We start from the raw sequence: 55,472 nt of genomic DNA, 5'->3' as shown, positions 1-55,472 counted from the left end.
ACATAAACATAAAATGCTAGAGTACAGCAGGTACAACAGCATATATAATATCTTGACCAAAATACATAATAAATGAAAGATCAGTGAAATGCTATGGCAGAGCTCTTTTTATCCATTTGAAGAACATTTCAGTTATACCTGTATTACTGAAAGTAACATGAATATAACATCATTGAATATATAAGCATCAACATACAATTTCCTGAAGAAAAAGTTACTGAAAAACAAAATGCAGAAGTGAACAACAGCATATTTACAAACGTAAGCCTGCAAATGACTGAACCAGACAAAGAAACAGAAGAGTTGAAATGTCATTTTCATCTTCAAGTGGATTGTCACTTCTTTGAGAATGACTTGCATTTTCAGCAGCTGAGGGTTTGCAATTCAGACACTGTATTAAAGATTAAAGACTGCTTTATCACATGCACGGCCTGTGAAAGGAAAATAATTTATAAAATTAACCAATGATTATGCATCTTTGTTTGAATATATGTATTATAATTCTATATGTTTATATAATTTATATTTATTTTATTTTACTACAATATTAAAATTAAGTACGCTTATTATAATGCTTAATCATAGTTGACATTTAGTTTTTTTATATAATACATGAACATTGAACATCTTTATTGTCCACACGTGTGGAAATTCATCTTCGGCCCAACAATAACATACACCACAAATACACTTAACTTCACAGTGCAATACACAAGACATACAGGGACTTCTTGTCCTGTGCTTCACAGACACACAGGACATAATATTAATATATAGAGATTATAGAGGCTAATAACACACACACAAAAAGGATAAATAACTAAATAATATTAATAAACATTGTAAGTTTATACAAGAATGCACTTATAGCATATAGCACATATAGCTATAGTATACTTACATAGCAGTGAATTAATGTGCTTCATAAAATATATTAAAATGTTAAAAATGCTTTTAAAAAAAAAAATCCTACTTTTGAAAAGCAAACTGAAGCACGTTCATTACGTACATATTTAAAATAAATTGCAGCAGGCCTACACATGGTTATAAAGAACTAATACTTTAAACCCACTAAAAGCTGATTAATTTAGCTATTTTCTTACACAAAGTAAACATAAAATATACTTTAAGTAAGAGTAGAATAAGTGTTTTGTGTAAATACACTAAAACTTCACTTAAAGTATGTTTGTCTTAAGTATATTTCTTAAAAGACAGCAGAAGTGACTGAATGCAGTCTGTTCAGTTTGATTGACAGGCATCATATTTTACACCTAAAACATGATGATCATATTAAAACACTGACTTGTTTTCTTCAGGAATATAATATTTCTGTTATAATGATATTGTGTTATTAGTGTTGATTAGTGTTGTGTGTGTGATTGTATTGTAGAGCAGCTGCAGTATCTCTCAGCTGTATCAGTGCAGTCACTGTGACTCTGACTGACGGAGGTTTTTGTACGACTCTTTATCACTGTGTGAACACATATTTACTGTTGATCACGTGGAAACTCTGACAGTAATAATCTCCTGTATCTTCAGTCTGGACTCCACTGATGGTCAGAGAGAAATCAGTTCTGGATCCGCTGCCACTGAATCTAGATGAAGTTCCAGTGTTACGCTGTGTTGCATAATATATGAGGAGTTTAGGAGCTTCTCCAGGTTTCTGCTGATACCAGGACATACAAGTATATGAACCTGGACAAGCATTGCTCACTACCGTGTTTGTTTTGCAGTTTATAGTGACTGATTCACCAATCTGAACTGTTTTAACAGAGGGAGTCTGAGTCACAGTCACCTGTCCACTGAAACCTAGAAACATAATTAGACTTAGAAAGAGCAGGATCTATGTGTAACATTCACTGATGTTAATAATATAATATCATATTTTACTTTAACATTTTTATGAAAACCTTACCCTGTATATACACGCACAGAGTCCAGATGAGGATGATGATGTTGTTCATTGTAGTTGTTTTGTCTTGTGTGATGATGAAGATTGTGTTGTGTTCTGCTCTCAGTCATGAAGTGTTAAACTCACAGCACTATAAACACTCTCAGAGCACTGAAGCATGTGCTGACGATGCAAAGAAGGGGCAGGATTTACAACAGCTTGTGCTAATATCTCTATCATATCTCATGTACACTACATTTTCAAATTTCACATTTTCAAAACTCTAAACACAATTAGCACAACATTTGTCTGTTGTGACCATACCATTAGCACAATTTGTGTTGTTTTCACACAATATGCAGTCAATTATCATGTTTCTAAACTGCTTACATTTTCTTTTCATACAAGCTTACCCCAAAACCAAAATCATGGATCTTTTTAGTCTTATTTACAAATGTTTAAACACAGCATGTCAGAATTGAAGACCTAATGTTCCAAACCTTAAATATAGTATAAAGCTTCTGCTACAACAGCAGCTCAAAAGTATTGAAAAAAAAAAAAAAAAAATATATATATATATATATATATATATATATAATATATTGTAACAACTGATAAGCACTTTTAAGTAACAGATCGCTGAAATATGTAGAAATAGCTGATTCCAGTCTCAGTTGGAGGAACAGTCAGGTGTTGAAGCTCTTTCCATTAAATCAACAACATTGAGTAAAAAATACCTCTTTTAACTGTTTTGTGGATGCAGAACAACACAAAGAATCAGAGAGAGAGAAAATAATGCCTGGGAGAAGGAGAGGAATAGATGGATCAGAAAAAGGGAGAAGAGGTAAGAGAAAGGAGTGAGAATGTGTGTTAGACTGTGCATTTTTTATGTTTGTTTGTTTGTTTGTTTTTTCCATTACACATGTGGAACCTATGAAGTCTTATTTCTCACAATTACTGTTTTTACTTTTTTTAATTCTGTGACGGAAACAAGCTTGCATAGCAACCAAAGGTCATGTATGTTGGTATTTGTGTTGATCCCTGCATCAGCTTCCATGAGGACACCATCCACATCCAACACTCACGCACTGGAAGGTTCAAGGTTCTGCATCCGGGACCCTATTTGTTCTGTTACACACTCTATAAAGTAATGACTCATTCAGTTTTAGATAATATGTTGCCAAGAATGAACACAATGTAAAAAAAAAAGAAGAAAAAAACTAAAAAAAAAAAAAAAACTAAATTTATTTGACAAAATGTAGAATATAATTACATAAACAACAGCAACAAGATTAATAGTTATGGTTCCTCAAAGTTAGAATTTAACAGACAAGATAAATATAGGTTCAGTGTTAGACATCAGTGTTAATTCAACATTGAAACAATGACATGCTGCCATTTGGGAAATCTTTTCATGTGGCCTATTTTATATTATTATTATTTTTTAATTGGTGTATAAAAATCATCAAAAAATGTTCATATGAGTTTAGATTGAAGCTTAATTATCCCCCTCTGCATCATAATGACTGAGCTGTGTATGAAGTATAATTATAAGAAACTCCATGACAAAAAGAGGTCAAAGGTCACTTCAGATCAGCGGCGAGGCCAGAAATCTCCAAGTGGATGAACGTTGGTGAAATAGTGTGGACCTCTATTCTGTGTCTCCTTTTAAAACTACTTTTTATCTGTAACTCTTTCAAAAAGTAGTACTGTATGAACAAAACTCACTAAAAACAACAGGACTTAAGTTACATACAGGACTGTTTAGACAAACAGATTCTCTGGAAAGAAGCACATTCTTCAAAGAGAAAGAGGACTGTTTAGGAGAAAGCAGTTCAGTAGAACAACTTGATTTACGAATACTCATCACTACATATGAGACAGAGCCGACAGAATGTAGATACATCTGTATTGTTATCATTTATTATTTGCATAATTTGCTATCAGTGTTTTGCAGAACTGTACAATGTTTAGAAATACAGTTTAAATGTTACAAAAAGTCTGCTCTTGTTATTGATAAGCCAGTTATCATTTGGAACACAAAATATGTCAGAAAGATACTGTGCCATTCCCAAAACTTGAATGTTTGCAAAGCGTCCAGTTCCTGATGCAACAAAAATCATCCTCAAAGCATCACACTAGCGACTGAACGAATGAACGAATCTTTTTTCGAGTCATTTCGTTCATTTTAGCAAAATATAATTAAAATGTTACGTGCTACTTCCCTAACACATCTACACATCTGCAGACGTTGATCACACTACAAACAACACAAAACTAATGCTATAAGAAACAGAAAAGATTAATTCATTGTTTACGTGGGTCTTCTATTATTAGCTCACCTCACCTCTTATCTGACAAGTCTTCGGATTTGAGTCGTTCATTCATCACGTGATGAACGAACGACTCAAACCCGAAGACTCGGGATACGAACTAATCAGGGCTGCGTTTCCCAAAAGCATCTTAAGCTTAAGTGCATTGTAGACCCATTGAAACCAATGGAGCTACAATCAACTAGGCTTGTGATGCTTTTGGGAAACGCAGCCCAGTTCTCTTTCCGGCTCTGACTGCATAGGTTACGCGTAAGGGGCTGTCACGTGATGAACGAACGACTCAAATCCGAAGACTCAAAACAGGTGAACTAATTCAGTGCAGAACCTATAGGATGTTGCGCATGCGCGACTGAACGAATCACTCTCTGAGACGACTCGTTCTTCCCGAGTCACATTAAAGATTCGTTCAAAAAGAACGAATCGTTCAAGAACGACCCATCACTAATGCACAGTCACTGGCACACAGATACGGGAGATCACACTGCATACGCATACACAGAAATTTCTATGACAAGTCACGCAGGTACTGGGTTATTCCGCAGCTTTAAAATAGTTCATGGGTGGAACACAAATATGGCAGGACTTTTATTTTCTGACCCCTGGATTGTCCGCCTCTGCATATTAGTACTTAAAGTGTACATATTTGAACCTAATAGGTACAAAAGTGTACCTTTTGAAAAGGTACAGCCCCAGTGACAGCTTCTGTACCTTTATTTCTGAGAGTGTAGTGTTGTGTTGATCAGTGTTGTGTGTGATTGTGTTGTAGAACAGCTGCAGTATCTCTCAGCTGTATCAGTGCAGTCACTGTGACTCTGACTGACGGATGTTTTTGTACGACTCTTTATCACTGTGTGAACACCAAGCTACCACTGATCCAGTGTGCTCTCTGACAGTAATAATCTCCTGTATCTTCAGTTTGGACTCCACTGATGGTGAGAGTGAAATCAGTTCTGGATCCGCTGCCACTGAATCTAGCGGGAGTGTTTGACTCTTTTTGGTTTGCTGAATGAAGAGTTTAGGAGCTTTTCCAGGTTTCTGCTGATACCAGGCCATACAAGTATATGAACCTACATAGCCATTGCTCACTACTGTGTTTGTTTTTTTATTGTTGTTGTTTTTTGTTTGTTTTTTTATAAGGGTGTATTGACAGAATCATTCTCCACACCACTTGTCTTTAGTAGTGCATACAATGTTCCTTTTTGCATCTTATATTGTATTTTTTTTATTTGTTATATGCAGGAGCAGAACAAGCTCAACTGCAGCTTTAGGCAAAATACTGTCGTGCTGCCCCCATTTTACACTCACAACTAGGGGTGTCCCCGACTAAGGATTTTCATAGTCGAATCGGAATTTTCGAATCATGCCGATAGTCAACTGATAGTCGAATCATATATTTGGGGGCGGAGCAAAATACATTACCAAGAGTCAAGTCAGACAGTCCACAGTCATAAATACACAGTCACAGGGAAAATGTGTAACGGACGCCTCGCAGATACAAACAGGGTGAATAATGTTTTATGTTTTGATTAAAAGATAGTTAACATTAAACGTCAGCGAAACCCTTAAGAATTCACAACACTTTTTTTAACAATAGTGCTCTCATTATAACGTTATGTATATGATCGTAGTTATAACGTTCTGCATTTCTGTTTTGAGCTGTGCGCGCTGAAGAGGACCAGTAGAATGAAGGATCACAGGTTTTTAATCAATGGGATTTAACTCATTTATCTCACATAGAATACGCTTCGTTATTTTATATAACATAATCTTAATATTACAACTTATAGGCTATCTGCACAAAATGCCCCGAATGCACATGAACGCGTCTGCGCAATAACATGCAGAAACACAACTAAACACTAAATCACAGCGTTTTATTATAATAGTGTTCTCATAATGCTATGTATATGACAGTGCCAGTCATAGTTATTAATATTCTGCATTGTTGTCCTGCTCGCACTGCGCGCTTAAGAGATATTCACCATACAATTAGGCTACAGTAAAGCGCTTCACTCAACCAAATGCATCTTATACGAGATAAATAATATATACACGATATAAATAAACCGACTGAAATGTTTTGAAATCACTTGTTGTACCCTACCTGATCAAAAAAAAAAAAAAAAAAGATGTCTTCCACTCTGCCTGCGTCAATTTGAGTCTTGTTAAAGATTTAAATCCCTGCCGCCAAGATGCTCCTCTGTCGGTGATGGATTAGAAAGCGAAACTTTAATCTACAGGGGAAGTTGGATCTATTCACGCACGTTAAAATATTAATTTAAAGCTTCTTTCTTTTAAGATTCTTATTTACAGCATTATCATAATAGGCTGTATATTAACTTATTGGGAGAAATCCAGTAGTTCGATGTGAAATCAGACACTGAGCACCCCCATATAGCCAAAATGGCATGATCATAACACCCCGCGAATATTCGACTGTGAGATTGGGAGTCGAATCAGGCTCCTCGAATCGAAGCATCGGATCGTCGACTATTCGGGGACACCCCTGCTCACAATTAAGCACAATCTTTAAGATGCATGTGAACGATTGGAGATGTTGTTTAGTGATAAAATCGCACTAAAATAAAAGCATAAACAAGCATGTTTTTTTTTTTCATCTTCTTTTTTCTGCAATGGAAAAAAAAGGAAAAAAAAAAGCTGCAAATGAAAATGATGTATTATATTATCAGCCCCGATTCAACAATTAAAGCACTGAGGATGTTCTATAGATTTAATGCACATTTTCACATATTTTTGATCATCATTATGTCAGGCATTGCAATTTCAAAAGTAAATCTTGCATTAATATGAGGATGTCATTATTGAAATTTTGCAGTGTGTACGTGAAAAACAACCTTTTTTTTTTCAAATTCCAAATTATACATTATCTAGCCTAGAAAGTGTGCAAAAAGTGCTCCCTTAAAATCGCAAAAAAATCTGTCACTCATGTTAGTTCATTGCAGTCTCACAAGTTATATTATAATAAATTAATCTCTCTACACTTCACAACAAATCTATCATTTACATAGTGTCTACACTTTGTTATAAGATAATTCTCAAACTTACAAACTCACTCGCAAACACAAATACACTCTGGATAGTTTGCCAGATCTGTTTCGCCAATATGTTATTATTAAAGCTTTAACTGAGGGCAGAGGTGGGTAGAGTACCCAAAAACTGTACTCAGGTAAAAGTAAAAGTACTTATAGAAATATTTACTCAAGTAAAAGTAAAAGTAATAGTCTGAGTTACTTGAGTAAGAGTAAAAAGTATGAGATAAAAACTACTCAAGTAGTTAGTTACTAGTTACTTTGGATCATATACTGTATATCTATAGTCTGTTTTATTTAGATATATAGATACAATTTATGTAATGTGTGTGTGTGTGTGTGTGTGTGTGTATACATACATATATATATATATATATATATATATATATATATATATATACAGTGAGGAAAATAAGTATTTGAACACCCTGCTATTTTGCAAGTTCTCCCACTTAGAAATCATGGAGGGTCTGAAATTGTCATCGAGGTGCATGTCCACTATGAGAGACATAATCTAAAAAAAAATCCAGAAATCACAATGTATGATTTTTAACTATTTATTTGTATGATACAGCTGCAAATAAGTATTTGAACACCTGAGAAAATTAATGTTAATATTTGGTACAGTAGCCTTTGTTTGCAATTTCAGAGGTCAAACGTTTCCTGTAGTTTTTCACCAGGTTTGCACACACTGCAGGAGGGATTTTGGCCCACTCCTCCACACAGATCTTCTCTAGATCAGTCAGGTTTCTGGCCTGTCGCTGAGAAACACGGAGTTTGAGCTCCTCCAAAGATTCTTTATTGGGTTTAGGTCTGAGACTGGCTAGGCCACGCCAGAACCTTGATATGCTTCTTACAGAGCCACTCCTTGGTTATCCTGGCTGTGTGCTTCGGGTCATTGTCATGTTGGAAGACCCAGCCTCGACCCATCTTCAATGCTCTAACTGAGGGAAGGAGGTTGTTCCCCAAAATCTCGCAATACATGGCCCCGGTCATCCTCTCCTTAATACAGTGCAGTCGCCTGTCCCATGTGCAGAAAAACACCCCAAAGATGATGCTACCACCCCCATGCTTCACATTAGGGATGGTGTTCTTGGGATGGTACTCATCATTCTTCTTCCTCCAAACACGTTTAGTGGAATTATGACCAAAAAGTTTTATTTTGGTCTCATCTGACCACATGACTTTCTCCCATGACTCCTCTGGATCATCCAAATGGTCATTGGCAAACTTAAGTCGGGCCTGGACATGTGCTGGTTTAAGCAGGGGAACCTTCCGTGCCATGCATGATTTCAAACCATGACGCCTTAGTGTATTACCAACAGTAACCTTGGAAACGGTGGTCCCAGCTCTTTTCAGGTCATTGACCAGCTTCTCCCGTGTAGTTCTGAGCTGATTTCTCACCTTTCTTAGGATCATTGAGACCCCACGAGGTGAGATCTTGCATGGAGCCCCAGTCCGAGGGAGATTGACAGTCATGTTTAGCTTCTTCCATTTTCTAATGATTGCTCCAACAGTGGACCTTTTTCACCAAGCTGCTTGGCAATTTCCCGTAGCCCTTTCCAGCCTTGTGGAGGTGTACAATTTTGTCTCTAGTGTCTTTGGACAGCTCTTTGGTCTTGGCCATGTTAGTAGTTGGATTCTTACTGATTGTATGGGGTGGACAGGTGTCTTTATGCAGCTAACGACCTCAAACAGGTGCATCTAATTTAGGATAATAAATGGAGTGGAGGTGGACATTTTAAAGGCAGACTAACAGGTCTTTGAGGGTCAGAATTCTAGCTGATAGACAGGTGTTCAAATATTTATTTGCAGCTGTATCATACAAATAAATAGTTAAAAAAATCATACATTGTGATTTCTGGATTTTTTTTTATAGATTATGTCTCTCACAGTGGACATGCACCTACGATGACAATTTCAGACCCCTCCATGATTTCTAAGTGGGAGAACTTGCAAAATAGCAGGGTGTTCAAATACTTATTTTCCTCACTGTATATAGTTTTTTAATGTAATTTATTTCAGTGATGCAAAACAGAATTTTCATCAACCTTTACGGCAAACTTCAGTGTCACATAATCCTTCAGAAATCATTCCAGTATGTTGATTTATTATCAATGCTGTTCTTTTTTAGCTTTCTATTCATCAAAGAATCCTGAACAAAATGTCACAGGTTCCAAAAAATATTAAGCAGCAAAACTGTTTCCAACACTGGTGATAGGCAATAAATAGGCATTCCTCCTGGAACAGGTCGCGTGCCGCTGCGCAGAGCTAACGCGGGTTTGGCGGGTGTTCATTTCATACTCTGTGACAGCTTATTTAATGTATAAATTATACATTGTATTTAATGTATAAGGTACATGTACAATAAACTGGTAATGTCATAGTGGTATCGTGTACTGTAATCGAATCTATACCTGTGGAACCGTAGACAGCACACACAGTGTTCATCTAATAAAGATCTTCATAGCTAGCAAACAATAGCCTTTGCAGATTTGCTTTCAGTTGACTGTAGATCCAAAGCCACGTCTTCAACGCTCTTGATGTTCTTAAACTTTCTGTTACATGCTGAGTGAGAACCGCTTCAGATGACTCGGTGCGCAAGGCAGGAACTGAACGAATCATTCAAACCGATTTGCGAACCAATTCACTGTCTGCCAACTGATCAAGCCTTCGAACACAATTGACTCAAAAGAATGAATCATTCGTGAATGGGCATAGAGCAGGGGTATAATAGGGCTTCAGGCCTTTTGATCTGTTCACCACAATAGTGGCAAATGTTTATAGTGCTGTGAGTTGAACACTTCTTGACTGAGAGCAGAACACAACACAATCTTCATCATCACACAAGACAAAACAACTACAATGAACAACATCATCATCCTCATCTGGACCATTGCAGCTTGTATGCAGGGTAAAGCATAGACTGTACACTAACTTGTTGTTGCATTAGTGGTGTTGTTACTCATTTTGGTAAATTATAATGCTTATAAAACTCTTATAAAGATTTAACTTCTTCAAAAGTTCAGCCACACTTAGCTCTTCAAATGAGACTGTTCTCTAACTCTATAATCTACTTTCTGTTTTGAATCTTCACTGAGAATAAACTCAGTTTCCTCTGGGTTATAACATTGAACAATGAAGAATTATTCATAGAAGGACAATGTTTGCTTGATCTTTCTTTCTCATCCGTTGTTTCTTTTCCATCAGGTAATTTATGGCAGCTGACTGATCTTTCTCTGATTGAATCTCAGTTATGTCAATATTCCAACACTGGCTTTAAGAATGAATGAATGAAAATCAATTATAAAAAAAAAAATAGTACTAGCTTTTATGCTAAATTATAAATATTGTAAATTTAACCGTATGTCACGTTTCATGATTATATACCGTATAGTTGAGGATACAATTAAAACCGACCTATAATATTTTGTTAAATAATTCATAACATGATTAATTAAAACTAAAATTTAAGTTTGCTGCTTGTTTGTCATCCTCTCATCAGCAGCTGCAGTATCTCTCAGCTGTATCAGTGCAGTCACTGTGACTCTGACTGACGGAGGTTTTTGTACGACTCTTTATCACTGTGTGAACACCCAGCTACTGATGTGGTGTGCACTCTGACAGTAATAATCTCCTGTATCTTCAGTCTGGACTCCACTGATGGTCAGAGAGAAATCAGTGCCAGATCCACTGCCACTGAATCTAGATGGAGTTCCTGACTGGAGGCTGTTTGTATAATATATGAGGAGTTTAGGAGCTTCTCCAGGTTTCTGCTGATACCAAGACACACAGCTACCACAGCTAGAAAGTGTCTGACTGGTTTTACAGCTGATCGTAACAGTTTCTCCTTGTTTGATGGATTGTATTGCTGGATTCTGAGTCACTGTCATTTGTCCCCAGATCTCTGAAATAAGACAATTGCACATTTTGATCAAATATTATCATTCTAATATATCATACTAGTGCATAGAATATGAGATGTTGTAGTATAGTTTGTGGTTTATTATAACGTATTTACCCTGAATGCAGAGAGTCAGAGTCCAGATGAGGATGAGGATGTTGTTCATTGTAGTTGTTTTGTCTTGTGTGATGATGAAGATTGTGTTGTGTTCTGCTCTCAGTCATGAAGTGTTAAACACAGCACTATAAACACTCTCATGCAAAGTGTCTCTATGTAAATGCTCTTCATACACAGAACAGGCAGTATGTTCAAGTCCTGCAAAACAATAAGTTTTAATACTTTATGATGAATATGAGCTATAGAAATTAGACAGACACTCTCTACAATGAGTGTTTGATTATTTCACTGAGTTGATAATAAACCTAATAATATTAAAGATCATCTGCTTTCTACACGCATATAGATTTATACGCATAAACCAGTTTCACAAAACTGAAAACTGAGGTGATATTCCTATTGATTATGATCTGATTGATTATGTTGTGTGTAAGTCTTGTAAATTAATTGTGCTTTTAATGTTTGGCTGTCAATCTTTCAGTATTATTTTGTTGTTTTGAGAGTTAAATGTTTAGATTTTGAGGTGTTTAATGATGGTTTAGTGTTACAGTGTTTTTGTTTATGAGATGTTTATTAGATTAATATTGATCTGATTAATATTTATAGAAGTCACAGATGGGTGATATGTTATGTAAACCTATAGATTAAAAACTTAACAGCTGTTTCAACTATACTGGATATTATTTAATCAAAATTATGTTAGCAAATAAAATAATATTTTATCTTTATGTTTTTGACTCCTTTTTTTAATTTAAAAAGGTCACAGGCTTCATTTATAAAATGCATGTACGATCAGATCCTAAATTATGTAGGATTCATCCTAAAAGTGAGGAACAAACTGGGATTTTCAAAGGCAAAGATGATGTGAAATGATGTGAAAATAGTTTTATCTGTACAAAAGAGCATTCATACAAACCTTTGTGCACATATACCATCAAAATAATGCAACATTGTTTATAAAATTGTAAAGATTAAAAATAAGGTAAAAATACACAAAGTATTCATTAATATTATTATATGCTTTGTGAAAATTACATCACAGAAATGAATGATTTCCTGAATATGAACACATTTGGATTTTCTTGTCTTCATGTTGATGAGTGATGTACTTCTGAACCATATTTGTGGCCGTTCTGTAGGTTGATGTGTTTGTTCACATTGTGCTTGAATTTATAAGGATTAATACATTTGGGGGGGAAACAATTGTGTTTGTCTGTGTGCATTGGTTTTTCTTTTCATAAATCGCTCGTAGGGAATTTCTGAAAACTATATGCGTGTCTTTATAAATGAGGCCCCAGAACTCAAGCTCATATTTGATAATCAAATGTCACTCAATGAACCATAAAAACACCTGCAGATGAAGGAAAATGATGCATCTATATTCTCTGAAATGAGTCAGCTGAGTTGGACTAATGGAGAGATGAGGTTTGTTCACACTGAGACTCTCAGCATACTGACCTCCTGAATGTTTGAATCAACTGTTGATCTGTGATGAGACTCAGTGAATAATTCATTCTGATGTGTGTCCTTCAGTATCTGTGTCACTCACAGCTGTTACTGAACCACTCTAGTGGATGTTTTTTTGTTTTTTTTTGAATGATGAACTAAACTCACCCGTGCTGAAGTTGTGTGTGAAATTCAAATGAGAGAATCAGATTAGCCAGACAATAAATTACTGGCGAGACTCGATCATGAGTCAATGAGTCTGTTATAATAATGTGTTTGTGAGGACTGATGATTTACCTGCTGAACAAAAAACTTACTCTGAACCCCTCAGAGCTCCAGTCAAATCCAGACATCAAAATATTATAGAGACGAGGTAAATCTTGGAAAATTGTTAACATTGTGGCGGTAAGTTTTGCATGAACAAGCCCACCATTTTTTTTAAAAATTCTAGACAATGTGAAATCTAGTAAGTGAAGTACAGTACGATTATATTATATTGTCACACCCTCTGCCACTTAACTCCACACTGTAAAAAAAAATCTGTTAAATTTACGGAAAAATACCGGCAGCTGTGGTTGCCAGAATTTTACCGTGAAAAAGACGGTAGCAACATTTTAGGATTTACAGAACTGTTTAAATTTACAGTGAAAAACCGTATCTCATTAACTGATACAATGTTAATACACAAACCTTTCAGTTAAGACATTTTATTTGCAGAAACCGACTACGCTTAAATTATCCAACTGCCATTTGTTTATAAACTAATATTTATAATGTTTATGTAATGTGAGCATAAGAGTATTGAGAACTATTTGTTTAAATCCATGAAGAAAATCTTACTGATTTATGCAAAGTCACCAATTCAGCTCAAAACTCTTGCAAATAACAGCAACACACATACATGCGTGATTAAAACTAACAAAGAGATTCTCTTTATATCAGTAGCTACACAGTTATTGCCTTTAAATAAAGCAACATGCAGCATAACATCAGTGTGTCTCTGTCCGTCCTTGACTTAAACACAGGCTCTACTCTCCAGCACAATGGTGACCCACAAAACACAACAGGAAGTTGACTGTTAGGTTTTACAGTACTTTGCTGTTTATTTTCTTGATTTTACGGTGAAATACCGGCAGCTGTGGTTGCCAGTAATCTACTGTTTTTACAGTTTGCTTCCGTAAATTAAATTTACGGTATATTTCTGTTAAAATGACGTTCCACAGAATGTTTTGTCATCTCACAAATTTAACCCCTTTAATCCCACAGCAAAATCCTCAGTTTTAAAGAGCACTTCTATGTGTCCACACTACAGAGTGTTGAAGTAACACTGAAGCAGTGATGAATTAATGAGAGAATTAAGTGACTAATTAAATTAGGATTGAGTTTATTGATGAACACCTGCTGTTAACAAGTAGAATCATTGAAGGAACGAGAAACAAGAGCAGAGAAACAAAACTTACAGCTAAAGCCAAGATGAAATCAACTGAAATAAAACACATGAAATCTCTCAAGATTTCAGAAGAGGGTGATTAAACAACTCCACACCAGCATCTTATTACTAACCACTTTTACTTTATGTCATGTGTACAAAAGCTCTTATTGAGATTTTAGTTGTTGTACTTTCATTTGAAGTCACCATATTGGCGATCAGTGGTGCTTTAGTTGGGATCTTGAATCGTGACTCTTTAACATTGGTTTTGTTTGGTTGCTTTTAATTAGCTGTGTTTATTAAGCACAGTTTTTAAAGCAAAAGCGCCAAATTAATCTATCATCATCATCGGAGACTGATGTTTGTGATGTCAAAACCAACATGATCTAGTTTAATTCACTGATTATCCCATGTTAAGTCTCTTATTAAACATGTGATATGTTAATTGCACCATTAATTGCTACAGTAATCAAATGTTGTGAAACAGCTCTAACCAGAATATGCACAAATAAATGTATTGAACTACGGCAGAACTTAAACACACACAGACATCAACAATCAGCGTATGAATCTCAAAATTGGTGACAATCAAAACGATATAAAAATTAAAAACGGTTCAACTCTGAACATCACAAAACAGTCTACTGAAAAGTAACAACAAAAACAACACCAAAATAAAAGCAAATAAAGAAAATATTAAGAACATTCAGCTGCATAATTTATTCATGCTGCAGTGCATGCTGGGAGTTTTGTACTGGCACCCAGCATGCTTTGCAGCATGAATTGTTTTTTTATTATTAATAGTCACCATTGTTGAGGTTCATGTGCTGATTCCTGATGTCTGTGTGTCTAAATGGTGCTGTAACTCTGAAGGTTTTGTGCATAAAAGGTTTTAAATTCTTTCATAATGGTTTGTCAGCTTAACTTGTAGAGTAATATTACTACCATATACAATATGAAATTAATTACGAATCACCCATATTGTTTGACACTAACTGAGATCAGCGATCCAGGTCATTAGAAGATGATCACCACTTTTAAGTTTTAACCAAAACTACAAACACTCTTGGCTTTTCTTGTCATAACTAATGTGTTTACAAACACAGTTATAACAGCCAAAAAAAACTAACCTCAAAGAGTCAAGGGTCAAGAGCATAACAAAAGCAACCACTGATCGCCAAAATGGTGAGATAAAACAACACATTTGAAATAAAATATAAACCTCTGTTAATTCGTAGATATATGACAGAAATGAAGTCAAACTGGTTAGTAATAAGTGGAGCTGCTGTTTGTGGAGTTGTTTAATCATCCTCTGCTGTTTTATTTCAGTTGATTTCATTTAAGGCTGTGGCTGTATGTCAGTTGTAGTTTTGTTTCTTGTTCTTTCCTTCAGTGATTGTGTTTGTTAACAGCAGGTGTTCATCAGTGTCTGAATTCACTCATATGTTCTCAATCACTCTGTCTAGTGGACTATATAGTGAAGTAATGTAGGACTAGTGAATGAGGGTGTAGGGAGTGGTTTCAGACACAGTCTATGAGTGTCGACTCTGAGGCTACTTTCTCGAAAACAAAGGTTAGATCTATTACAGTTATTCACTGTATATAGTAAGGAAACTTACTCTTAATCATTTAACAGGTTATTACTGTGGTATTTTACAGTTTTTTACTGTTAAAATCACAATCATTTTTTACAGTGCAGCACCAGAGGTCGCACTCACCCGAACGCTGATGTGATCAGATAATTAGATTGGCCGATTTAATAGTTGACTTGCTTGTTTCACATTATGATTCTGAGCGGTCTATTGTGGACACACTCTTGGTTTTATGACTCTGGATTTTGTAACCTTTGGGTTCTGATCTTAATCGGACCCTGCATGTTGTTTGCTTCTCTGCCTGGTTTTGACGACTGTCTGGATTTTCCTTGTTGTTTCTCCTAATACATTTCTGTACATGGATTCAGACTCTTTGCCTGCTGCTTCACAACTATATCATGAAATAAAAAAGTCTCTGAAATGTGTGATATGCTGTGTCATTGTGTTGTTTGTGATCCTCTCATCAGCAGCTGCAGTATCTCTCAGCTGTATCAGTGCAGTCACTGTGACTCTGACTGACGGAGGTTTTTGTACGACTCTTTATCACTGTGTGAACACATATTTACTGTTTGGATAGTGAAAGCTCTGACAGTAATAGTCTCCTGTATCTTCAGTCTGGACTGCACTGATGGTGAGAGTGAAATCACTGTCAGATCCACTGCCACTGAATCTAGATGAAGTTCCAGTGTAACGGTATGTTGCAGCATATATGAGGAGTTTAGGAGCTTCTCCAGGTTTCTGTAAGTACCAGGCTAAATAAACACCATTATGCACTCTACTGCTGGTTTTACAGTTTATTCTGACTTCTTGTCCTTGAGCTGCTGTTATTAATGATGGACTCTGAGTTACAGTGATCTGTCCTCTACTCTCTGAAAGAAAGGAGAAAAGGATAAGAATTAAAAATGATATATATTTCACATTTCACATTATGAACGTTTTACTACAAACCTCGAGCAAACAGTGTGAGTGTCCAGATGAGGATGATGATGTTGTTCATTGTTGTTGTTTTGTCTTGTGTGATGAAGATTGTGTTGTGTTCTGCTCTCAGTCATGAAGTGTTAAACTCACAGCACTATAAACACTCTCAGAGCACTGAAGCATGTGCTGACGATGCAAAGAAGGGGAAGGATTTGTGCCACTAACAAACTAACCTTTATGGAAAAGTATACTTCAAATCTTAAAAATACACTTTTTAAAAAGTGTACTTGCAAATAATATATTACTCCAATTAAATACCACTTAAGTGCACGTAAAGAAAATACACTTTGATGACTAGGTTTCTTAACGTACTTACGTGCACTTTTAAAAAAATGCATTTGACAGTCCAACAAAATGCATTTTCTTGCCCCTGAAAAACCCATTTAGAAATATGCTTTGGTATGTAAAGGTTGAAACTAAATATATTTATTTTATTAACAAAATATTTTTCATTCAGCTTCCTTGTTTGCAACATATATTTCATATATGTTTTGGCTAAAAACATTTAGACTATATATTTTTAGAATTATGACCCGTTATTCAATAGCGCCATATAACATTGTTATACAAGAAAAGGGGCCAGAGCAAAGAGAAACACTGCCACGCGATAAAATGCGATTGTGAAAGTTTTCACAAATCGAACTCGAGCTAAAACAATATTTTTTTTTATTCCAGCCGTCTGCGTGTTTATTGGCAGTAGACGTTTAAACATGAAGAACGCCTATCTTTCACTTTCCTTATAGCGGACTTACCAAGGGGTCTGTGGACAAAAGCTTTTCTGTGAAAAAATTCACAGATCAAGCTGGTGAAGATGACACCGGTTTCAGTCTTCCAAGTGTCCAATTTTTGGAGCTATAGCCATTATAAAATTAAGGATCCCTACGAAAAAAAACAATTTCGGCCCGGAGGACACTGTAAACTGAATTCACAAATCATGGAGAATGTCATTCAGTATTATTTGCGTGTCTATGACAGCGCACTGCGTATTTATAGCCAAAATAAATCTGAATATGGAACCGCAAACTATCTTTACTGCGGTGTTTTAGGCTTCTCTTTATTTTTATATTTTAGACATCCATCAATTAGTGATGAAAAAAATTGACACGCTGGTGGAAACAACACGAGACCGTGCCGTGACTGTGAAGAGCGGCTCGACGGTGTTTAGAGTCCCGCAGCAGCAGAGAGCACGCCGTCAGCGCAGATGAAGAGTTCTGCTTCAAATACACGCAATACGCTGAAGCTTGCTGCAAAGCCCCAGCAAAAGTAATTGCCATGAATGTGTCAGGGGGGAAATAGTAAGGAGATATTTGAATTATTTACTAATAAACAAGTGTTTTATGTGTCAGTTTCGCAAAGATGAAGAAGATGATCCTGACTCGTCATCTCCTTGTTAGACGCGCCTTTAGAAAGAAGTGCATCTTCACTGATTATAATGAAAGAGTTTTTGTTATCGATTTGATTTATTTCGTTAAGTGGTCATTTAAAGCTTTCTATAGATATATTTATCATGTCTGTGAGGCATGTATTTGTTGACTTTCGGTTCATTTTTGTGAAGCGCTCCTGTTCAAGACGAGACGGCGCATCATTGTTTTATTTATTTTATAAAAAGTTTTTTTTTTAATATTATGAGTGCACACAAATAAAAGTAGACCCTATTATTAGTATTACTAGTATTACTCTTACCTTTATGAGCAAAAATTACGGCGTAAGTTGTTTTCATTTAAAAACAAATTCAATTGATTGCGCTGGTGCCTCCGTGTCCTGCACTTTATCTTCCACTCTCCGCACAAACTATTGGATGCAGCGCACATTTATCTAGGTTTAACCTTTAAACATTGTTATATGCTTGAACTGTTTTAGTATATCTATAGATTGTATTTTAGACAAGTCGTGATGATTTGAGAAGGCTAAATTGATCAAACACCCAGCCAACAAACTTATGTGGGGCCCAGATGGGTGGCACCTGGGCTATCTAACTGGGCCCCAGCCAGTTTTGTCCTCGGTTTCCATGAGGGCCCCACATGGGTCAGCCCAGATGAAACAATGAAATGAACTCTGCTCAGTATGCATACTACAGAGTGCTAAAAATAAGACTGAAAAGAGACGAGCAGAAATACAACAACTACTATTGACTTCCAGCCACAGCCTGCAAAACAACTGAAGATAAAATATGTTAAATCTCTGAAGATCTCAGCAGAGGAGGATTGAACAACTCCACAAACAGCATTACTAGCATCATTATTACTAACCAGACTGACTTTATTTCTGTCAGACTTCTACAAAAGTTTTTGAGAATTACAGAGGAAGAGATGTTGGTTTTATTGGAAAGTATATTTGTCACCATTATGGAGAATAGCGTTTGTTTTAGTTGGGTGGTTGGCCCTTAACGTTTTAACCTTAGTTTTTTTCTGGCTGCTATAGCTGTGTTTGTTATGGCAAGACAAGCAAGAAAAAACTGTGATGATCTAATCATCAAGCAATGGCCTGATTCTGGAGACTGATTTCTGATGGTGCATATGATGTGATAACTTCTCATTAATAACGCTTGACATGTGAGTGTACACATTCAATAGTGCAGAAGAACATTAAAATATATTTTTCACAAAATGCTTTCAGCTCCTGTCTCACAAACACACAGACATCAAGAATCAGTGTATGAATCTCAACAACGGTGACATGATTCATGCTGCAATGCATTCTGGGTGCAGCACACAGAAATCAACCATGGCTCCCAGCATACATTAAAGCATGAATTGCGTCACCATTGTTGAGACTCGTCACTGATTCTTGATGTCTGTGTGTCTGAAAGAGCTGACAGTTAAAAACCCAAATTCAGAATTTCATTTATTATTTTTTTCCTCAGGGTTAGTAATGTGAAAATGTAATTTGTTAATCATAACAAGCCACTGCCATCAATGAACAGCTATTATCAGCTGATAACCTTTGAGCCTAAATGTCTTTACACACAACATATTTTCTAAATGCATTGTGGCAAAGTAAACAGGCATAAAGAGGAGCATAAGAGTCAAGAGCTCTATTAAAGCAAACGTTATTCACCATAATGGTGACTTCAAACCATACTCTTACTTTCAATAAAACCAACATCTGAACCTCTGTATTTCTCAATAAGAGCTTCTCCAGACAATCTGACAGAAATAACGTCAGTCTGGTTAGTAATAATGATGCTAGTAATGCTGTTTGTGGAGTTGTTTAATCCTCCTCTGCTGAGATCTTCAGAGATTTAATGTCTTTTATCTTCAGTTGTTTTGCAGGCTGTGGCTGGAAGTCAATAGTAGTTGTTGTGTTTCTGCTCGTCTCTTTTTTCTTTAGCAGGTGTTCGTCACTAATGCTCAATCAGTACTAGATTAATCACTTAATTATCTAATGAACTGCAGTGCTGCTTCAGTCTTATTTTCAGCACTCTGTAGTATGCATACTGAGCAGAGTTCATTTCATTGTTTCATCTGGGCTGACCCATGTGGGGCCCTCATGGAAACCGTGGACAAAACTGGCTGGGGCCCAGTTAGATAGCCCAGGTGCCACCCATCTGGGCCCCACATAAGTTTGCTGGCTGGGCTGGAGCTCCTCATGAGGTCTCGTTCCACAAGAGTCTCTGTTAGTCGCTCGCAGTGCTGATGTTTCTCCAGCGAGCGCTGCTCTCTCCTGAAGATGAGCCGTATCTGAGTGTCCTGTGTCAGGCAGGATTCACATGAGTCTAGTGCTGCAGCTGTAGTCATTTACAACTCAATACTGAAAGAGAGCTCTAGTGTCGAAGCACTGGCTGATCTTTCAATCTGCTGTGTTTGCTGCAACATTCAATAAAGCTTCTCAACAAACTCCATTTGTGTCTGACAACATCATTCAACTAACAGATGAAGATGCATGTAGTGTTTGTTCAGGTGTTTTCAGAAGCTCGATCAGTAGCAGTAAATCTAGTCAAATAAAGCTCTTGGGGTTTGAACATGGTCTCTGGAGACAGAGCTGCTCTATTCTGAGAGGATCACAATCACTCACCCTGACGATGCAAATGAGATTTTCAGCCCACGCTCCCAGAGTCACTGTTTGATTGGTTACATGATCTGGACTGAAACACACCAGTTTCACTTCTGCTGTAGTCAAGCTGCACACAGACTAATTCATTAACTTTACAGACGACGGTAAAATTTAATTTATGAAAATATAATAACAATTATAAAAATCCATGATCATAAATAAATAATCATTTATTCTGACACTAATTGTGAAAGTATATCAATCTTTCTGTGGGTCAAACAGAAAGCATCACATCCAGACAACAGAAGTCTGTTCAGTTTGATCATGTATTACACCTAAAATGTGGTGTTACAAAGCAGACAAATCAGTGCTCAAAAACTCACCATGAACTAGTTTGATTAAATAACTTTTGCTTAATTTATATGTTTAGGTTTTGCATATAATCAACCCTGTGACACTACAGCAAGCAAGGCGTTTCTCTAATAGTTACAGTGAATGAATTTTAAAACAATGTAACACATAAAAATTTGAACTTCAAATACTTTATTCTTGGACACACACAGACATGAAGAACCAGCATATGAATCCCAACAATGGTGACAAATCAACAAAATGCTTCATGCTGCAATGAATATTGTCACCACTGTTGAGGATCATATGACACATGTCTAAAAGCCTAATCCTAAACTGTTTTTTTTTTTTCTCACTATTGAAGTATCATGGTGGTATTTGTTTAATAGGATTTTTTTTTCTTTAATAATCAAGTGTAGTTAATAAGCCAAAGAGAGAAATATTAAAACCAGTGAGATTTAAACCAAGAACATTCATTCATCAAAAGCATAAACTAATCTGCTACTTCAAGGTTTGATTCAGCATTACACAAATGTTTGCTGTGAAACAATATTGCAGTTGCTTAGAAGTAAATTTATTTGGTTCAAGAGCCCAACTAAAGCAAACACTGACCACAATTTTTTTTCTTCCAGTTGATTTCATCCAAGGCTGTGGCTGAAGTCAGTTGTAGTTCTTGTGTTTCTCTTTTCTTCAGTGATGTTGATTGTTAACATCAGGTGTTCATTACTAATGCTCAATCATCATTTAATTAGTCACTTCATTATCTCATTAACTTTAACTTTTTGAGGACTTGGGATTTGACTTGAGACTTGCTTGAGACTTGAAAGGAATGACTTGGTTCCTCCTCTGGTGAAATCAGCTGCTGAGTTCATGTGTGGAACACAAATATGGCAGGACTTTTACTCTTTGGCCCCTGGACTTTCCACCTCTGCCCTCTATCGTGCTCTTCTCATTGGCTGTCACTGCCGATGTCATTTGCAGTCAAAACACATTCACAGGTCCAGAAATCGTGAAGAGAGACACATGTCCAGGAGCAATACTCTAGTCTGTGATATTAAAGTGATGACTGATTGGTGTTAACAGGCCTAAAGTGAGTCTAGAAAACATTCCTCACAACATTACACCACCAGCAGTAGCCTGGCCTGTCGACTCAAGGCAGCTTGGGTGAATAGATTCATGTCATTAGTGCCAAAATCTGAACCTCCCGTCTGTGTGACCTGACATAAATTAATCAGAAACATCAGATCACATGTGAAACGGCATATAATAGACAACAATGAATGTTTCAAATGATAGCATGCTACACTGCAGCAAACTCACTTTAGTGAGTGCAGTCCACATCACCAAATAAATAGTTATTTTGCATTTTTATCAAATTTGTGTTTTTTAACTTAAAATGTCTTAACTTTTGGTCTGTTTACAAAATGAAAAAAGAAAAGTGATGTTCAGAATCGCAGATGAAATTACTGCAGGCATACTTGTAACATTGGAAATAGAAAATCAAATAAATTGCATACAGGAATACAGTATTTCACTAGTGTGATCTGTTGTGTGCTGTACTTTTTGACATTTAGTTCTTTATGGCTTTGATTCCTCTTGTCAAAATGAACCATGAAAACACCTGCAAATGGAGTAAATTATACAAGAGTGTCCAGCCAAAACATCTCAAATCGATAATGATCTTGGAAAAATTTATGATTTTCTTTCATCCTGCCACATTTAAGCAATATCACATGACAAAAAGTGCAGTTGTACTGGATATCAACACAGACTACATAGACATGAAGCCGCAGCATGTCTGTGAGTGTGACATTGCTTTTATATAACATTTCTATAAGCAATACATGTCTACAGACTAACCTATACCTTCCAGACAAAACCTAGTTAGTTACATTTGCATTTATTTCACTGATGAAAGAAACCACTCTGATCAACCAGTGAACAATTATGAGACAGAAAACACAATTGCTCTGCAATCAAAAATATAAATGAAAAATGTCTGCCTCAGTTTCACACAGGAGTGACACAAAGACTGACATGGCTGAGCACTAACTGTTATTGAAAATAAAATTAGCTAAAGAACATACGACAACTATGTTTGCTATATTTAGCAAATAAATTAATATTTAATGTTATTACAAAATGTGTTATTTATTATACATTATTGTCATTGCAATGTTTGTGTCACCCGCCTCACATCAGCAGCTGCAGTATCTCTCAGCTGTATCAGTGCAGTCACTGTGACTCTGACTGACGGAGGTTTTTGTACGACTCTTTATCACTGTGTGAACACAGCTTTACTGTTGATGGAGTGGTAACTCTGACAGTAATAATCTCCTGTATCTTCAGTCTGGACTCCTCTGATGGTGAGAGTGAAATCACTTCCATAGTCAGATCCACTGCCACTGAATCTAGATGGAGTTCCTGAATAAAGGCTTCTTATGTAATAAATGAGAAGTTTAGGAGCTTCTCCAGGTTTCTGCTGATACCAAGACACACAGCTACCACAGCTAGAAAGCGTCTGACTGGTTTTACAGCTGATCGTAACAGTTTCTCCTTGTTTGATGGATTTTATTTCTGGATTCTGAGTCACTGTCACTTGTCCCCAGATCTCTGAAATAAGACAATTTAGACATTTAGTGGTTCTTGGACTGTACATAAGATGTGTATAATGTAATTTAGTACAAATATTTACCCTGAATGCAGAGAGTCAGAGTCCAGATGATGATGATGATGTTGTTCATTGTAGTTGTTTTGTCTTGTGTGATGATGAAGATTGTGTTGTGTTCTGCTCTCAGTCATGAAGTGTTAAACTCACAGCACTATAAACACTCTCAGAGCACTGAAGCATGTGCTGACGATGCAAAGAAGTGGGCAGGATTTACAACATTACAATATTGAAACGTTATTTGATTAAAACAAACTTGCTCAGTGCAGTTAATTTTAAGTGTGAAAGCAACCATTCAAACCTTGTTGGGCACCAAACAAGCAGACAGAGACTCAACTTTTCAGGACGTGCTGTCACAAGATGTGAAATTGCTCAAGCATACCTAGTTTTTATCATAATAGGAACTATGCAGCAGATCTCTGTGTGCAACAGTGTTTTGACTCCTTTATCCATTTTATAACCTCTTCATGAACTCAAATAAAACCAACATCTGTTCCTCTGTAATTCTCAAAAAACATTTGTAGAAGTCTGACAGAAATAACGTCAGTCTGGTTAGTAATAATGATGCTAGTAATGCTGTTTGTGGAGTTGTTTAATCCTCCTCTGCTGAGATCTTCAGAGATTTAATGTCTTTTATTTGCAGTTGTTTTGCAGGCTGTGGCTGGAAGTCAATAGTTGTTGTGTTTCTGCTCATCACTTTTTTCTTAAGCAGGTGTTTGTCACTAATGCCTAATCAGTACTAGATTAATCACTTAATTATCTAATGAACTGCAGTGCTGCTTCAGTCTTATTTTCAGCACTCTGTAGTATGCATACTGAGCAGTGTTCATTTCATTGTTTCATCTGGGCTGACCCATGTGGGGCCCTCATGGAAACCGAGGACAAAACTGGCTGGGCCCCAGTTAGATAGCCCAGGTGCCACCCATCTGGGCCCCACATAAGTTTGCCGGCTGGGTAATGATTGGCAAAATATTCATGCAGTTTAAACTCTTAAAATATCTTACATTTTAAAACATTAATCCTTAAATATCAAATAGTCAACAATTTAAATGATGGGCTCTTAATTACAACAATAAACATCAGAATGTTATCTCGGCCATACTGATTAAAAGAGAATGCCATTTTCCCTGTGCCACTTTTTGTGGAATAAAGTCCTGGTCAGATAGATTAGAGTAACCTTAACTGTTCCCTCAATAATGTGTTTAATTACCCACTATAATCCAGCTAAAATTAACATTAGCACTGGACAAAATATTTAGTATTGCCCTGCGTGCCTAACTTAACCAAGAAAAAATTATTTATCCTAAAATATGGAATAAATGTGATAAATAAAGCATTAAATTTACCTCTCTCATACACGTTGACACATTGTTACAATATAACAATATTACAATATTACAATATTTTGATATTGTACATTTAGAATACATTTAGGGTCTCTGTCATTTTCATGTAGGAAAGAGACTTGTTCCCCATATCATTTTTGCTATATGCAATGCAAAAACTTTGAAGCTCAATATCTCAAAACCACTCAGAACGGAGATAGAACCTTATAATTCCAAGGCGACGTATTGTTCCCTTATACCTACGAGCAAGTACTGTGGAGGTACTCTATAGTTACAAATAGGTACACTGTAAATTATGTTTAATTATGCGGTACATTGCGGGCTGTAATCTAAAGCCTTACCGTATATTTTAAGTAAAAAAAAAAAAAATTAAATGATGTATTTAAAATAATTTACAATGCATCAATATCAGTTAATTAAATTTTTGATGAAACAGAAGTTGCAAAATATTTTCATTCCATTCTACATTCCATTGCACAATAGGGAACATTGATGCTGACTGGATTTGTAATAGAACACACTCTAAAAAATTCTGGATTATTATTATTTTTTTAATTCAAATGCTGGGTTGAGCTTTTAGAGACAATTTTTGGGGGTTATTTTTTCAGTGTTTGGGTAGTGTTTGTGTTACTCAGCTCCTGGGTCAAATGTAACAACCCAGTGTGTGCATTGTTTTGCAGCTTCTGGGTCAAATGTAACAACCCAATGTTTGGGTAGTGTTTGTATTACTCAGATCCTGGGTCAGACGTAACCCAGTGGTTTAGTTATTTATCGTGGGGATTTTGCGTCTTCTCTTCATGGGAGAGCAGTTCTAAGCACCATCGAATTGATGCATTCTTCGGTAAAATACAGGTTTGTGTACATTTTATTTTATCTATAAAATCATCACGGGGACCCGTTTTCACTGATTCTAAAGGAATGGCTATTTGCACCCATTCCAATCCATTCAGAATTTAAATAAAAGTTTTGTTTTTTTGTGCTGCTAACGGCCATTTATATCCTGTACAGTCATGGCCAAAAGTTTTGGCAGTGACATAAATTTTGTGTTTTGCAAAGTTTGCTGCTTAAGCTGTTGTGGTGTTCATTCACATTGTTTCTAGATTGTTGTGTAGAGTGATTAGATGCATTTAAATAATTGCTAAAAGTTGTATAGGCTAAAAAATGAACCTTTCACAAAAACAAATTTCACTGTTTTTTGATCCTGATACAAAATGACCAGCTAACATTAATTGACTAATTATATCAGCAGCACATGTGAATATGTACTAGTCAGTTAAAATCACTATCATACTAGTTAGACTGTAAGAGCAGACTGGTTGCTATAAAAGGAGGGAAGAACCGCTTCCAATCATTGTGTTCTTGTTAGCGATGGTTACCTCCGAAGAAACACGTGCAGCCATCATCACTTTGCACCAAAGTGGCCTCACATGCAGCAGGTGGGTGTGAGAGCATCTTCACGCACAGTGAGGCCAAGACTTTTGGACAACGGCCTAGTGTCAAGAAGGACAGTAAAAAAGCCACTTCTCTCCAAGAAAAATGTCAAGGACAGACTGAAATTCTGCAGGAAGAACAACAATTGGACAGCAAAAGACTGGTGCAGAGTTATTTTCTCTGATGAAGCTCCCTTCCAACTGTTTGGGACATCTGGAAAATCAATTGTCCAGAGAAGAAAAAGGTGAATGCTACCATGAGTCCTGTGTCGTGCCAACAGTGAAGCATCCTGACACCATCCACGTGTGGGGTTGCTTTTCAAGCAAGGGAGTGGGCTCTCTCATAATTCTGCCCCAAAACACTGCCATGAATAAAGAATGGTATCAAAACATCCTGCAAGAGCAACTTCTTCCAACGATCCATGAGCAATTTGTTGATGATCCGTGCGTTTTCCAGCATGATAGAGCACCATGTCACAAAGCAAGAGTGATAAAGAAATGGCTCGAAGAGCATTACATCGGAATGTTGGATTCGTAGCCAGGCAACTCCCTGGATCTCAACCCCACAGAGAACCTGTGGTTAGTTCTCAAAAGGTGAGTGGACAAGCAGAAGCCCACAAATTGTGATCAACTGTGAGAACTAATAAGGCAAGAATGGATCACCATCAGTCAGGATTTGGCCCAGAAGCTAATATCCAGCATGCCAGAGTGAATTGCAAAGTTTATGAAGAAGGGTCAACACTGTAAATATTGACTCATTATATATTGTTGCCAATAAAAGCGTTTAAACTTATATGTTTATCATTGTTTTTCAGTATAACATAGAAACACGTGGAAGAATAATCTACAAATACTGAAGGAGCAAACTTTGCAAAACACAAAATTAATGTCACTGCCAAAATTTTGTCCATGACTGTATGCTATAGGGCAGCGGTTCTCAATTCCAGTCCTCGCATACCACCAGATGTTTGTTCTATTCGACTGTAAGTGCCCTACGAAGTGGACATCACCGGATAATCCGCCATGATTCTAGTTCGAAGCGAATGTATATATTCCATTCAAAGGGTACTGAAGTGTTCGAGACGTGTATTTTAATAGTATTTATTTACAGAGGTATATTATGTCACATTTCACACTTCTCTAGTAAGTTTTGTCTGTGTGTGAAGACGCTGCAGGTGGTGGCGTAGCGCAAATATGTGAATGAATGTTCCGAAGTGAAGTAAACTTCAACGGATTTCCCCTGCTCAGGGAGTAGGGAGCAATGAACACTGTGTAGGGGTCATGTCAATCGGAACGCAGTTCATGCACGGAGCTCACTTCTAATGAGCTGATGATCTGAATCAGGTGTGTTAACAAAGAGAGACATGCAAAATATGCAGAGAGGTGGTATGCGAGGACTGGAATTGAGAACCGCTGCTATAGGGGGTTATTTCATCTATGCTATATTTGCAGCAGCAGTATTTCTTACTTGCTCACAGCAGCATGTTGTGGATGTATTGGCAGTAGCAAGTCTCGGTACTTGCTCTGCAGCAGCAGCATAGCAGATCTATTCCGCCAAGATCGTTTACATTGTCATGTACAATACCATGCCAATCCCTCCAAGAGTAGTCATGACAGAAATGTGTTTGGATTGAACTCAGCAAGTTAAACATGCAGAAATTAATTTAAATTGTGACACAATATGGTGCCCTGCCCTGAGTTTAGCTCTCTTAGTTTTGTTTCTCTGGGTAATGCTGTGGCATGTTGAGGCCTACACATATGAGCTTGTGTTGAACAGATAATTTCATCAAGGTAACGGGATTCTTATGTCATAGTCATGTGATGCAAAGTCTTGACCTCAAGATCCTCTGTTGTGAAACCATCACATCAATAAAGTTGATCTGCAAATAAATGGTGAGTTTAAATCCAAAGTTCTGGCATGAAACGTATGGAGCAGTCCGAAAGGTCAAACTCAATCTGACATAATTATATCGTTATCACATGGCACAACTGATTGGTTCTCTCCTGTATCAGTAGCCAATGAGCTTGCTGGTCAACATTTAAATACTTGGCTAGTGTTTGCTGTAGCAGTAGCTGTGTATTTCAGAAACCCTCCACCTTCCCCAGCTCCACCTGTATAGATTTGCTACGTGGTGATCATGTATGCTATGGGGGTTATTCATATATGTTATACACTGATCTTTGAGTTCAGCTCATGAAAAACGGGGGCAAAAACAAAAGTGCTGCGTTTATAATTTTGTTCAGTGTATGTGCAGCAGTAGTATTTCTTACATTCTCACAGCTGCATGTTGTGGATGTATTGACAGTAGCAAGTCTCAGTACTTGTTCTGCCGCAGCAGCATAGCAGATCAATTCCGCCAAGACCAACCACATTAACATCGTCATGTGCATTACCATGCCAATCCCTCTGAGAGTTGTGGTGACAAAAAAAAAAAAAATTCTTGATTGTAATGATATTATGATTTTTGTGTTTGTGATCTGATCAGTGTTGTATGTGATTGTGTTGTAGAGCAGCTGCAGTATCTCTCAGCTGTATCAGTGCAGTCACTGTGACTCTGACTGACGGAGGTTTTTGTATGGCTCGTTATCACTGTGTGAACACAGCTTTATTGTTGATCCAGTGGTAACTCTGACAGTAATAATCTCCTGTATCTTGATTCTGGACTCCACTGATGGTCAGAGTGAAATCAGTTCCATGATCGGCTCCATTTCCACTGAATCTAGATGGAGTTCCTGTATAAAGGGTTTTGATGCTGTGCACTAGAAGTTTAGGAGCTTCTCCAGGTTTCTGTAGGTACCAGGAGACACAAGACTTACAGTCACCATCTGACTGACGTCCAATGGCGCTGCTGGTTTTACAGGTCAGAGTGACTGTTTGTCCATTCTGAACATGTTTCTCTGTTGGAGTCTGAATTACAGTCACCTGTCCTGCAGAGTCTGAAGAACAATTAAAAGACTTTAAACTTTTTTTTTTTTTTTTCAAAAATGTTAATATTTTAACTGCAAACAATCTATGCATTAAATAATTTGGTCTTACCTTCAAAATAAATTCCTAAGATCAAGAAGAAGATAATAAATGTCATTGTATTTGTTGTGTCTGTTATTATGATAAACAGTGTCAGTCATGAAGTGTTAAACTCACAGCACTATAAACACTCTCAGAGCACTGAAGCATGCACTGACAATGCAAAATGACTCTCGCTATTTAAATCATCTCCCTAAAAAAAACATATTTCAAAGATAATTACTAATATGACGTACATTTAAACTCCTTTGTACCATAATGTACCATTGGTGTCATAGTTAAACATTCCTGGTGACAGTTATTAAATAATATTGTCTTTTATATATTTACACTGGTAAAATACAAGATAAATATTCCTACCTTAAGTCCTAATGTGCTCCAAAAATGACACATTTCATGTGATATACTTATTTTTCACAGCTCTATATACTATATCTTTGAACCCATTGAGTCTCAAACACTTCCAGAGCATACAAGAAACCAGTGTATTTGTCAGTGTATAAAACAGAAAGACATATTTAAAAATCACAGTTGACTGCCAGTGTATTTGACATATTTGAACTAGAAAGTCAAGCACACTTGCATTGTGGGATAGAGTATTCCGCATAATGTGATCTGTTGTACACTGAATATTTTGGCAAATAGTGTTGTTCATCCAGTCATGTTTTTTGATTCCTTTTGTCAAAATGAACCATGAAAACACATTCAAATGGAATAAATTAAATGACAAATGTGTCTAGACAAAACACCTTAAACTTTTATTGATCTTGGAAAAATGTACAATTTGTTAAGGTTTTCTGACACATTACATGTAATGCATCTACATTTGTTATACAGTTTCTATTTATGCCTTGGCTCGTAACATTGAGCACCACTGTCTGGTTGGACCAGACACAATTATAACAGACAGAAGGTTGACAGTAGGTAATGGGCTCTGGAGAGTAAAGACAGTGGATAAAGCTTTTGATGAAATGAACCAGAAGTGGAAAGTCCAGGGGCTTATTTTTCTTCCACCCATGAACTCAGCAGCTGATTTCACCAGAGGAGGAACCAAGACATTCCTTTCGAGTCTCAAGTCAAATCCCAAGTCCTCAAAGAGTTAAAGTTAATGATATAATTAAGTGACTAATTAAATGATGATTGAGCATTAGTAATGAACACCTGATGTTAACAATCAACATCACAGAAGAAAAGAGAAATACAAGAACTATAACTGACTTCTTCCAGTTAATTTCATCCAAGGCTGTGGCTGAAGAAGAAGAAAAAAAAAAAACAAACATTGCCACCATAATTGTGGTCAGTGTTTGCTTTAGCTGGGCTCTTGAGCCTTTGGGCTCTTTGAAATTTCTTTCAAAGAAATTTGCTTCTAAATAATTGCAATATTGTTTCACAGCAAATATTTGTGCAATGCTGAGTCAAACCTTGAAGTAGCAGATTAGCTTATGCTTTTGATGAATGAATGTTCTCGGTTTAAATCTCTCTGGTTTATTAACTACTACAGAAGAAAAAAAAAACTTATGGTAACACTTTATTTTAGGCTGTCTTAACTAGTTTTTAATTATTATGCATATTAGCCATTTATTAGTAGTAATTAAGCACATATTAATGCCTTATTCTACATCCCTAATCCTACCCAATACCTAAATTTAACAACTACCTTACTAACTATTAATAAGCAGCAAATTAGAAGTTTACTGAGGGAAAAGTCATAGTCAATAGTTAATAAGTGTCCCCTATTCTAAAGTGTTACCAAACTTATATTAAGCAAATACCACCATAATGCTTGCACCAAAATCCGGTTTAGGATTAGGCTTTTAGACATGAACATTTATCATATGATCCTCAACAGTGGTGACAATAATTATTCATACTTGCATTGCAGCATAAAGCATTTTGTTGAGATTCATATGCTGGATCTTGATGTCTGTGTGTGTCTATAAAGCACCGGACTTACATAGATTTAAAACTCATTCACTATAACCATTAGAGAAACACTTTGCTTGCACGCTATAGTGTCACAGGGTTGATTATGCAAAACCTAAACATATAAAAAAAACAAGATATGACATTAAGCACAACTTGTGTAGATGTATTTAGTAAAAAGGCTTGACTGCTTCCTTTGGTGTATATTTGTATTATTTTACCATCTAATCAATCTCAGCATGCGTTAATTTTGTGTCGCTAGATGTTAAATTCTGTTGATTCTGCTAAACTTTAATGAAAACTGAAACTAAACTATATAAAAACTAAATAAAAATGTGTTCACAAAATAAAAACTAAACTAATACTAACAAAAATATTAATTAAACTAATAAAAACTAAACTGAATTTTATAGCAAATTTGAAAACGATATTAAAATAAAACAAATTCAAAAATTCAAAACTATAATAACCTTGGTTCCAAGGCACCCCATATGCCCGTAGGGCCGATCTAATGCGCAAATACATAAAGGAGGAGGTGACTGGCAGTTTATATTGAGTTTTGAGATTCTGGAAGGATTTTAAACCACTATCATCATAGATATCTCCAGGAATGTTTACTTTATTATGAGTTCATTGCGGACAATTAAATGGAGTACTGCCTAACAAAAGGTTATTATTGTGGAAAATAGGCTGCGAGATTTACACTGCCTAAGCGGAACCCCCCAAAAAACAAGATGCTTCAATTTATACAGATAAACAATAGATTCCTCAATTGCTCTCCAAGACCCAGAAGTGTCAGGATCAAACCAAACTGATAAAGGGTGGAGGGAAAGGCTTGAGCATACAGTCTAAAATTAAGGAAAGAAAGACCTCCATGTAATCTACATCATTGTAAGGTAGTCAGTTTAATACGAGGATGTTTCCCATCCCATATATACCGTGAAACACATGCATCTAGTTTGTTCCAGTAGCCAACCGGTGGAGCGAGAGGAATCATGGAAGAAAAGTAATTAATACGTGAGAAATCATTCATTTAATCATAGATATACGAGCCTGAAAAGAAGTAGGAAGACAAGACCAATTTTCCAAATCTGAGGATACTTTGGCTAGAATACTATTATAGTTTTTTGAGACAATTTCCTGCAGGGAAGGAAAAACATCTACCCCCAAGTATTTAAAGTTTTGAACCAATGGAATAGATATAGAAAGGGACATGGAATCGATTTTAAAATTGAGGGGAAGTAAACATGACTTACTCCAATTAATTTTAAACCCAGAGAGATCCAAAATGGTCAAATAAATTCAACACATGAGGAATAGAATGTGACGGCTTCTCCAAAAACAATAAGATATCATCAGCAAACAAAGAAATATGATGATGAGTATTCCGTTTATTTATGGAAGAAATAGTTTCAGATTGTCGGACCGCTTGAGCTAAGGGTTCCAAGGATAGGGCAAATAACAGAGGAGAAAGCGGGCAACCCTGACGAGTACCTCGATGTATAAAGAATGGGTTAGAGCGAACAGCACCTGTGAGAACAATGGCTGCTGGATTGGCATACACTGTAAAACCCAACAGTTAGGGTAACTCAAACCGTTTGAGTAAAACCGTTTGATTGCCTTAAAAACCTGACAAGTTAGGTTAACTCAAACCGTTTGAGGAAACTTATTGTCTTAAAATATTTAAGTTTTTTAAAACTAATAGTTATGAGTACTCTGAACTTATTTCAGCTGAGTTCACTAAATAAGATATATGCCCAACAAGTCACGGTAACTCAAACCGTTTGAGTAAACCAATTGCCTTAAAAACCCAAGTTAGGATAACTCAAACCATTTGATGAAACTTATTGTCTTAAAACTTTTAAGTTTTTAAATCTAACAATTATGAGTGCACTGAACTTATTTCAGTTGAGTTCACTAAATAAGATATACATTGCAGTTAAGTAATTAAGTGATTAATTAAGTGCTGATTGAGCATTAGTGATGAACACCTGCTGTTAACAAACAGAATCACTGACAGAAAGAAAGCATAAGAACAACAACTGACTTTAGACACATGCTTAGATGAAATCAACTGAAATAAAATGCATTAAATCACAAAATCTGATTTAAACAACCCCACAAACAGCATCACCAGCTCCACTTATTAATAACCAGACTGACGTTATTTCTGTCAGACATCTACAGAAGATCATATTGAGAATTAACTAAGGTTTAGATGTTGATTTATTGTTTCAATTGAAGTAACCATGTTAGAGATCAGTGTCTGATTTAGTTGGGCTCTTGACCCTTGACTTTTGTGTTAGTAGTTCTGTTTCTTCTTTTTCTCTGGTTGTTGTAATCATGTGTTCTTAAAACATGTTTGTTATAACTCAAAAGCCCAGCGGAAATGATCAGTAGTTGGTTGTTATATTTTTATAGTGACAGTCGTCTATTAGTGAGCTGATCTCATAGAGATTTAACATAGACTCATCGTGTCTAATTTCTGGTTGAATGAACATATTGATTATAGTAAAACCGATTCTAAGAGCCACCGTTTCTGTGATAGTCAGTTAATATAAAGGACTTTCCAAACAGTTTGTCCACAAAAAGTTTTAATCTACGGTAGCAACTAGACTCACACAAACATCAATAACCAGCTTGTGAACCTCAACAATGGTGAACATTAAAAAATAAATTAAAAAAAAATCATGCAGCAATGCATGCTGGGAACCATGGATGAGTTTTGTACTATGCTAGTACCCAGCATGCATTGCAAAAGTATTATTATATTTTTTTAATGGTCACCGTTGTTGAGGTTCATAAGCTGGTTCTTGATGTTTGTGTGAGTCTAATTGCTTCTGTAAATTAAAACTTTTTGTGGACAAACTGTTTAGAAAGTCCTTTATATTAACTGACGGTCACAGAACCAGTGGCTTTTAGAATCGCTTTTACTATAATCAATACATTAATTTAATCAGAGGTTAGACACACAATGAGTTGTGTTTATTCTCAATGAGATCAGCTCAGTAATAGATGATTGTCATTATAAATATATAACAACCAACTACTGATCACTTCCTCTGGGCTTTTGAGTTGTAACAAATATGTTTGAAAAACACACGGTTACAACAACCAGAGAAAAAGAGAGAAAAAAAAAAAAAACTACCAACACAGAAGTCAAGGGTCAAGAGCCCAACTAAAGCAGACACTGATCTCTAACATGGTTACTTCAAATGAAACAATAAATCAACATCTAAACCTTAGTTAATTCTCAATAAGATCTTCTGTAGATGTCTGACAGAAATAAAGTCAGTCTGGTTATTAATAAGTGGAGCTGGTGATGCTGTTTGTGGGGTTGTTTAATCAGATTTTGAGATTTAATGCATTTTATTTCAGTTGATTTCATCTAAGCATGTGTCTAAAGTCAGTTGTAGTTCTTGTGTTTCTCTTTCTGTCAGTGATTCTGTTTGTTAACAGCAGGTGGTCATCACTAATGCTCAATCAGCACTTAATTAATCACTTAATTACTTAACTGCAATGTATATCTTATTTTAGTGAACTCAACTGAAATAAGTTCAGAGTACTCATCTGTAACGTTATGAAAGGTTTTATCCTTTATTTATCAATTTTAGCTTCAGAGAACCAAATCGTAGAAATTCGGTTTTGATCTGATTAATTGATATTAATCAATATTGTATAATTTATACCCTATTAACAACTCGTCCCGCGAGTATTAATATAGTATAAATCAGCAATGCTTCTTATTGTTGATAAGAATACAGAATTGATTGGGAAATTTGCCTGAGCAACAAGTAACACGATCTATGGCAAATAATTTAACGATTTGAAAATCAAGGCACCAGACTATTCATTAAAAATGAATCGAGCGTTTATTTACTATTCTAAGGCACACTACAAATAACCAAAACACATACACACACACATACACATATTATGGCAAGATCAAAGCAGTTTGAAGGAAGGTAACTATTCTCTTCTCTTGAGAATTAAGGACGACCTTATGGGGACGTCACAAACGGAAGACTCAGTTATTGTTATCTTTTAATGATTCATTCAATTCAACCAGCTTCAGTGAATAAGAGATTTGTCTGTTTTACTTGCTGTGAGTTTGAAGTTGAATTGAAGGCTGTACTTCTTGAAGGGTTGCTGGAGGGAAACCCAGGACTTTTCCTGCTGACGTGTTGTTGTCGCGTGACGTCACTCGGGATTCCTCCTTTGGATTTGATGGATTCCTGGTAGCGCGCGAATAGCGAGTTTGAAGTTCTTTTACGCAGCCGCTTGCAAGTTTTCTTTGGTCAGACGTGGCCAGATGTCGAAGTCTTTTGATGATCAGCCAGATGTTTCACAGCACGATCGAGGGCAACGCCCAGACTTTCAGCCAAGTCTCTTGCAGTTGCACCAGTTGATTCACCCGTTCTTTGTTCTGAGCTTCTTTTCAAAGTTGGGGTGTCTGTTTTATCGGACAGAATTAAGTCCATCCTAGTCACTGTCTGACCCAATCACATTGTCTCTGTAGGAGGAGCCACGCCCACACGACTCAAACTTCGTGCATACATTATCTGCTCATAAATATGTCACCTAAGCCACAATATCCTAGCAGATTTCTACAAAGTGTTATAATCATACCTTATGAGGATAAAAGTCAACATTCATCTATTTCAATGTACTGGACTCATCATAACGTGAAATTTAATACCAAACATGAGATAGTTATATATTGAATACCTATAATTTTACCTACTAAATGGTTTAAGTCACAGATTAAAATACCTAAGTTCTGATAACTACAGTCAGATATATGAAACATAAAATACCACATTCGTATATGTATTGTCTCTTGGATATATTGCTTTTAATAGCAGCAGTCTTTTCCGTCTCTGTGTGACTAGAGTGTCTTTGTTGTCCGAGCACCAGAGACGGCATCGCCTTGGAATGCAACTTGGAAAAGGGGTTTGCTCTGAGGTCACCAGGATGTCTGTGCTGTAGGTTTGTTCAAGTCTGGTTAACATATACCTGTCTTTCCTTGTTGATACCATCATTGAATTACGGTCAAAAGCAGTCAGAGAATTTAGGGAGGGTCTGGGCATGGAGCATATCCAGATTCCCCGTGCTTTGTACCGTCTGTTTATTCGACTTTATTTATGGTAAACTGGTCAAGACCAACATTGAAAATCCTGTGCTTCAAAGAATGGCCAGATGTTCTCCTCCCAGCTTCATGAGATGATAAGGAGAACCGACAGGAAGCTTAGTCAGATACTGTGAGCGTCGGATTGGTCATTTGTAACTTTTATGAGTTGATGACTGAAGCTCAGTTCCAGTGGAATGTTTTTAAGTTAAATATGTGTGTGCGTTCTTTTCGACCAGGTTCTACACATCCCCCTTCGCTCGGTGAGGTTCCCTTTGCGAACGTCGGCGGGCACTGGAACAAGATACAGGGAGAACAGGCACACACAAGACACAAACAACATCTCCATCACTGACTGAATCCTGGTGCAGGGCAATTTGGAAATGGACAGGTTAGAAACTTGAGAGGACATAGGGGTGAAGGGTTCAGCATAACTCGTAATCAGGTAATTTTGATTGGATTAATTGTCAAGGGTTCGACGAGGTGGTATAGGCGTGATCTCAATCAGGTTTATTGAGTTTTCAGGTTCGGGTTCTTGGTCGGTTCTATCACGTCTGAAAATGCGCGGGACGCCTGACGTGCATTTGGTGAAGGACTCTTGAACGGCGTTCACTCGCTTGTGTAGGAGGAAGGCCAGTGTCAAAGTCACAACATATCCTACAACAGTAGAGATGCACAGCGCGGTGTTGGCGGCAGACCACGACCGAATAATTGGCGCGCCAGCGGGCAGAAGGCGTGCGATAGCTTCTAAAGCTGTATTGACCGGAGTCAAATCAATTAATTGCGTTCCTCCTCCTTGATCCTTTCTTCCAATTCGGGATCGAGGGTGAAGGAACGCTGTTTGAAAAAGGGCGAGATTTCGATTTCAGCCTGATACTCATCGTCGGTCAGGTGATACAATGCTAACTCGTCAATGTGGAGGATCGAGCCCTTAGGGACAGTGATCCATAGAGTTTGGTTGGACAAGATAATGCGTGTGACTGTATCACTAGAGTGTTGACTAGTCATCGGTTTCCGATGATTTTGGCAATGTTAGTGAAGGGAGTCGATCTCAATTTCGGGACCTGGGGTTAAGGATCGGCTAAGGGAGTTCCTTGATGAGGGGACTAGAGTGAGAAGGAAATTATAGTGAAATAGGGAAAAGGAAAAACACACAGAGAGACACAAAGAAAAACACAAAAGGCACACGAACACTGAATGAGATGAGGCAGCAAACGAGTATCACGTGTGGAGTAACTCCTCTCTACTAGAGGTCGGTCCTAGCAGTGCGGCAGAGGAGAGTGTGTCAGTGTTGTGTTTAAGCAAGGCTGCTATATGTTTTCCTAGAACGACAGAATTTATGTTAGTGTGGTGCAGAGCATATGATTGTCGGTCTGTGTCAGTGGGTTTGATCTTCCCCCTTTTCCTGTCGGTTGGAGCCCTGGTGCCTCTTTATCTGGTTTCGATGGACCCATCGAAAGACTGGCTCACTGTGCCCTTGTCTGATTTTTGATTCGATGGCGACAGGTGAGAGCTTGTCTGTTATCTCATGGGGTCCTGTCCAGTGAGGTAGGAACTTCTTTGACAGGCGATGAGAAGCGTTCTGCTTTGGTTTGGCAAAGCTGTAGTACCACACTTTGTCTCCGACACTGAGCTCATGGTGAGAGGCCTTTTGGTCGTAGTAGGCTTTACGACCTTCCGCGCTTCTTTGGAGTTGGTGTTGCGCAAAGGCGAAAGTCGTTCTCAGGTGCTGATGCAACTCTTCCAGGTACTGGTGAGTGGTATAGGCGGTGACGAGGTTTAGGTCACCTGGTTGGTACAGCAGATGTAGTGGTAGCGTCATACTTCTCCCTGTCATCAATGTGAACGGGGGTACTCCGGTAGACTGGTGAGGTGTGGCCCAAGCGGCCATCAGCACCAAGGGAAGTTTAATATCCCAATCCTTTTGATTGGTAGATACATACTTCTTTAACATGCTAACCACTGTTCTATTGGCCCGTTCAACTTGACCCGAGGAAATTGGGTGATGGCTTATATGAAGCTTGGCCTGTATACCCAGGAGTTTCCACACTTCCTGCATGACTTCGGCGGTGAAGTGGGTTCCGCGGTCAGAGTTGACCCTTAAAGGCAGTCCAAATCTTGAAAAGATGTGGTTCATTAACAGGCAGGCTGTTGTTTCTGCTGTATCATTGGGAGCTGGGAGGCATTCTATCCACTTTGTGAATTCGCAAACCACGGTGAGGAAGTATTTGTTACCCCGTGTCGACCGTGGCAGGGGTCCTACCCAGTCTATTTGGAGGTCCGACCAGGGGAAGGTCATTCCTTTCCTTTGCAGTGGGGCTCGGTGATTTGGGTTTGCCGGTTGGAACTGGCAACACACCAGGCACCCTTTTACGTATTCCGCCACGTCTTGTTGCATGCCAGGCCAGTATGCTACTTGCTTGAGTGTCTCATAAGTGGCCTTGGCGCCATGGTGTCCAGCGCATGGTGCGTCGTGGGCGTGTGTCATCATGATCCCCCTTTGGCCCTGAGGGACTACGAGCTTTGGCGCAGTAAGGGGCTCAGGGACATAAATGAGAACGCCGTCTCGGAGATGCAGCATGTGCTTGACAGAGTGGAGCGTGCGGAGCTCGGAGGAAGTGGCTAGGTCGGAGGTGGCAATCGGATGTGTCAAGGGGTCGGAAACGTGAAGTGCCATAGTTCGCAGTGTCGGATCCGCAGTTTGGAGAGTGAGGAGATCGTCAGCAGCGAACTGAGATGATAGGGCAATGTGGGAGGAGGCGGGGGTTTGTACGCCAGTGGCATGTTGGCGGCGGGTAATAGCTGCTACGGAAGGGTTGGGTGGGAGGGCTTGAAATATCCAGGACTCTCCGTGTAATGCACCTGCTTTGGCGAGGGCATCAGTTTGGTCATTGACGTCTTTATCCTGTCCTGGTTGACGCGAATGACCTCGAACCTTTGTCCAGTAAACGACCATGTCGTGTTTGGTGACAATGGCATCGCCTGCTTGGAAGAGTTCCTGGTGCTTGACAGGCTTGTTGTTAGCTGTCTTGAATCCATTCTGTTTCCATCCAGCTAAATGGCAGGTGAAGCTGAGACGGGCGTAGTTCGAATCGGTACAGATGAGGAGTTCTTTGATGTCGTGGGATGCAGCCATTTGTAGCGTGATGAGGATGGCGGCTATTTCTGCGTACTGCGATGAGTGAGGGCCTACGTTGAATTGTTGCGGTGGGCAAGGATCGTTGTTGAGCCAGACCACTCCCGCGCCAGCTTTTAATACGCCCTTGTGATTGTAGGAGCAGCCATCGACATATGCTGTGGGCATCCCTTCACACACATTCTCCTCGAAGTACCTGTGATTCGTCAGTTGTGGTTGTAGCGGTTCTTTAGATTCCGCTGAGGTGTCCAATGTATCCGTTGAGCAGTTTTGGCAGGCCGCTAGCCCGTTTCCAAGTGAGGATTTATAGTTTTGGGCATATCTTGCCTCAACGTCCCGTCCTTGGAGTGTCATTAGCCAAGTAGCTATTCGTGCGTTGGTCACCACACCATCTCTGATTCGTTGACTGTTGAGGTAGGTGACCGGTTGATGACAAGTCTCGATGATGACTTTCTGTGCACCAATGTAATTAGAGAAACGCTGGATAGCCCACACAGTGCAGAGCAAAGCTTTTTTGCAGTCTGAATACTTGCATTCTGGGGAAGCAGCGTTTTACTGGCATAAGCGACCACTCGCTTGTCTTTGTCATGGATCTGGTATAGGCCTGCGCTGAGGCAATGGCTGGAGAATCCAGCGTCCAGATAGAATTCTTTTTCTGGGTCTGGGTAAGCCAGGCACGGAGCAGAGCACAGGCGCTGTTTGAGCTGGCTCATAGCTGTGTCCTGGGCTTCCGTCCAAATGAAGGGTTCATCCTTTTTCAGGAGGGACGTTAGTGGTCGTGCGATGTCAGCATAGTTCTCGATGAACTGTCGTGAGTAATTGCACACTCCCAGAAAGCTTCGCAGTTCCGATATGTTAGTCGGCGTCTTTATGCTTTGGATTGCTTGGATGCGGTTTGACTGTGGCTCGATGCCGTTTCGTCCGACGAGCAGGCCGACATAGTTCACCTTGGTTTTGCACCACTGTCCTTTGTGAAGGGCAATCTTAGCTCCTGCTGTCGTCAGCTGGTTTAGGACATGATCGATTTCTTTGAGGTGGTCTTCCACGCTTGAATGTTTCATCAAGACATCATCCACATAAACGAGGTTGCCTCTGGCTCTGGCGTCAGGGCATGCTTTGTTCAGGAAGATGTTGAATTCTGCTGGTGAGTTGGCGTAGCCGAAAGGGCACCGTGTGAAGGTGTACTGTCGATTGCCAAAGGTGAATGCAAGCTTATGTTGGTCTTCGGGGTGGACAGGGATTGTCCAGAACCCGGAGGCGACGTCCAGTGTGGAAAGGATTGTAGAACCTTTGATTTTTGGGATTTCTTGGTCCAATTGGGTCATAGGCCATCGTGACAAGGGCACTTGTTGGTTCAACTTGCGATAATCTATGGTGGGCCGCCATTTTCCGTTGAGTTTTAGGACTGGCCATATCGGGGCAGAGTATGTGCTGTTACAGGGCCGGATGACCCCTTTTTCCAGCATGGAATCAACAATTTCTTGCACTGGCTCATATGATGCTATTGGGATTTTATACTGCCGCACAAATGTGGGTGGCGCATTTGGGTTTGTCGGGATGCGCACGGTGTGGATGTTTGTTAGTCCACAGTCCAGTGAATCCTTTGCGAAGGAGTCTTTGTATTTGTGCAGAACCTCTTTGAGTCCTTGGCGATCCACCTCATTTTGGAGGGCATCCGCCTCACTCAGGATCTGCTGAATTTGTGCGTTGAACCCGGCGTAGGGCTCTTCTGCAGCTGAGTCATTTGAGGGGCTTTGGGCCCCGATGGTCACCTGTGTAGGTGATTCTGTCGCAGGCTGTGTTGAGACAGCGTAGACAGCGAGGTGAGTGTCATCTGTTAGTTCTGAACGGCAGACACTTTCTTTGGACACCGGCAGAATGGAAGTGATGGCAATGACTTCATGAGGTTTTGTGAATGTTATGGTGTCATTGTATTCGTCTGACATCAGCTGGGCTGGTATGGGGCCTATGACAGGTACCGTCAGTTCAAAGTCGTGGAACGCCTGGTTGATGAGCCATCCCAGGTGACTGGCTTTGGGAACGTGGATGTCTTGGGCCGTACAGTGGTTGAACAACACATACACAGCACGGGATGACACTTCAATGAGAGGTGTGGCTTCCAGGGTCAGTCCGAGTTTTAGGCAGGTCCTGGAAGGTTGGAAGAAGCCTAGCTTACTGTTGAGAGCCTGGCCAGGTCGCATGTTGAGGCGGACACTGACACTCTTGCTGTAGGCAGGTATTGTGGCTTCTTGCTCAGTGATCATAGCGCATGCGTCTGGCATGGTTTGACCAGACTGGAGGTTCTTGAGGTTGACTGACGTTGTCAGTTGACATGACGGGGGAGCCCATATTATGTCGTTCACGGTATCAATGTAAGCATTGAGCCGGACGATGATATCCGCTCCAATGTAGATGTCATGAGGTAGGTCAGGGATTACGAGGAAGTAGTGACTCAGATGTCTGTTGTTCCATCGTATGTCTACAGCGCAGACGATCTTGGAGGTGGCTATGGTTGTTGACCAGGGACTGAGAGGGAAGCGGCTGTGTTTAGCAACCTGTGGTAGACTTTGGTGTCTTTGCTTCAATATTCTAAATAGCTTTAGGCTAATGGCTGGGTTTTCTGCCCACAGGGCCAGTGTCGCATCTGGCACTGATGTGCCGTGGACATCTATTGCCGTCATGATTCGAAGGGGGCCTGTGTTTGGTTCAGGCTCTTGCAGTGAGCAGAGGAGAGGGTCCTGGTCTTTGCTGCTTGAGCTCGGTTCAGGCCTTGGTTCTGATACTGTACCATCATTCCGTGAATTGGGGGCGGTGTCCGTGACTTGGCACTGCGACTCGTTGGAGTCTAATGACTGGCACGGCAGAGGTTCGCGGACTTGTGTCCACATCTTTAGATGCTTGAAGTCTATTAGAGGTTCAAAACGATTAAGCAGATCTTTCCCAATGAGAAGTGGGTATGTTTTGAGTGGGGAGACATATATTGGATGAATGAGATCCATTGATCCCACTGTCAGGTGGATTGGAGCCACATGTTTCAGTCGTAGGCCCGTGTGGGAATACGCTTGGAGGTTCAGCTCACACCTTTGGAGTTTGAGGGTTCTGTTAGTCCTCTTTGCTCCTTCTTGGACTTCCTCGAGGAGTTCAGCAGACATTAGAGTAATGTCGGCCCCCGTGTCCAGAAGGGCTTCGACCTTGATGTGTCGTTCGATGATGATGGATAGGTAAAACTTTTTTGCTATACCTTTCTCAATGACATCACCTAGGAGTTGAGGGACTGAAGTCTGGGAGCAGATTGTTAGGATGTCAGGACTGATGTTGTGTTCGTCGGAGGAGTGGCAGACAACCAAGACAGCACTTTCAGGAACTTGATGGGGTTCGTCAGCAGGTGTTTGTTGGACGCTGCTGCGATCTGGTTGTGTCGGCTGGTCGCTGCCTTCTCCTCCGGCCGCTAGTCAGGCTGAATCTGGTTTCTCTTTCTTTTCCCACTTCCGGTCCTCCTCCTTTCGTTGGAAGAACTCTTTCATCATCATTTTCATCAGCTCTTGTGAGTCGAAACACGGTGGTGTCTTTTGTTCTTGTGTGGATTCAGTTTGAGCTCGGTCAGCTTGGGATCTTTGTGACTTCTTTCGTCGATTCCTTGGGCTGGTTGCACCAGGGTGAGTTTGTCGTTTTCCCTTGGAGTTTCCATCGGATTCCCATGAGCTTTTCCCTCTTGAGTTTCCGGATGAGCTTGGCTGGTCCCACGATCTCTCCCATTGATTCTCCTGAGGCCTTGCTTGGTCCCATGACTTCTCCCAGTTCCGTCCCGGCGAGCGTTGACGTCCACGAGTTCCATCCCAGCGTTCGTACCTCTGTTTAGATCGGGTACCAGCGTGGGAGTCTCGTTCTTTGTTGGACGAGGGTGCATTCCACTCTCTGGGTGGCGGCTTGGCAGAGTTTTGGTGTTGGGTGCCCTCTAGAGCCAGCCCTGGACTTTGAGTGTGGAAGTCAAGAACTGCTGGATTTTTGGAGCCCTTTTCTGAGGCCATCTTTTGTTTGCCGTAGGCTTTCTGTGCCAATTCTCGCAACTGCTGAGCATTCATTGTTCGTCTTCCATGTCAGGTTCTTTGCGAGTTCCGAAGTATGCTCGTCTGAGTCGGCTGTAGTAGGCTTGAGGAGGTTCGTGACGTCCTTGTCTTGTCTCCAGGGCAGCCACTAAGCCTTGTTCGGAGTCAGGATTGGAAAACTCTTTAATGAGGGCTTCTCGGAGCAGTTGGTAATCAGTCTTTATGTGAGCAGGCTGCCTGTCCAGGAAGCAGCGAACTTCAGGACTGGATGTCGTTCGGAGTAAATAGAGTCTATCTTTGTCCGTAACGTTAGGTCGCATTTCCAGATGGAAATCGATATCTTGGAGGTAAGCTTGGACATTTTGGCTATTTGGCACGCTGGGGGTGAACTTGCCAATGTTCCTGGCGAGCTTGTCAAGGTCTTTCAGGTCCAAGCCATGCGACGATCTGCGGCTGGTTGCGGCAGGTTCTTTTGGCCTTGCCGTGACATGAAGTTCTTCAGAGGGAGCTGGTGAATGTTTCAACACCACCCCCTCAACCTTTTGCTCATGTGTCAGTCCAGGAACAGGTGACCCGGTCCTGCTCGGCAGGGGTGAGGTCGGTGCGCGTCGTGTCCTCGACGGCTCACGGCGCAGTTCGTAAGCGTGCTTGAGTTCCTCTTGGAAACTGTCGGATTCCTCTTTGAGGTCGTCAAGCTGTCGTATTAGGCGGCTGATCTCGTTTCTTGACTCATCCAGGTGAGTTTCAAGGGCTTTGATTCTGTTGTTTTTATCCCTGAAGTCAGCCCTTGCCTTTTCCAGTAGCTGTTCTGCATACTGTAGCTTGTTACAACGATCAGCGTAGTCTGCCTTGACCTGTTCCATTTCTTGGGTGTTAGCTACTAGGGTTTCTTTTAGCTCATTGATCTCCTCCTCAGCGCCTTGTTCCACCTCATCCGGCCTTTCCCGTCGTTCCTGAGCTTCCAGTTCCAGCTGCTCAATGCGTCGTTGTGCGCGTGTTAACTCCTGCTGGAGCTGTGCAGCGTGCTTGTCGCTCAATTTGAGGGTGGCGATGAGTGTATGACTTAAAGAGCCGGTGATCTTGGCTAATTCTTTGTGATTGTAGCTTTGACTTGGGTCTTGTGCCATGAGGCTTGTTATGTTGTCGTCCAGCTGGTTCTGTGTCTGGGTTTTGAGTGTTTCAGCAGCCTTAGGGAGGAGGCTGTCTGTCGCCACACTGAGCCATGTTTCCAGGTCTTCCCAGTGGCCAACATGTTCGGTTGTGCGAGACATGCTTTGGCGAAATGAGGGTGATCTCGAACCGCGACTAACACAGACCTTGAAGAGAAAAACAAAACAAAACAAAAAAACCAACAAAGCAAACAGGGGTGTAAGAGTGCAATGTAAAGTGTATGCTAATGTTGAGTGTGGCTCTCTGTGACTGTGGTCCTCTGGGGGCGTGCTTCTAATTTGTAGCCTCTGTGGGGGAAAATTGAACACACACACACAGGTCACACAGCTGAAGAACAGAGAAAGGAACGAAGAACACTAACAGAGCAAGGAACAGAGTTATACTTGGATGGTTCCCTTTTTCCTGTAAGGAAAGTCAAAACAAAATAAACCAAACACAAAATACTCCTTTCTGGTGGCAGAATTTTCTCTTGTTTTTTTTTTGTTAAGTCTGATTTAGAAGGGTGCTTCTAGTCAGAGGATTGTAAATGGGGATTTAATTTTTTTTGTAAGTCTGTGATTGCTATTAATTTTCTCCGAGTGAAGGAAAACAATAACAATGACAGCACTGGTCCCTTAATGTCAAATTGACCTCACAACGCTTAAGGTTTTCGACGTCTATCGTCTAGGTGATCTGTTTAGCCTGGCAGGGTAAGATTTCACAGAGGGGACATTAAATGGAAAACAGTTTTGAAATGTCGTCTCAAGTTCCACAAATACCTGTTCAGGGGTTAAGGTCCTCCGTTTGTGACAATCCCACAGGCACAATCTCAGCAAACAGTAGCAATAATCACATTAGAAGATAGCAGCAAGGAGACCAGATAAGAGGGGAAAGAGTGAGTTGCTCCCAATTTTAGGACTAGTGACAAGCGTATCAGCGTTGTGGCGCTGTTGGGTTGATACCCTTAGGGGGTTGATTTTGCTGTTTTAATAGGCTAAAACCAACTGTCCTAAATTTTGAGGAAACTCTAATTTCCTTTTGGGGTTTTGCTTAATTGGGATGTTAAGGCTCTTATGTCCTAGGTTTGATGGGAAGTTAGATTGTCCAGCGGAATCCCACGGCCGGGCCTACCACGGAGGCAATGTCACTTCACCAGCCAAACACTAGGTGGAGCACTATTTATTATTAAGCTTAAACCACACGTAAACCCATAAAGCTTTAGCTGAGTTAATAAATAATTGAAGGAAAGAAAATTAGGCTAATCAAGTAGGACCCGAACTTGACTGCGAATGAATTTAGAGTTTCAAATTAGATATTGTGGTTTCTAATTATATTTTAATGATGTTATCATTAAAACGGGTAGGATGATTAGGATTAAAATTGTTCACTAATGTATCATTGAAATAGGGAAGCCCAATTCAGAATTGGATGAAATTAAAAATTTCAGAGCAATAATGATAATTATTAAAATCCAATGATGGTTGTCATTCAAATTATCAGAGCAATTGACATTTCATTAATCTGGAAACAGAAACTGTAATTAATTATTTAAATTGAATTAGAGTTTTCAGACTCGTAATTAATTATGAAATTAAATTATCAATCTCGGTTTCCCAATGATAGTAGATTTAGAGCATTCACTGATGCCATTACCACTTCATAAGAATAATTTATAATTCATCAAATTATAAAAGCACTTATAATTATGTTAACCAGCCTATGTGGAAGCAATAACTGAAATTATTTAATTCAATGAAATTAAACTTTCAAATTTGGGATTGATTATGAAATCAAATTACCAATCTTGAATTGAATTTGGGTCCCTATTAACCCCTCCTTGTTTCATGAAGATCACAAGAACAATTTAATCTGTACCATCCTGATTACTTCTAAAGAAAATTAAAAATTTTCAGGCCAAAGAATTAAGCACTTTGATAGTCAATGATTAAGTTCTTAATGTTATTGTCAAATTATCAAAGCCCCACGATTAACTTACTCCGTGACTACGTTGCCAGGTGGGAACAGGAGCTGAAATTATTTAATGAAATGAAACCAATTTCAAATTTGTAATTAATTCTGACATTCGATTAAAAATTTCAAATGCTTGACCAAGCAACGCATCAACTGATATCGTTAAAAATCATACGGACAGTTCATAATTTATTTAATCACTGTATTATCAAAGTAATAAGGCCACAACCCAGAATTAATTCCTAATACACCCCGTTATCAAACTGATACCCGTAAAAAAAACTTTTACACAAATGCTTATTAAACCACAGGTGAGACCGCTAACTAATTTCCTATGATAATTAACCGCAGTGCAACGAGAGGGTTCTACTAAGTTTGTATTTGTTAAAGTTATTTAAATGGGTGGCGAGCAATAACAGGTAGGAAAGTAAAAGAGAGATAGAAATGATATGCAAATCTTAGTTTGAGTTCAGAATGTGTATTCGCATCAATACTTCAAAACACACTGCATAACACACTGCATTGGCATCCACACGCTAGGCTACGTGCTACTAGCTTAGCCTTCGATGCTACTAGTTTGGCCTATGCTTCAATGCAAACTCATTAGCTAGCTTTTCGCTACGCTACTGTTTACAAAAACTCCAAAATGGCGCTGGGGCGGAGCCCACGCACTGAAATTTTTCCGGAAACGAACCTTGGAGGACTTCCGTCCAAGGCTGTCAGTAACACGCCCACTCTGGCCAGTGAATTTCAAGCTAGGCTTGTCTTATTCACGCGAGCTAGCTCTGTTCTGAACACACCAAAAGCACTATGAAGATTTTGTCTTCTGTATAGCGCTGAATAACTCAACTCATTTAGAGCGAGATAAATTAATCCACAGATTAATTATTATGACCAAAGCTTCTCGGCCAAAGCTGTCACTATGGTGACGCACAGGTTGTGAGTTATACACAGTTTCTTCACACACGGCGGTGTAAGTGTGTCTCACTCCTTCCAATGAGGTACTTAATATACAGATTTACTGCAATTAATACCATAACGCTATGAGGCCACGGCGGACCACGTGACGTTACTTCTGATCTGTTTTCACAGACAACAGTGGATTTTTTTTTTTTAATCACACAATTTCATCTGTTGATCAGGATCAATAATTCTCCACAGAACGCGTTTGCCACTCTTCTGAGTGTCGCGTTTTAAATTCACTGTTTCCGTGAATTAAAATTGGTTGAGACTATTAAGTAGCTAAGTTAACTGTCATCAAACCATATAGTTTAATCGTTTCCACATCGGATTCTGCAATGCAGATCGAAAATATTGAAGGCCTTATCACAGGAATAAAATAAGGAACACGCTTATTTTTCCCTTATATCTGCGCAGAGCGCCTTAACTTTCTCTCTCAACAGACAAATTAATTACTGCAGTTAATTTTCCTTTTAAACAACTAAAGTTGCTATTCCATTCAATAAAAATAAGGAACACGCTTATTTTTTTCTTATATCTGCGCAGAGCGCCTTAGACAAATTAATTACTGCAGTTAATTTTCTTTTTAAACAACTAACGTTGCTGTTCCATTCAAACGCCTCGTGTCTTGTACCACAACTAAGCATGCACCACAAGAACAACAAACAAACGCTGTCTCTCTGTATCTACACTATTTTAGGCAAAATACAGCAATATTCCTGGTTTCATGAATTTTCAAATCAAACTAATGCCAGCTTTCATTCTCCACCATTAATGTAACGTTATGAAAGGTTTTATCCTTTATTTATCAATTTTAGCTTCAGAGAACCAAATCGTAGAAATTCGGTTTTGATCTGATTAATTGATATTAATCAATATTGTATAATTTATACCCTATTAACAACTCGTCCAGCGAGTATTAATATAGTATAAATTCAGCAATGCTTCTTATTGTTGATAAGAATACAGAATTGATTGGGAAATTTGCCTGAGCAACAAGTAACACGATCTATGGCAAATAATTTAACGATTTGAAAATCAAGGCACCAGACTATTCATTAAAAATGAATCGAGCGTTTATTTACTATTCTAAGGCACACTACAAATAACCAAAACACATACACACACATACACATATTATGGCAAGATAAAAGCAGTTTGAAGGAAGGTAACTATTCTCTTCTCTTGAGAATTAAGGGCGACCTTATGGGGACGTCACAAACGGAAGACTCAGTTATTGTTATCTTTTAACGATTCATTCAATTCAACCAGCTTCAGTGAATAAGAGATTTGTCTGTTTTACTTGCTGTGAGTTTGAAGTTGAATTGAAGGCTGTACTTCTTGAAGGGTTGCTGGAGGGAAACCCAGGACTTTTCCTGCTGACGTGTTGTTGTCGCGTGACGTCACTCGGGATTCCTCCTTTGGATTTGATGGCTTCCTGGTAGCGCGAATAGCGAGTTTGAAGTTCTTTACGCAGCCGCTTGCAAGTTTTCTTTGGTCAGACGTGGCCAGGTGTCGAAGTCTTTTGATGATCAGCCAGATGTTTCACAGCACGATCGAGGGGCAACGCCCAGACTTTCAGCCACATTTCTTGCAGTTGCACCAGTTGTTTCACCCCGTTCTTTGTTCTGAGCTTCTTTTCAAAGTTGGGGTGTCTGTTTTATCGGACAGAATTAAGTTCATCCTAGTCACTGTCTGACCCAATCACATTGTCTCTGTAGGGAGGAGCCACGCTCCACACGACTCAAACTTCGTGCATACATTATCTGCTCATAAATATGTCACCTAAGCCACAATATCCTAGCAGATTTCTACAAAGTGTTATAATCATACCTTATGAAGATAAAAGTCAACATTCATCTATTTCAATGTACTGGACTCATCATAACGTAAAATTTAATACCAAACATGAGATAGTTATATATTGAATACCTATAATTTTACCTACTAAATGGTTTAAGTCACAGATTAAAATATCCTAAGTTCTGATAACTACAGTCAGATATATGAAACATAAAATACCACATTCGTATATGTATTGTCTCTTGGATATATTGCTTTTAATAGCAGCAGTCTTTTCCGTCTCTGTGTGACTAGAGTGTCTTTGTTGTCCGAGCACCAGAGACGGCATCGTCTTGGAATGCAACTTGGAAAAGGGGGTTTGCTCTGAGTTCACCAGGATGTCTGTGCTGTAGGTTTGTTCAAGTCTGGTTAACATATATCTGTCTTTCCTTGTTGATACCATCATTGAATTACGGTCAAAAGCAGTCAGAGAATTTAGGGAGGGTCTGGGCATGGAGCATATCCAGATTCCCTGTGCTTTGTACCGTCTGTTTATTCGATTCGCTGCCAACTCAGTTCTGAGAATGTCCTCAAAGTGTGTAACAGTGTTCGCCATCTTGTCCATCATATCGCTTGAGTTCGGTGGCTTGGATTTTTTCTTAATCGGAGAAGCCGATGGAGACAACTCCTGCTGTTTCCAATTGTATGCCATCCGGGAAAGTATTATCAATGAATAAAACTTAAAAAATAAAATGCAAAAAATCAGCAAAAAGAGGCCAGACGTACGGAGCTCTACTCAAGTATGACTAGGTTCATGAGCATGTCACGTGACTCCTTTTTTATTCCATGTTGTTTTAAATGCTAATGAGCTCTGCTGACCCCACTCCTCTCTCTCTTCCGTGGGGTGACGAGCAGACTGTAAACTTCAGCCGCGAAACTGGCTAACTAGCACATTATTAGGAACGGTGATTTGCAAAGATTCATAAAAACCCTTATACTCACTTCTTCTGTAGATGAAGCTGGATCACGAATAATTTGCGCGAACATAGACGCATTTAGGTAAATTGGGGATCGGCGCATTCACTTCAAAGCAAAAGTAACGTTAATCCTCTGCGTCTTCAGCGGCTCAGATTTCGGGAGTAAATGACGACTGTTATATTGATTATTACATCTAACAACAAAGCACCTCAATCGCTTAATCGGAGACATTCTTGTCTTCCTCTGCACTGTGTCAACTCCAATGGCGGACGGATGACAGCTCACTCAGGGCGGGTCTATGGTAAGATGGCCTTGTCAATCAACTATTGTGGGAGCGGTCTGTACAGAACTACGTCATTCTGACAGGAATCTCAGAACAGCCTGATTTGAGAAAGGGTATTTAAAAAAAAAAAAACACTGAATGGATTTGTATCATTATAGGCAGAGGTGGAAAGAGTACGAAAATATTCTACTCAAGTAAAAGTACCATTACATTAATGAAATTTTACTCAAGTACAAGTATATGTACCAGATTAAAAATCTACTCAAGTAAAAGTAAAAAGTAGCTCATTTAAAATTTACTCAGAGTAAAAATGACTTACATGGAATAGGCCAAGGGTGTCAAACTCAGTTCCTGGAGGGCCACAGCCCTGCACAGTTTAGATATAACCCTAATTAAACACATCTGATCCAGCTAATCTAATCATTTAGGCTTATTTGAAAACTACATGGTATGTGTGTTGGAGCAGGGTTGGAACTAAACTCTGCAGGGCTGCAGCCCTCCAGGAACTGAGTTTGACTCCCCTGGGACAGGCCTATAAATCTCAAAATAGTTGTTTTTAATTAAAGGAATCAGTTATTTAGAATAATAAGACATTTGGGCTGTTACCAGGCAAATTAAATCAGTATCAACAAAATTAATCTTTGCAATGCAGAGGAAACACAGAAAGTCAGTAAGTCACTGTTAATAAGTAAGCCATTGCGATTGAGCCGAATCATTTAAACAGTTGATTCATTCAGGAATGAAACACCGTCATTGCTCAGAGACGCAAAACTGTGCTATGGTGGCTGTGTTTGGAATTATTTTTTGTTGTCGAAATAGAGCAAAAACAGGCAATATGGTGTCTAAAATGCAAGACTCTTAATTAACTTCTTGTTTTTTTAACTATTGTAAAAAATCTATATGTAATCATGCCGATTTTTGGAGAAAAAAATCAAAGCTTCACTTTAACCACCAATGCAACGATGCAAGTATTTACCTTTCCTCTACATGCTTGATGTCGAGATTTTATAAGCTGCTAGTTTGATCTCCCTAGGCAAACGCAGCTTACACTGCATAATAGAGCATAAATATGGCCAGGGGTTTGAGTTCAACTTCAGCCGAATACAACGGGGTTTGGTTTTCAACTGGGTTTGCACCATAATGCCTGTCATGTCCGTCTGAATCTTTCTTGTGATTTTTTAGCGCCAGTTTGTTCTCCTGCCCATTATTTTCTGCAGTAGTTTCCAGGGAGCAATTTTTTTACTTTTTTTATTTTTTTTACTCAGTAATTAATGTGTTTTAAAATGTAGCGAAGTGCAAACAAAATATACTTAAGTAAAAGTAAAATTACAGATTTTAAAAATTACTTTAAAAAGTAGAAGTACACAAAAAAAGCTACTCAATTACAGTAACGCAAGTACAGTATTGTTCAAAATAATAGCAGTACAATGTGACTAACTAGAATAATCAAGGTTTTTAGTATGTTTTTTATTGCTACGTGGCAAACAAGTTACCAGTAGGTGCAGTAGATTCTCAGAAAACAAACAAGACCCAGCATACATGATATGGACCCTCTTAAGGCTGTGCAATTGGGCAATTAGTTGAAAGGGGTGTGTTCAAAAAAATAGCAGTGTGGCATTCAATCACTGAGGTCATCAATTTTGTGAAGAAACAGGTGTGAATCAGGTGGCCCCTATTTAAGGATGAAGCCAGCACTTGCTAAACATGCATTTGAAAGCCTGAGGAAAATGGGTTGTTCAAGACATTGTTCAGAAGAACAGCGTACTTTGATTAAAAAGTTGATTGGAGAGGGGAAAACCTATAAAGAGGTGCAAAAACTTATAGGCTGTTCAGCTAAAATGATCTCCAATGCCTTAAAATGGAGAGCAAAACCAGAGAAACGTGGAAGAAAACGGAAGACAACCATCAAAATGGATCAAAGAATAACCAGAATGGCAAAGGCTCAGCCAATGATCACCTCCAGGATGATCAAAGACAGTCTGGAGTTACCTGTAAGTACTGTGACAGTTAGAAGACGTCTGTGTGAAGCTAATCTATTTTCAAGAATCCCCGCAAAAGTCCCTCTGTTAAAAAAAGGCATGTGCAGAAGAGGTTACAATTTGCCAAAGAACACATCAACTGGCCTAAAGAGAAATGGAGGAACATTTTGTGGACTGATGAGAGTAAAATTGTTCTTTTTGGGTCCAAGGGCCACAGGCAGTTTGTGAGACGACCCCCAAACTCTGAATTCAAGCCACAGTACACAGTGAAGACAATGAAGCATGGTGGTGCAAGCATCATGATATGGGCATGTTTCTCCTACTATGGTGTTGGGCTTATTTATCGCATACCAGGGATCATGGATCAGTTTGCATATGTTAAAATACTTGAAGAGGTCATGTTGCCCTATGCTGAAGAGGACATGCCCTTGAAATGGTTGTTTCAACAAGACAATGACCCCAAACACACTAGTAAACGAGCAAAGTCTTGGTTCCAAACCAACAAAATTAGTGTTATGGAGTGGCCAGCCCAATCTCCGGACCTTAATCCAATCGAGAACTTGTGGGGTGATATCAAAAATGCAAGAAGCAAAACCAAGAAATGTGAATGAATTGTGGAATGTTGTTAAAGAATCATGGAGTGGAATAACAGCTGAGAGGTGCCACAAGTTGGTTGACTCCATGCCACACAGATGTGAAGCAGTTTTAAAAACTGTGGTCATACAACTAAATATTAGTTTAGTGATTCACAGGATTGCTAAATCCTAGAAACAAAAACGTTTGTACAAAATAGTTTTGAGTTTGTACAGTCAAAGGCAGACACTGCTATTTTTTTGAACACACCCCTTTCAACTAATTGCCCAATTGCACAGCCTTAAGAGCGTGCATATCATGAATGCTGGGCCTTGTTTGTTTTCTGAGAATCTACTGCACCTACTGGTAACTTGTTTGCCACGTAGCAATAAAAAATATACTAAAAACCTTGATTATTCTGGTTAGTCACATTGTACTGCTATTATTTTGAACAATACTGTAAATGTAATTTGTTACTTTCCACCTCTGATTATAGGATGGATGTGTACACACACTTCCAATACACATTTATGTTCAAACAACTTGAAAAGTGAATTTTGCATCCGATGACCCCTTTAAAGCACTGACTCCTACAATAGTGTTAATTTCGTTGAGAAATAATTTTCTTCAACAACATTTTTTTTCACTGACAACAAAGAGACCATAGCAAACGAAAACTTTTTTTGAATGAAAAAAAATTATGACGTAAATCTATTGGCATTTATGTCAACGAATAAAAACGAGACGAAAATGTTAGGGAGGGAAGATTTGGGAAGAGAATTCATTCAAAACGAATCTGCTGCATAGGAGGTTAGATGCGATATGAACCGGCGGGAGATAAGCTAAAATACACTTGCTGCACTGCGCATAAAACATTAAAAAATGCAAATATGTGGGAGTAAGAGAAGAGCAGACATATGGATAAATCTGACGACGCAAGAGAGAACTCAATTCGGACTCTGAAGCATAAACACACAGAAAGCGCGTCTCACAGTGCGTAAATACTCTTTCACGTCGCACGAATGGAGAAATACACACAAAATGATGTCGAAATGTCCGTTTTGACGAGTATTCACGTAAACACAGTTGAGTTACGTTCTTAAGTGAATGTAAACAGTAGGAGAACGCGTATTAGTACATTGCATCTGTGCATTCGGTTTTAAAGGGACAGCAGCCTAATTTAGTCACTATTGTCCTAGTCATTGATGTTAATCAAGCAACAAAAGAAAGACAGATAATCACTCATTGCTCTTGACTGAATCACTTTAGTAGCCCTAAAGATTAATCTAAATTTATTTATAGAAATAAATATGTCTGCTTGAAAGAATGAAGAATATGGTAATCAAGTTGTTATAAAGAATGCATAATTAGCCTATATAACCATTGGTATTTCATTAAAAAGAAAACCATGTTCTTGTTCTTTATGAGAAGTGGTTTTATTTAATTTTAACAAAGGCATGTTGAGTGTCACCGCAGTTTAATCACAGTCTATCATGATAAAACCGAGTTTGGAAATTTTAGAGAAATACTTAATAAATGCACTGTAACTAAACCCATTAGAATTTAGCTGACTAAATTTACTGTAGATTTAGTCGACTAAAATCGTATGATATTTAGTTGACTAAAACTAGACTAAAACTAAAAACAATTCAGATGACTAAAATATGACTAAAACTAAATGGCATTTTAGTCAAAAGACTATGACTAAAACTAAATCAAAATTCACTGTCAAAATTAACACTGCTATAGGACCGACAAGATTCATGTTGATTGTAATGATGTTGTGTTATTAGTGTTTGTTCAGTGTTGTGTGTGGTTGTGTCCCAGGTGAAAAGACGTAGTATTAAATGTATTAAAAATATACTTGAAATTCAAGTAGTATGTTTATAATACATTTATATTCCCAACATGCTTATTTGAAGTGCATTAAAAATATACTGAATTGCATTTTAATATATTTCTAAAAAGTATACTAGAAGTACTTTTGTATTAAATATATGCTTAGTTATAC

The 55,472-nt window shown here is 38.7% G+C and overlaps 2 pseudogenes and 4 gene segments (V, D, J or C); all 6 read right to left on the bottom strand.

Annotated features, from left to right (window-relative positions):
* Positions 1 to 385: 385 nt before the first annotated feature.
* On the bottom strand, positions 386 to 2,095 carry LOC131534764 (Ig kappa chain V region 3381-like). The segment is given in 2 exon segments: positions 386 to 1,809; positions 1,916 to 2,095. Coding segments are annotated over 2 exon segments (390 nt in total).
* Positions 2,096 to 10,553: 8,458 nt separating this feature from the next.
* On the bottom strand, positions 10,554 to 11,402 carry LOC131534759 (immunoglobulin kappa variable 1-39-like; annotated as a pseudogene).
* A 4,903-nt stretch (positions 11,403 to 16,305) lies between these two features.
* On the bottom strand, positions 16,306 to 16,792 carry LOC131534777 (Ig kappa chain V region 3381-like). The segment is given in 2 exon segments: positions 16,306 to 16,631; positions 16,711 to 16,792. Coding segments are annotated over 2 exon segments (375 nt in total).
* A 4,747-nt stretch (positions 16,793 to 21,539) lies between these two features.
* Positions 21,540 to 23,988, bottom strand: LOC131534765 (immunoglobulin kappa variable 3-20-like). The segment is given in 2 exon segments: positions 21,540 to 23,697; positions 23,780 to 23,988. Coding segments are annotated over 2 exon segments (384 nt in total).
* A 5,127-nt stretch (positions 23,989 to 29,115) lies between these two features.
* LOC131534159 (immunoglobulin kappa variable 3-15-like) lies at positions 29,116 to 29,666 on the bottom strand. The segment is given in 2 exon segments: positions 29,116 to 29,465; positions 29,566 to 29,666. Coding segments are annotated over 2 exon segments (396 nt in total).
* Positions 29,667 to 43,192: 13,526 nt separating this feature from the next.
* LOC131534750 (trichohyalin-like) lies at positions 43,193 to 45,340 on the bottom strand (annotated as a pseudogene).
* Between the last annotated feature and the right edge of the window lie 10,132 nt (positions 45,341 to 55,472).

Source organism: Onychostoma macrolepis, chromosome 25, assembly GCF_012432095.1.
Source record: "Onychostoma macrolepis isolate SWU-2019 chromosome 25, ASM1243209v1, whole genome shotgun sequence".
NCBI lineage: Eukaryota > Metazoa > Chordata > Actinopteri > Cypriniformes > Cyprinidae > Onychostoma > Onychostoma macrolepis.
Note: the sequence above shows the minus strand (reverse complement) of the source record. Positions and strands in the feature narration are given on the sequence as shown.